Genomic DNA, 72,089 nt, shown 5'->3' with positions numbered 1-72,089 from the left:
CCTACCTCAAGAAACAAACAAAATATTGAATATACTTATAGAGTTAGTAGAGCCTAACTTTACACCTAAAACAACTGGAAAAAGAACAACAAAAAAAATTAGTACAAGGAAAGAAATCATAAAGATCTGAGCAGAGATAAATGAAAAAGAAATGAAACAATAGTAAAGATTAATAAAACTAAAAGCTGGTTCTTTGAGAAGATAAACAAAATTGACAAGCCTTTAGCCAGATTCATCAAGGAAAAAAAAGAGAAACGGAAGAATCAAATTAACAAAATTAGACATGAAAAAGGAGAGGTTACAACAGACAATGCAGAAATACAAAGGATTATAAAAGACTATTATGAACAACACTATGGCAATAAAATGGATAACCTGGAAGAAATGGACAAATTCTTAGAAAACTTCAATCTTCCAAGACTGAACCAGAAAGAAATAGAAATTATGAACAGCCCAATTACAAGCACTGAAATGGAAGCTGTGATTTAAAAAAAAAAATCTCCCCAGAAAACAAAAGCCCAGGACCAGATGGCTTCACAGGAAAATTATATCAAACATTTAGAGAAGAGCTGATGCCTATCCTTCTAAAACTCTTTCAAAAAATTTCGCAGAAAGGAACACTTCCAATCTCATTCTACGAGGCCACAATTACTCTGATAGCAAAACCAGACAAAGATAACACACAAAAAAGAAAACTACAGGCCAATATCCCTGATAAACATAGATGCAAAATCCTCAACAAAATTTTAGCAAACAGAATTCAGCAACACATCAAAAGCTCATAAACCATGATCAAATTGGTTTATTCCATGGATGAAACGATTCTTCAATATATGCAAGTCAATCAACGTGGTACACCATACTAACAAAGAGAAGGATAAAAACCATATGATTATCTCAATAGATGCAGAAAAAGCCTTTGACAAACTTCAGCACCCATTTATGCTTAAAACTCTTCAAAAGATGAGCATAGAAGGAACCTATCTCAACATAGTAAAGGCCATATGTGATAAGCCTACAGCAACTATTATTCTCAGTGGTGAAAAATTGAAAGCATTTTCCCTAAGATCAGGAACAGGACAAGGGTGTCCACTTTCACCACTGTTGTTCACTATAGTTCTGTAAGTTCTAGCTACAACAGAAAAGAAAAAGAAATGAAGAATCCAGATCAGAAAAGAAGTAAAGATCATACATTTTGCAGATGACATGATTCTGTACATAGAAAACCCCAGAGATAGTATCTGAAAATTACTAGAGCTAATCAGTGAATTTAGCAAAGTTGCAAGGCACAAAATCAATACACCAAAATCACTTGCATTTCTACATACTAACAATGAAAAATCAGAAAGAGAAATTAAGGAATCAATCCCATTCACCATTGCAACAAAAATAATTAAATATCTAGGAATAAATTTACCTAAGATGGCAAAAGAACTGTACACAGAAAATTATAAGACACTGATGAAAGAAATCAAAGATGACATAAAGAGATGGAGAGATATTCCATGTTCCTGGGTAGGAAGAATCAATATTGTGAAAACAACTATATTACCAAACGCAAAATATCGATTCAATGCAATCCATATAAAATTATCAATGGCATTTTCCATACAACTAGAACAAAAAAAAAATTCACAATTCATATGGAAACACAAAAGACCCCAAATAGCCAAAGCAATCTTGAGATAGAAGAATGGAGCTGGAAGAATCAAGCTTCCTGACCTCAGATTATACTACAAAGCTACTATCGTCAAGACTGCGTGGTACTCACATAAAAACAGAAATGTAGACTAATACAAGATAGAAAGTGTAGAAATAAACTCATGCACCTATAGGTACCTTAGTTTTGACAAAGGAGGCAAGAACATACAATGGGGCAAAGACAGACTTTTCAATAAATGGTTCTGGGAAAACTGGACAGTTACCTGTAAAAGAATGAAATTAGAACACTTCCTAACACCATACACAAAGATAAACTCAAAATGGATTAAACACCTAAATGTAAGACCAGAAACTATAAAACTCTTAGAGGAAAATATAGGCAGAATATTCGATGACCTAAATCAAAGAAAGATCCTCTATGATCTACTTCCTAGAGTAATGGAAATAAAAACAAAAGTAAAGAAGTAGGACCTTATTAAACTTTAAGCTTTTACACAGCAAAGGAAACACTAAGCAAGATGAAAAGACAACCCTCAGAATGGGAGAAAATAGTAGTAAATGAAACAACTGACAAAGGATTAATTTCCAAAATATACAAGCAGCTCATACAACTCAATACCGGAAAAACAAGCAACCCAGTCAAAAAGTGGGAAAAAGTGGGAAAAAGACCTAAACAGACATTTCTCCAAAGAAGACATACAGATGGCTAACAAACACATGAAAAGATGCTCAACATTGCTCATTATTAGAGAAACGCAAATCAAAGCCACAATGAGATATCACCTCATACCAGTCAGAATGGCCATCATCAAAATGTTTACAAAAAACAAATGCTGGAGAGGGTGTGGAGAAAAGGGAATGCTCTTGTTCTGTTGGTGGGAATTGATACAGCCACTATGGAAGATGATATGGAGATTCCTTAAAAAATCAGGAATAAAACCATCATATGAGCCAGCAACCCCAGTCGTAGGCATATACCTAGAGGAAACCAAATTTGAACAAGACATATGTATCCCATTGTTCATTGCAGCACTCCTTACAATAGCTAGAACATGGAAGCAACCTAGATGTCCATCAACAGATGAGTGGATAAAGAAGTTGTGGCACATATACACAATGGAATATAACTCAGCCATAAAAATTAATGCATTTGAGTCAGTTCTGATGAGGTGGATGAACCTAGAACCTATTATACAGAATGAAGTGAGTCAGAAACAGAAAGATAAACTCATATTCTAATGCACATATATGAATCTAGAAAAATGGTCCTGAAGAGTTTATTTACAGGGCAGCAGTGGAGTTACAGACATAGGGAATAGACTTAGAGACATGTGGAGAGGGAAGGAGAGTGTGAGATGTATGGAAAGAGTAACATGGGAAGTTACATTACCATATATAAAATAGATAGCCATCAGGAATTTGCTGTATGGCTCAGGAAACTCAAACAGGGGCTCTGTATCAACCTAGAGGGCTGAGACGGGGAGGAAGATAGGAGGGAAGTTCAAAAGGGAGGAGATATATGTATACCTATGGCTGAATCATGTTGAGGTTTGACAGAAAACAAAACAATTCTGTAAAGTAATTATCTTTCAGTAAAAAATAAATTTAAAAAATAATTTCTGGATATAGTTTAATTATTGCCCAAGACCATTTCCTATTTCTTTGATAAATTACTTCAGAACAAAATCCAAGGCTTTTCTCATTCAAAGTTTTACATTTAAAGCACAATGATTGAAATTTAGTTTTAAATGCATGTACTTCTATTTTCAGGAACACTGTCACTTTTTCAGCAATTCACTTGACCTTTCTTTTCAATCTGTAATAGTGGTGATAGTAATAACTTTTCTTTTATGATAATGATCAAAAGAAAAAAATAATTTTGTAGTGACAGTTCATACCAGATATGATCTATAAAAGAGAGATTTATTATTATATAATTTTATTGTGTGTAAAGCAGTGTATTCATGCGAACTTACTTTCTTTTTTGTCACTTTCTGAGGAACACTGAATGACCTTGAATATGTTTCTTAAACTCCTTATTTATCAAACAGTGATGGGATCAATTTGTGTTTCATGCTAAAATTTTTTTTGAGAGAATGACATGTTTTTAGAATGACTCTTTTTCCTTTTTCTCATTTCATTAATTTTATTGGTAATTGATGAACCTTCTTTTTTCACTTAGATGAGAAATATCTACTTAGTTTCTACAATTACTCTTCCTATATTTGCTCTGTTTTCCTCTCCTGGACTTATGTTAAGTATATTTGTCATCTTTTATTTTCTAATAATACTCATTAATTTCATCTTTATTTTCTTCCTTTTTTTCCTGGAAGACTTCTCTATTTTTAAGTCATTTCTGTGTGCGTGTATGCAGTAACTTTTCTACTAATTAAGCTACTGCATTAAAGCATTTTTTTTTGGTCTAAGAAATTTTGTGATCACAAATTTTCCCCTTACCCAAATTATTGAATTGATTGTTATTAATAAATTCTATGTCCTATAAATGATTTAACAGAACTAAATATTTTAAATTATGATTTTTGTTTTCTTAATATAACTATTAATGGCCTTCACTTTCTAATGCTATTTCCTTCTTATAAATTTCATATTCAATAAATAATTTACTATTGTTAATTATGCTTGTAGGTAAAAGCATACACCGAATGTTAGCAGTACATATTCTGGTTGGCAAGATTGCAAGTGATGTTTTTCCCCTCTTTGTTTTTCTGTTTAAGTGAAATTTTTACAATGGGCATGCATGACTTCAATAATCAGAATTTTCAACAAAATTTAAAAGTTTACAAAAAAGACCCAAGTGCTTTTAGATTAGTAGAGATAAAATATGAAAGCCTTAAAAAATAAAAAATAAAATTAAAAAATAATAATTAATGAAAAATATTAATAATAATAAAACCTGAGTAATAAAGAAATAAATTATCTACATTGGACTTTTACACTGGTGCAGGAGGAAGGATGTTTGTAGGTAAATGTCATGACTTTGAGTAGAAAGTAGGAGTCACAATTCAAATATATATTTCATGCAGATTTTTTCTTTAAATAATAAGTTTCTTTGTATCAGTTTCCTTCTTTTCTTTCTTGATTGGCATATCTGTCGCTAAACACTGTCTTTTAGCAAAATCTTATTTTCATTGACACAAAATTGAAGGATACACACACACATACACACACACAAACACATAGATGCTTATATTGTTGTTTAGTTGCTAAGTCATGTCCAACTCTTTGTGACCCTATAGACTCTCCCCAGCAGGCTCCTTTGTCCATGGGATTTCTTAGGCAAGAATACTGGAGTAGGATGACATTTCCTTCTCTAACATTTTTATATAAGCTCTAATAAATGAATAATCATTAAACCTGTTTCTGAAATCAATTCAAAGTCATTTAAGAATCCTAGTTTCCTTTAATTAAACTTAATTTTTCTCATTACTTACTTATCAAAGAGCATTCCTTTGCCATATGGTGATAATAGCCCTGTTCTTTCTGTATAGTGTGTTTTATAAAGTTGTAAGCAGTGATTTCATAATTCAGTAGAAACTAATTAAAAAATTGGCATGATTTTAACCACAAGCTGCTATCACCAGCGTGCCCTCTAGAATCATAATTTTCTTAAAAACAGTGTTTGACTTCTTCACACTTAACCAATAATGGCCTTAGTAGTGTATTGTGAAATATGACACTCTCAATAAAAAAACATTTAAAGTCATTTTAAGTTGAGCCAAATTCCATGGATTCACTTATTTCAAAACATTAACAAGTTAAACAATGAATAACAATCATATAAAGTATTTCTCATGGTTAGGAAAAATTAGGATGAAGTTAAGTTAAATTTAAATCATTAAAATAGTCTAAGGCATTCTAATTATAAGAACATTACATATAAAATGTTTCATTTCAAGCATACTTTTAGAGATGGCATTAAAGGTGAGAGAATGTATATAACATATATGTGTTCTCAAATGCTCAATTGTCTCTGACTCTTTGTGACACTATGAACTGTAGCCCGGCAGACTGTCCATGGCCTTTTTCAGGCAAGAATACTGGAGTGGGGGCCCTTTTCTTCTCTAAGGTATTATCCCATTTGAGGGATTGAACCCCCATCTCCTGTGTCTCCTGCATTGCAGACAGATTCTTTGCCTACTGAGCTGAGAGAATATGTATATTATATAGTTTTCTACTTTATTAAACTGATTGTATTACAGTAAAGGAAGAGTATAATATTAAATTAAAATTTTAAATACAAATTAATTGAAGAATAAATTGAACTTAAATTTAGGTTGTCAATAATTGTACATATAACTTTCAGTTCTCTTGATGTGCCTTATATTATTTCAGAAAAATAGTAATTTATAATATATAGATGTAAAATTTTGAGTACTTCCCTATCTCAATCAAATATATTCTAATATCCCTCAACGACCTTCTCCATTCCTTCCTTCCTTCCTCCCTCATTTCCTTATTTCTTTATTGGTAATTTTGGCTATAAAAGTTAATTGCTGGCAAAGTTTTATAAGAACTAATAATTCTCTTGCATATTTCTCATTTTGCATCTTATAAATGCAAGATGAATGATATGCCATATACATATGGTATATGTATATATACACGGTATACCATATATATGTATATACAATACATATAGAAGTACATTCAAATTAATGAATATACAAATGATATACCATATACATAAAAAATATATTCAAATTATATAAAAATATTCTTTCCAATTTGGATCATCATTATATGTATATTATATATATATTATATATATTATATTATCCACTCTTTTTTAATTTTTATTTTCACTTTATTTTACTTTACAATACTGTATTGGTTTTGTCATACATTGACATGAATCCACCACGGGTGTACATGAGTTCCCAATCCTGAACCCCCCTCCCACCTCCCACCCCATGTCATCTCTCTGTATCATCCCCATGCACCAGCCCCAAGCATCCTGTATCCTGTATCAAACAGAGACTGGCTATTCGTTTCTTACATGATAGTATACATGTTTCAGTGCCATTCTCCCAAATCATCCCATCTTCTCCCTCTCCCTCAGAGTCCAAAAGTCTGTTCTATACATCTGTGTCTCTTTTGCTGTCTCGCATACAGGGTTATCATTATCATCTTTCTAAATTCCATATATATGTGTTGCTATACTGTATTGGTGTTTTTCTTTCTGGCTTACTTCACTCTGTATAATTGGCTCCAGTTTCATCCATCTCATTAGAATTGATTCAAATGTATTCTTTTTAATGGCTGAGTAATACTCCATTGTGTATATGTACCATAGCTTTCTTATCCATTCATCTGCTGATGGACATCTAGGTTGTTTCTATGTTCTGGCTATTGTAAACAGTGCTGCGATGAACATTGGGGTACATGTGTCTCTTTCAACTCTGGTTTTCCTAATGTGTATGCCCAACAGTGGGATTGTTGTGTCATGTGGCAGTTCTATTTGCAATTTTTAAGGAATCTCCACACTGTTCTCCATAGTGGATGTACTAGTTTGCATTCCAGCCAACAGTGTAAGAGGGTTCCCTTTTCTCCACATCCTCTCCAGCATCTATTGCTTGTAGACTTTTGGATTGCTGCCATTCTGACTGGTGTGAAATGATACTTCATTGTGGTCTTGATTTGCATTTCTCTGACAATGAGTGATGCTGAGCATCTTTTCATGTTTTTGTTAGCCATCCGTATGTCCTTTGGTGAAATGTCTATTTAGTTCTTTGGCCCATTTTTTGATTGGGTCGTTTATTTTTCTGGAATTGAGCTGCATAAGTTGCTTGTATATTTTTGAGATTAGTTGTTTGTCAGTTGCTTCATTTGCTATTATTTTCTCCCATTCAGAAGGCTGTCTTTTCACCTTGCTTATATTTTCCTTTGTTGTGCAGAAGCTTTTAATTTTAATTAGATCTCATTTGTTTATTTTTGCTTTTATTTCCAGTATTCTTTATAGATTATTTTCCTCTATAGGCCATTACAGAGTATTGAGTAGAGTTGTCTGTGCTATGCAGTAGGTCCTATTAGTTATCTATTTTATAGATAGTTGTTTCTTTATGTCAACCCCAATCTCCCAATTTATCCCTCTTTACGTTTCTCTCCAGTCTTCCTTGGTGGCTCAGATGGTAAAACATCTGTCTGCAGTGCAGGAGATCTAGGTTCAATCCTTGGGTTGAGAAGATCTCCTGGAGAAGCAAATGGCAGCCCACTTCAGTACTCTTGCCTGGAAAATCCCATGGACGGAGGAGCTTGATAGGCTACAGTCCATGGGGTTGCAAAAAGTCAGACATGACTGAGTGGCTTGACTTTCTTTCACTGTCACTTTTCTCTCCAGTAACTGTAAATTGTTTTCTAAATCTCTGACTCTATTTATTCTTTTGTATATAAGTTTATTTGTACTTTTTTTTGATCCCACATATAAGTGATATCATATAATATCTCTCCTTCTCTGACTTGCTGCATTCAGTATGAAAATGTCTGGGTTCATTCATATTACTGCAAATGGTATTATTCTGCTCTTTTATAAGGCTGAGTAATATTACATTGCATATATATATATATAAGTATATATATATATATATTTTGTTAATTCTCTGCTGATGGGCATTTATGTTGCTTCCATGTCCTGGCTATTGTAAATAGTGCTTTAGTGAACATTGGGGTACATGCATATTTTGGAATTATTATTTCCTCCGGATATATGCTCATGAGTGGGATATGGTAGTTCTATTTTTAAAGGAACCTCCATAGTGCTTTCCACAGTGATGTACCAATTTACATCCCCATCAACATTATAAGAGGGTTTCTTTTTCTCCACACCCTCTCCAGCAGTTATTGTTTGTAGATTTTTTGATCATGGCCATTGTGACTGGGGTAAGATGATAACTCACTGTATGTTGAATAAAAGTGGTGAGAACAGAACATCTTTGTCTTGTAACTAATCTTAGAGAAAATGTTTTCTGTTTTGAACCCCTGAGGAAAATGTTTGCTATGGATTTGTCATGTATGGTCCTTATTATACTGAGGTATGTTTCCTCTCTGTCCACTTTCTAAGAGTGTTTATCATAAGTTCAGTTCAGTTCAGTCGCTAAGTCATGTCCGACTCTTTGCAACCCCATGAATCACAGCATGCCAGGCCTCCCTGTCCATCACCATCTCCCGAAGTTCACTCAGACTCACGTCCATCGAGTCCATGACGCCATCCAGCCACCTCATCCTGGGTCATCCCCTTCTCCTCCTGCCTCCAATCTCTCCCAGCATCAGAGTCTTTTCCAATGAGTCAATTCTTTGCATGAGGCGTCCAAAGTACTGGAGCTTCAGCTTTAGCATCATTCCTTCCAAAGAAATCCCAGGGTTGATCTCCTTCAGAATGGACTGGTTGGATCTCCTTGCAGTCCAAGGGACCCTCAAGAGTCTTCTCCAACACCACAGCTCAAACGCATCAATTCTTCGGTGCTCAGCCTTCTTCGCAGTTCAACTCTCACATCCATACATGATCACAGGAAAAACGATAGCCTTGACTAAACGGACCTTAGTCAGTAATGTAATGTCTCTGCTTTTGAATATACTATCTAGGTTGGTCATAACTTTTCTTCCAAGGAGTAAGCGTCTTTTAATTTCATGGCTGCAGTCACCATCTGCAGTGATTTTGAAGCCCCCCAAAAATAAAGTCAGACTCTGTTTCTACTGTTTCCCCATCTATTTCCCATGAAGTGATGGGACCAGATGCCATGATCTTCGTTTTCTGAATATTGAGCTTTAAGCCAACTTTTTCTCTCTCCTCTTTCACTTTCATCAAAAGGCTTTTTAGCTCCTCTTCACTTTCTGCCATAAGGGTGGTGTCATCTGCATATCTGAGGTTATTGATATTTCTCCTGGCAATCTTGATTCCAGCTTGTGTTTCTTCCAGTCCAGCATTTCTCATGATGTACTCTGCATAGAAGTTAAATAAGCAGGGTGACAAAATACAGCCTTGATGTACTCCTTTTCCTATTTGGAACCAGTCTGTTGTTCCATGTCCAGTTCTAACTGTTGCTTCCTGACCTGCATACAGATTTCTCAAGAGGCAGGTTAGGTGGTCTGGTATTCCCATCTTTTCAGAATTTTCCACAGTTTATTGTCTTCCACACAGTCAAAGGCTTTGGCATAGTCAATAAAGCAGAAATAGATGTTTTTTCTGGAACTCTCTTGCAATGGATGTAGAATTTTGTCAAAAGCTTTTGCTACATCTATTGAGATGATCATATGGCTTTTATTCTTCAATTTGTAATTGTGCTCTCTCACCCTGATTGATTTGTGAATAGTATAGAATTCTTACATCCTCCCTGGGGTAAATCTGACTTAATCATGATGAATGGTCCTTTCAATGTGTTGTTGGATTCAGTTTGTTTGTGTTGTTTAAGATTTTCACATCTATGTTCATCAGTTATATTGGTCTGCAATTTTCTTTTTTTTTTGCAGTATTGTTGTCTGGTTTTGTTATCAGGGTAATAGTGGCCTTTTATTAATAGAACAAATTTGTGAGTGCTCCTTCCTTTTCAAACTTTGGAAGAGTTTCAGAAGGGTGGGTTCTAACTTTTCTTTGAATGTTTGAAAGAAATTCCCTTTGGAGTCATCTATTCTTGGGATTCTGATATGCAGAAACTTTCTTAATCATATTTTCAATTTCAGTACTGGTTATTGGTATGTTCATATTTTCTATTTACTCCTGACATAGTCTTGGAAGGTTGCACCTTTCTAAGAATTTATCCATTCCTTCAGTGTCATCAGTTTTATTGGCATGGTTATTTGTAGTAGTTTCTTATGATCCTTTGCATTTCTATGGTGTCCCTTGTAACTTCTCCTTATTGTAATTGTATTGATTTGAGTCCTCTCACCGTTTTTTTCCTTGATGAGTCTGGCTAAAGTTTTATCAATCTTATTTATCTTTCCAAAGAACCAGCTTTTAGTTTCATTGCTCTTTTCTATTTTTGTCTCTATTTCACTTATTTCAACTCTAATCTTCATATTTTCCTTCCTACTAACTTTGGTTAACCTAGAAATTAAAAGATGCTTTCTCTTTGGAAGAAAAGTTGTGACAAACATAGACAGCATGTTAAAATGCAGAGACATCACTTTGCTGACAAAGGTCTGTGGTTTTCCCAGTAGTCATGTATAGATGTAAGAGTTGGGACATAAAGAAGGCTGAGAGCTGAAGAATCTATGCTTTTGAATTGTGCTGGAGAAGGCTATTGAGAGTCCCTTGGACTACAAGGAAATCAAACTAGTGAATCCTAAAGGAAATAAACCCTGAATACTCTTTGGAAGGACAGATGCTGAAGCTGAAGCCCCTATGCTTTGGCCACCCGTTAACAGTGTTGACTCCTTGGAAAAGACCCTGATGCTGGGAAAGATTGAATGCAAAAGGAGAAGCGGGTGGCAGAGGATAAGATTGGTTAAATAGCATCACTGATTCAAAATGAATTTGAGCAAACTCTGGGAGACAGTGAAGTACAGAGGATCCTAGAGCACTGCAGTCTAGGGGGTCTCAAAGTATCAGACATGATTTAGTGACCAAACAATAACAACTGACCTTGGATTTTGTTCATTCTTCTTTCTCTAGTTGCTTTAGGTGTAAGTTTAGGTTGTTTATTTGAGACTTTTCTTGTTTCCTAAGGTAAAATTTTATTGCTAATAACTTCTCTCTTAGAACTGTTTTTGCTGCATTCCATAGGTTTTAGATTGTAATGTTTTCATCATCATTTGAGCATAGTTGTTTTTTTTTTTCTTTTCTCTTAAACTTCTTCAATGACCAAGGGGTTGGTTATTTAGTAACATATTTTTTAGTGTCTACATATTTGGATTTTTCTTATTTTTCCTGATAATTCATTTCTAATCTCATAACATTGTGGTTAGAAAAGATGTTTGATATAATTTCAATTTCCTTAAGTTTACCAAGGCTTGGTTTGTGGCCCAATATGTAATATGTTATCTATGCAGTTAATCCTGGAGAATGTTCCATGTTCATTTGAGAAGGAAATGTATTCTGCTGCTTTTGGATGGAATGGGTCTCTACAAATCAATTAAATTCATCTAGTCTGATATATCTTTTAAGGCCTATGTTTTCTTATTGATTTTCTGTCTAGATTATCTGACCATTGGTGTAAGCAATATGTTAAAGTTCCCCAGTATTATTGTGTTACTGTCCATTTCCCCTTTTATGGCTATTAGCATTTGGCTTATATACTGAGTTGCTGCTAATGAGGTCCATGTATATTTACAATTGTTATATCTTCTTCTTGGATTAATCCTTTGATTATGATGTGTGTACTCCCTTGTCTCTTTTTCAGTTTAGTTCAGTTCAGTCACTCAGTCATGTCCGATTCTTTGCAACCCCATGAACCACAGCACACTAGGCCTCCCTGTCCATCACCAGCTCCCAGAGTCCACCCAAACCCATGTCCATCAAGTCAGTGATGCCATCCAACAATCCCATCCTCTATCGTCCCCTTCTCCTGCCCTCAATCTTGTAGCAGTGTTTATTTTAAAGTCAATATTTGTTTCTGATATGAGTATTGCTACTCTAGATTTCTTTTGGTTTCTATTTGCATGGAATATCCTTGTCCATCCCAGCACTTGCAGTCTGTGATTTCTCCTAGAGCATATATATGAGTTTTGTTTTTGTATCCACATATTCAGTCTATGCCTTTTTGTTGGAGCATTTAATCTATACATTTAATGCAATTTTCATTATATATGTTCCTTTGATATTTCTTAATTATTTTGGATTTATTTTTGTAAAACTTTTTTTCTTCCATTCCAATTTTGTTCAGCTCTGTTGTGGTTTAATGACTATATTTGGCATATTGTTTGAGTTGCTTTTACATTTTTGTGTGTTTATCTACTATAGTTTTTTTGTTTTGCTTTTCCCATACTGTTTTGATATGGTAGTCTGTATATGTACAAGGTTGTTTTACTCTCTTTATCTCTTTCTTGTCTAGAGAAGTTCTGTTAGCATTTGTTAAATGCTGATATAGTGGTGCTGAATTCTTTTAGTTTTGTTCATCTTAAAGATTTTGATTTCTCTTTCAAATCTGAATGAGAGCTTTGCTGGGTGGAGTATTCTTGGTTGCAATTTTTCCACATTCATTATTTTAACTATATCCTACCACACTTTTCTGGCTTGCAGAGCTTCTGCTGAAAAATAAGCTAATAACTTTATGGGGTTTTTTCCTTTTCCCTAATTGACTTAAAATTTTTTTCTTTGTCTTTAAAGTTTTTCAGTTTAAATAATATGTGTCTTGGAGTTTTATGCCTTGGATTCATCCTGTATGGGGCTTCCTGCACTTCCTGGACTTGAGTGACTGTTTCCTTTATCATGTTCAGTCCATTGCATGGCTGCAATCACCATCTGCAGTGATTTTGGAGCCCCAAAAAATAAAGTCTGACACTGTTTCCCCATCTATTTCCCATGAGGTGATGGGACCAGATGCCATGATCTTCATTTTCTGAATGTTGAGCTTTAAGCCAACTTTTTTCCTCTCTTTCACTTTCATCAAGAGGGTTTTTAGCTCCTCTTCACTTTCTGCCATAAGGGTGGTGTTATCTGCATATCTGAGGTTATTGATATTTCTCCCAGCAATCTTGATTCCAGCTTGTGTTTCTTCTGGTCCAGCGTTTCTCATGAGGTACTCTGCATAGAAGTTAAATAAGCAGGGTGACAAAATACAGCCTTGACGTACTCCTTTTCCTATTTGGAACCAGTCTGTTGTTCCATGTCCAGTTCTAACTGTTGCTTCCTGACCTGCATACAGATTTCTCAAGAGGCAGGTCAGGTGGTCTGTATTCCCATCTTTTTCAGAATTTTCCACAGTTTATTGTGATCCACACTGTCAAAGGCTTTGGCATAGTCAGTAAAGCAGAAATAGATGTTTTTCTGGAATTCTCTTGCTTTTCCCATGATCCAGCAGATGTTGGTAATTTGATCTGTGGTTCCTCTGCCTTTTCTAAAACCAGCTTGAACATCAGGAAGTTCACGGTTCACGTATTGCTGAAGCCTGGCTTAGAGAATTTTGAGCATTACTTTACTAGCATGTGAGATGAATGCAATTGTGCAGTAGTTTGAGCATTCTTTGGCATTGCCTTTCTCTGGAATTGGAATGAAAACTGACTTTTTCCAGTCCTGTGGCCACTACTGAGTTTTCCAAATTTTCTGGCATATTGAGTGCAGCACTTTGATTGCATCATCTTTCAGGATTTGAAACAGCTCAACTGGAATTCCATCACTTCCACTAGATTTGTTCATAGTGATGTTTTCTAAGGCCCACTTGAGTTCACATTCCAAGATATCTGGCTCTAGATTAGTGATCACTTAATCATGATTATCTGGCTCGTGCAGATCTTTTTTGTACAGTTCTTCTGCATATTCTTGCCACCTCTTCCTAATATCTTCTGCTACTGCTAGGTCCATACCATTTCTGTTAAGGAAGTGTTTAGCTATAATTTCATCAAATATTTTATCAGGGACTTTCTCTTTCTCTTCTCCTTCTGGAAACCATATAATGTGAACATTGGTACATTTAATGTTGTCTCAGGGTCTCTGAGACTCCTTTTTTTTTTTCATTCATTTTTTCTTATTCTATTCTGTGACAGTAATTTCCACCACTTTGTCCTCCAGCTTACCTATTTGTTCTTCAGTCTCAGTTATTCTGCTATTAATACCTTCTAGTGTATTTTTCCATTTCAGTTACTCTATTATCCATCTCTGTTTGCTTATTCTTTAAATATTCTAGTTCATTACTATATATTTCTTGTATTTTCTTGATCTGCACCTCCATTCTTTATCCAGGATTTTGGATAATTTTTAATATCATTATCTTGAATTATTTTTCACATAGAGTGTCTGTTTCCTCTTCATTTACTTGTTCTTGGGTGTTTTATCTTGTTCCTTTATTTGTAGCATATTTCTCTCTTATCTCATTTTGTCTTTCTGTGTTTGTGATCTCCTTCCCATTGGCTGCAGGGTTTTAGTTTCTCTTGTTTCTGATGTCTGCTTCCTGGTGGGTGAGGTTGGTCCAGGGACCTGTGTAGGCTTCTTGGTGTGAGAGACTCACACTTGTCTTCTGGTGGGTGGGGCTGTATCTCATCCCTCTGATGGGCAGAACAGTGTCAAGTGGTATAGTTTGAGGTAGTTGTGAGCTCAGAATTACTTTAAGCAGCCAGTCTGTTGATAGGTGGGGTTGTGTTCCTGTCTTCCTGGTTGTTTGTCCTGAGGTTTCCTGCTCTGGAGGCCATGGGCTGTTGGGTATAGTCAGGTTTTAGTACTGAAGTGGGGATCTGCAAGAGAGCTCATGCTGATAAATATTCTCTGTGGCCTCCACCACCAGTGTCCTTGCTCCTATAGTGAGCTACAACTAACCCCTACCTTTCCAAGCAAACCTCCCAGACCCCTAGTTAGGTCTAGCCTTTGTTCTTATGGAAATATTGTCTTGTGATGTGTTCTAGTGTGGGTAAGGTCTTATGCGAATCCTCCAAGAGTGGACTTTGTTTCGCTCAGTTCTGTAGAGCTCCTGTACTCAGAACCTGCTAGTCTTGAAAGCCAAATACTCTTGTGCATTTTCCTCCTGATGCCTGACACTCAGACTGTCTTAGAGGACTATTTTTATGTGGAGACACCCTTCTGTTGTCTCTTGGTGTTTCACAATTTTAATGTAAGAGCTGTTTTTAGTTTGGATGTCTAATAATTGTTTCCTCAGTGTATGCTGGTCACTATCCCCTTGATAGTAGATGTGACTGGTATTGTGGTAAATTTGAGCCTTCACTGGATGTTGAGAAGGGCCTCCCCTTTGGTCTGTGGTTTTTACTGTCCTATTAGATGCAGGGTCTTCTTGCTAGCTGTTAACGTAGAAGCCCCAGATCTGTTTCTGAACTGTATGAGATGTGAGGTAGGAGGGATTGTAGCACTCCAATGGGGAGAAAAGCCATTGAGTTTTCCTTATCTGGAGCTGTTCAACCATGAGTGTACTCTGTTGTATCACTATTTTACCCATTGTGTAGGTTCATAAAGTACACTGTTGCTGGCCCTGTTTTCAGCCCCACCTTAACCATGAGTAGGCCCACAGTTGGTCCTGGTGTCTCCTAGTTATTGTTTTCACCAGGCCACTAGTGCAGATCTACCAAAGTCAGGTTCCAGGACTGCAGTAATTGAGCACATGGACCTGCTCTGAGACCTATGGAGGCATCTCAGATTCTAGCCTGGACAGATCCCCACATGTAAGTGCCCATAATGCCTACAGCTGCTAAAGTTAGAACTGTCTCAGCTGTGGGAACACTCATCCATTCAGACATTCTGTGAGCACCTGTATTGGGTGTAGGGTGGTGGTGGTGTATAAGTCCATAGTTCTTGTAGCCACGAGGAGAGATTTAAGCTCTTCTTTGTTGCACAGCCACTGGGGCTCAGCAGTGGTTTCAGCCCCACCTCGGTGGGTGTTCATCCTACCAGTGTCAGCCCCAAGACTCTCCCAAATATTAAAATTTGTAATTCATAATCAAAATGACCTATATGTTTATCACCATGTCTTAAATTTTGCTTTCCTTTCTACTACAGTGTTTTTTAAGATACACACAAGAAAATAATTACTTTTTCACCCATACCTTGAATATGACTAAGATCTAAAACTTAGTCTAGAAGTAGAACAGTTGCTCTTCTCATTTCGAATAGCATCTTCCTTCCTATTCCTAAGAATCATATACATCTATGATGTACTTATCAAGCAGGTAACTCTGATAAATGATTATTAATATCAAAACATTATTTCTCTCTCCTTTATTTCTCTTAACATCCTTTTGCACAATCTATCATCAGCCTCACCCCAACGTTTCCTGAGTTACTCATTTTTTAATGATGTGACCTCTCCTCTAGCCACATATCACTTTTCCTAAGTATTTTCAAAATAAAATCACTCCAAAATTTTATGAATCCTCTTTCTAATAACTATCTTCTACTTTCCTTTAGTAACTCCATTACATCAACATGTCATTCTACCAGAGTTTTGAATCCATCCATCTACCAGCTTTTTCACAGTCCATTGACCTTTCATTTCCTTCCCTCCTTATCTTCATTTTCTTCCAAAAATCTTCTAAAAATCCTTTTTCCATTAAAAAAGTAGGGATGATTTTGATTGAGATAACATTGTGTTATAGTGTTATGTAAGTTTTCTGTATGCAACATTATATTTCTACTTCTGTATGCCCTGCAATATGCTCACTACCAAAAATTTAGTTACCATCCATCACTACACAGTTGATCCCTTTAATTATTTCAGCTTCCTTTGCCAATACATCTTTTCCTCTCGTATCCATTACTTTGTTCTCTGTATTTGTGTGTTTGGTTTGTTTATTTATTTTGTTTTTGGTTCATTTGGTGCAGTTACTCTGGAAGACAGTATGAATATTTCTCAAAAAATTAAGAATATAATTATCATATGATCCAGCTCTGCTACTTCTGGGTATCTATACAAAGAATGTGCTCAATGATCAGTATCACAGTTGTGTCCAACTTTTTGTGACCCCATGGAGAGAAGCCCACCAGGATTCTCTGTCCATGGATTTTCTAGGCATGAATACTGGAGTGGGTTGCCATTTCATCCTCCAGGGGATCTTTCCAACCCAGGGATTAAATCCATGTCTCTTTCATTCCTCTCATTGGCAGGCAGATTCTTTACCACTGTGCCACATGGGAAGCCCTAGCCAAAGAATATGAAAACACTAATTTGACGAAATATATACATCTCTATGTTCACTGAGATACGATCCACAATGGTCAAAATACGGAAACAACCTACATGCCCATCAAAGATAAATGGATAAGAAGATGTGGGGTGTGTGTGTGTGTGTACATACATATAAATAATGGGATACTACTTCTTGGAAAGAAAGTTATGATCACCCTAGATAGCATATTGAAAAGCAGAGACATTACTTTGCCAACAAAGGTCCTTCTAGTCAAGACTATGGTTTTTCCAGTAGTCATGTATGGATGTGAGAGTTGGACTGTGAAGAAAGCTGAGAGCCGAGGAACTGATGCTTTTGAACTCTGATGTTGGAGAAGACTCTTGAGAGTCCCTTGGACTGCAAGGAGATCCAACCAGTCCATTCTGAAGGAGATCAACCCTGGAAATTCTTTGGAGGGAATGATGTTGAAGCTGAAACTCCAGTACTTTGGCCACCTCATGTGAAGAGTTGACTCATTGGAAGAGACTCTGATGCTGGGAGAGATCGGGGGCAGGAGGAGAAGGGGATGACAGAGGATGAGATGGCTGGATGGCATAATCGACTCGACGGACATGAGTTTGATTAAACTCTGGGAGTTGGTGATGGACAGGGAGGCTTGATGTGCTGCAATTCATGGGGTCGCAAAGAGTCAGACACGACTGAGTGACTGAACTGAACTGAACTGAACCCAGCCACAAAAAGGATGATATCTTTCTATTTGAGACAATATGGATGAACATTGGTATTATGCTAAATGAAATAAGTCAGATGGAGAAAGACAAATGCTATATGATTTCATGCATATGTGGAATATAAAATTATTTTTTCTAAATTCATATTCACAGCTTTCCATCCTCTTAAAAAAAACATTGTCTCAATCGTATTTAAAGCTAACCCATTGCACTCCCTCTCTAATTAACATACCACTATTAATAACATAAGTACTATTATTTAATTTTTTTACTGCTTTCTTATTTCTCAGTTTTAAAGGAAAACCCTTCAATCTGGATTCTTTGTCATTTGTCCTCTTTTTATGTAAAATTTTCATTATTACTCTAATTGTTAAATGTTATTGTTATATCCACTTCTTTATCTCCCACTCTGCATTTATTCACTCTATTTTTTAGAATAACTCTAGTCTTATCAGTCCAGATTTCATCAATCTGTCTTTGTGATCCTTTTGATGACCAATAAACTTCCCAGCTGACAAATCTTTAATTTTCATTTTAGTTGCCTCTGCTTAACATTTGAAAAAGATAGTCATCCTCTGCCTTTCAAACATGTGAAACAGATAGACACAATGATAGTAATTTTACTTTAGGATATATTATGTTTAAAAATATATGTGTATAAATATTTATTTATTTATAAGCTTTATTCTAGAGCGCTTCTTGCATGTTTCTGAGAATGTACCCTTGATCCATTGACTTCAAGTAAATAGCAAGCATATGATCAAGGCTGGTACATTTTCCTTGCCTCTGTATTACCCAAGAGCCTCATACAGCAGAAAAGCCTGGATTGGTGTTGTAGTTTATCATCATACAAAACAGGTAATAGTGTCATAGGATGTGAATCTGTAGAATCAGAAAGGAGCATGACAAAGGAGAAAACCCTGAGAATCATCAGGATGCAAATGGGGTACACTGTAGAAAAATCATTAGGCTATAAGAAATGTTTAAATATTCAGCATTCACCATTACAGAAAATCAGTAAATTAGAAAAACATAAACAGTCAATACATATTTTCCACATCATAATTGACTTTGCAATCAAAATTTTTATGTTATCTGATAAGCTAGGTTAACCACAAGCAAATTAATATTTTTACATTAAGCCACTATTTAAAATGACCAGATAATCATGTTTATTTACAAATGGATGCAGGTATCACTGTGTAAGAATTATGGAGCACATTTAAAAATAACTTCTGCTTCTGTTTCTACCACCAAATTGCCCCTAAATTGAAGAGAAAAGTAGATTCCACAGCTTGTTTCTTATTATTTCTTTAATGATAGGACTATAATGGCAGTCTAATGATAGTAGTCTCAGTGACTCCATTCAGGGAAAAAGTGAGAACTGCACATTTATTTTAGCAAATAAGCATGTGGTTAATTATAGCTCTTGGCTCTAGTCTGCCTTTCTCTTGCATCTTTGAGAGCTGAATTCACATATTTCATTAAAATAGCAAGTTTTTATAAGAGTTACAATGTTTCTTTAAAAACTAATATGTGTATAAAAACTCATCTACATACAACCTGGGGAGAAAAAGCTTCTCTTTCATTGTCAGGACCCAGAAACTATTTGCGCCTGAGCAAGTGTACTACTGAACCATAAAGTGTTATCAATTCTGATATAGGTCTAGCCTTCAGATCTGTGCTAACCATAGTAGTTGCTTTCCATATAAGCCTTAACTGCTTGCACTATGTATGTCCTGTGTTTCTGTGTGCCACTCCTTGGGATTATAATAGATTTTTCAAATGTAATTAGATAATGATATTTATGTCATACAAATGTGGTTAGAGAAGTATAAGATGCCTCAAAGATCCTGTAATGACAGAACAAAATAGAGTTTAAGGGATTCCATATAAGTTTAGTTAGTAAGATGGTGTGAGAATAAAGAAGCCGTTGACATCTTAGGTTTGGCAAACGTAAGGGTTTTGCTAGAGTATCACAAGAAAAAAATATTTTCTGAAGATAAAATGAATAGGAATTCTAAATAGATGTGATAAAAGAGACAGAAAATAGCTGAATGTGACCTGAACCATACAGTCAGTCTATGCAAGGAACTGAGTAGTTGTAAACACTCATTCCACCTCCAATAGCAAGAAGCATTAAAAGATTCCTTTAGGAACTTCCTGACAGTCCAGTGGTTAAGATTCCGAGTTTCCATTGCACAGAGGCACAGTACTGTGTGGCTAAAACAAACAAGGAAAAAATAGATCCCTTTAACATCACACTAGATACTTGCTGCAGAGGGATTTTTATCATTCTGAGACATGCAGTTAGATCTTCCATGTTGCAAAAAGATTAATAGGCATTTTAAGGAAATGGGTCCTTGATGAGTTTATGTTGGATTTACTCCTCCCCACAATTATTAATAATATTGAATAGAGAAAAGAAGAAAAGCAAATCAATGTTGCTTTTTATTTCAATGTCATGTATTTAATGAACTTCCAGTTCATGAGTTTAAATTCAAGAATATTTTCTTTGACTGAACTTTTTCCAAACTGGAGAGAAATTAGAAGTCTTCCACATCATGAATCTAACATGGAAATACACATTATATGTACACTTTAGCCAAATATTTTTCTGTTATTTTTGAAAATCTTTGGTTATGCCCTAAGAATCTTAAAACTTATTAAATCAGATGTTATATTTTTATGCATATTTTGGAGATTTTCTTGACTATAAATGGGAAGAAAAAGACTATAGAACTAGACAACCCTAAGCTATAAGTACATTTATGGAAAAATGAGCCAACATCCCTCTAATATGTCTCAACAATCCCCTCAGTTAAGCTAGCTAACATCACTTTAACCAACCAATTTCACAATACCAGTTACAACACAGATAAAAATAATTAGATATCATCTTAGATATGACACTAGCCATAACTGGCAGTAGAGGATGGCTTCCATAAGTGGCTAAAGAAGTATGCTCCTGCTTTGGGAACTTCAAATGCTATCTGGTAATTTTGGTTAACTCTAAATACATAAAATGCAATGTGTTTATCATTGCTGACCCCCAGAATCTGTGGGATACAGGAGAATTTTCAAGCCTCTCAAGATTTGTAAGCCAATCCTGCATGCAACAACCAAGATACTACTGTACCTGTATTCTATCAGGTCCATTATCAACAATACAGTAAGACTAAGCAAGAAGGACATTAAATAAAACCTGCATGACAATTCAGGGAAAGATAAAGAATTAAAAACAAATCTTTCTAGTTTAGTGATAAAGAATCAACCTGCAATGCAGGAGATGTGAGTTTGATCACTGGGTTGGGAAGATCCCCTGGAGAAGAAATGGCAACCTACCCCAGTATTTTTGCCTGGGAAATCACAAGGACAAAGGAGCCTAGTGGGCTACAGTCCTTGGGGTCATGAAGAGTCAGACATGACTTAGCATCTAAACAACAAATGATCAAAAATTGCACAGAGGGTTTTTTTTTTTTTTTGCCATTTTGTTTTTTTAACTGAAGGATAATTGCTTTACAGAATTTAGTGGTTTTCTGTTATACATCACAAGAATCAGCCATAGGTACACCCCTGTCCCCACCCTCCCAAGCTTCCTTCCCATCTCCCTCCCCTCCCCACCCTTCTAGACTGTCAAAGAGCCCCTGTTTGTGTTCTCTGAGTCATACAGCAAATTCTTATTGACTATCTATTTTACAAATAGTATTTTACAAATAGTATTGTAAGCTTCCATGTTACTCTTTCCATTATCTTACCTTCTCCCTCCTCTCTCCCCATGCGTCCATAGGTCTGTTCTCTATGTCTGCCTCTCCATTGCTGCCCTTAAAATAAATTCATCATTACCATCTTTCTAGATCCCATATATATGCATTCAAATTGGGAAAGGAGTACATCAAAGTTGTATACTGTCACTCTGTTCATTTAACTTATATGGCAGAGTACATCATGTGAAGTGCTGGGCTGGATGAAGAACAAGATGGAATCAAGATTGATGGGAGAAATATTAATAACCTCAGATACACAGATGACACCACCATTATGGCAGAAAGAAAAGAAGAACTAAAAAAAAAAAGTGAAAAGATGAAAGTGAAAGAGCAGAGTGAAAAAGCTGGCTTAAAACTCAACATTCAAAACACTAGTATAATGGCATTTGGTCCCATCACTTCATGGCAAATAGATGGGGAAACAATGGAAACAATGAAAGACTTTATTTTCTAGGTCTCAAAATCAAAGCAGATGGTGACTGTAGCCATGAAATTAAAAGATACTTGCTCCTTGGAAGAAAAGTTATGATCAACCTAGACAGAATATTTGAAAGCAGAGACATTACTTTGTCGACAAAGGTCAGTCTAGACAAAGCTATGGTTTTTCCAGTAGTCATGTATGGATATGAGAGTTGGGCTATAAGGAAAGCTGAGCACCAAACAAGTGATGCTTTTGAACTATGGTGTTGGAGAAGACTCTTGGGAGTCCCTTGGACTACAAGGAGATCCCACCAATCCATCCTAAAGGAAATCCATCCTGAATATTCATTGGAAGGACTGGTGCTGAAGCTGAAGCTCTAGTACTTTGGCCACCTGATGTGAAGAACTGATTCATTGGAAAAGACCCTCTTGCTTTTTGACCTGCATATAGATATCTCAGGAGGCAGATAAGGTGGTCTGGTATTCTCATCTCTTCAAAAATTTTACACAGTTTGTTGTGATTCACACAGTTCAAGGCTTTGGCATATTCGATAAGGTAGAAGTAGATATTTTCTGGAACTCTCTTGCTTTCTCTATGATCCGGAGGGTATTGGCAATTTGACCTCTGGTTCCTCTGCCTTTTCTAAATCCAGCTTGAACATTTGGAAGTTGTTGGTTCCCGTAGTGTTGAAGCCTGGCTTGGAGAATTTTGAGCTAGTGTGTGAAATATGTGCAATTATTGTGGTAGTTTGAACATTCTTTGTCATTGCCTTTGTTTGGGATTGGAATGAAAACTGACCTTTTCCAGTCTGGTGGCCACTGCTGAGTTTTCCAAATTCAGTGGCATATTGAGTGCAACACTTTAACAGCATCTTCTTTTAGGATTTAAATAGTTCAACTGGAATTCCATCTCCTCCAATAGCTTTGTTTGTAGTGATGCTTCATAAGGTACTCTATGGTACTCATAATCAAAATTACATATAAAAACAATATATATTCTGCATATAAATTCTGTCTCTCTCCCTCTTTTTCTCCCCTGACACACAGAACAATATACAAGCACACAGAAATAGTTTAAATAATAAAAAATGAGAAAATATTTCCTCCAAAACAAAAAGTCAATAAAGAACATACTTCATTTGAAAATTGTTTTGCTTCCTCAATATTATTTATAAAATTCAGATAATTGTTGAAAAAAAATATTACATCCCTTCAGTTCAGTTTAGTCACTCAGTCGTGTCTGACTCTTTGTGACCCCAAGAAGTGCAGCACGCCAGGCCTCCCTGTCCATCACCAACTCCCAGAGTACACTCAGACTCACGTCCATCGAGTCAATGGTGCCATCCAGCCATCTCATCATCTGTCGTCCCCTTCTCTTCCTGCTTCCAATCCCTCCCAGCATCAGAGTCTTTTCCAATGAGTCAACTGTTTGCATGAGGTGGCCAAAGAACTGGAGTTTCAGCTTCAGTATCATTCCCTCCAAAGAAATCCCAGAACCGATCTCCTTCAGAATGGACTGGTTGGACCTCCTTGCAGTCCAGGAGACTCTCAAGAGTCTTCTCCAAAACCACAGTTCAAAAGCATCAATTCTTAGACGCTCAGCTTTCTTCACAGTCTAACTCTCACATCCATAGATGACCACAGGAAAAACCATAGCCTTGACTAGACGGATCATTGTTGGCAAAGTAATGTCTCTGCTTTTTAACATGCTATCTAGGTTGGTCATAACTTTCCTTCCAAGGAGTAAGTGTCTCTTAATTTCATGGCTGCAATCACCATCTGCAGTGATTTTGGAGCCCCCCAAAAAATAAAGTCTGACACTGTTTCCACTGTTTCCCCTTCTACTTAGTATGAAGTGATGGGGCCAGATGCCATAATCTTCGTTTTCTGAATGTTGAGCTTTAAGCCAACTTTTTCACTCTCCTCTTTCACTTTCATCAAGAGGCTTTTTAGGTCCTCTTCACTTTCTGCCATAAGGGTGGTGTCATTTGCATATCTGAAGTTATTGATATTTCTCTCGGCAATCTCGATTCCAGCTTGTGCTTCTTCCTGTCCAGCGTTTCTCATGATGTACTCTGCATATAGATTAAATAAACAGGGTGACAATATACAGCCTTGACGTACTCTTTTTCCTATTTGGAACCAGTCTCTTATGATTATACAGTGAAAGCGAGAAATAGATTTAAGGGACTAGATCTGATAGAGTGCCTGATGAACCACGGATGGAGGTTCGTGACACTGTACAGGAGACAAGGATCAAGACCATCCCCATGTGAAAGAAATGTCAAAAAGCAAAATGGCTGTCTGAGGAGGGCTTTCAAATAGCTGTGAAAAGAAGAGAAGTGAAAAGCAAAGGAGAAAAGGAAAGATATAAGCATCTGAATGTAGAGTTCCAAAGAATAGCAAGAAGAGATAAGAAAGCCTCCTTCAGTGATCAATGCAAAGAAACAGAGGAAAAGAACAGAATGGGAAAGTCTAGAGATCTCTTCAAGAAAATTAGAGATACCAAGGGAACATTCCGTGCAAAGATGGGCTTGATAAAGGACAGAAATTGTATGGACCTAACAGAAGCAGAAGTTACTAAGAAGAGGTGGCAAGAATACACAGAAGACCTGTACAAAAAAGATCTTCACGACGCAGATAATCATGATGGTGTGATCACTCACCTAGAGCCAGACATCCTGGAATGTGAAGTCAAGTGGGCCTTAGAAAACATCACTACGAACAAAGCTAGTGGAGGAAATGGAATTCCAGTTGAGCTGTTTCAAATCCTGAAAGATGATGCTGTGAAAGTGCTGCACTCAATATGCCAGAATATTTGGAAAACTCAGCAGTGGCCACAGGACTGAAAAAGGTCAGTTTTCATTCTAATCCCAGATAAAGGCAATGCCAAAGAATGCTCAAACTACCAAACAATTGCACACGCTAATAAAGTAATGCTCAAAATTCTCCAAGCCAGGCTTCAGCAATACGTGAACTGTGAACCTCCAGATGTTTAAGCTGGTTTTAGAAAAGGCAGAAGAACCAGAGATCAAATTGCCAGCATCTGCTGGATCATAAGAAAAGCAAGAGAGTTCCAGAAAATCATCTATTTCTGCTTTATTGACTATGCCAAAGCCTTTGACTGTGTGGATCACAGTAAACTCTGGAAAATTCTGAAAAAGATGGGAATACCAGAGCCCCTGACCTGCCTCTTCAGAAACCTATATACAGGTCAGGAAGCAACAGTTAGAACCTGACATGGAACAACAGACTGATTCCAAATAGGAAAAGGAGTACATCAAGGCTTTATATTGCATCCCTTAATCCCTGTAAAAAAGAAATTTTTAAAAATATAACTAACACTACAAATATATAATATCTGATTTTGCCTTTGCAAATATAGAGAACATGATATAGTTCCTCACCCTTTTCAGTGAAAGAGAACACTTGATGTATTAAATTTCCAAGTGAAATAATACAGTGATTGGAAATGTTGAAATGTTTTGTTCAGTTATGTTCAGTCACTCAGTAGTGTCTGACTCTTTACAACTCCATGGACTGCAGCACACCAGGCTTCCCTGTCCATGTCCACCAAGTCAGTAATGCCATTCAACCATCTCATCCTCTATTGTCCCCTTCTTTCTGCTTTCAATCTTTCCCAACATGAGGGTCTTTTCCTGTGAGTCAGTTCTTCCCATCTGGTGGCCAAAATATTGGAGCTTTAGCTTCAGCATAAGTCCTTCTAATTAATATTTAGGACTGATTTCCTTTAGTATTGACTCATTGGCTCTCCTTTCAGTCCAAGGGACTCTCATGAGTCTTCTCCAACACCACGGTTCAAAAGCATCAATTCTTTGGCACTCAGCTTTCTTTATGATCTAACTCTCACATCCATACATGAGTACTGGAAAAACCATAGCTTTGACTAGATAGACCTTTGTCAACAAAGTAATGTCTCTGCTTTTTATTATGCTGTCTAGCTTGGTCATAGCTTTTCTTCCAAGGAGCAAGCATCTTTTAATATCATGGCTGCAGTTATTTTAAAGTCCAAGAAAATAAACACTCTCACTGTTTCCTCTGTTTTCCTATCTATTTGCCAAGAAATGATGAGGTCAGATGCTATGATCTTAGTGTTTTGAATGTTGAGTTTTAAGCCAACTTTTCACTCTCCTCTTTCACTTTCATCAAGAGGTTCTTTAGTTCCTCTTCACTTTCTGCCATAAGGGTGGTGTTATCTACAAATCTGAGGTTATTGATATTTCTCCTGGCAATCTTGATTCTAGCTTGTTCTTCACCCAGCCTGGCATTTCTAATTTTGGTCTATGTCTAAATCCTGTCACTTCAACAACAACAACAAAAAAATGTTTTCTATCAATTTTCATTTTGGCCATATTAAATAAAAAATCTGACAATAGAATCATGAGAATTTTCATTCTGCTGTAAAAGTGGTAAAAGCTAGCACTCTCTTATTTAATATGTTTACTTCTTCACTGCAAATACTATTGTCATTATTTTTTGCCCATTTCCTTATAAATGTATATATTATAATGAAACAAAACACCTAGTTGTTGCTTGCATTTCTCTAATTTGTATTCATTATTCATATTTTAAAAATTTTTAAATGGTAATTCAGACAGATAATTACATGTTTATTTTCTCATTAAATATTTCAATTTTCTCATTTTTTCCTTTGTTTTTGCATATACATCAAAATATATAAAGCTTCTAAGTAAACTGAATATTTATACTGCAAGCATGCTGACAAATATTTTAAATATATGATTCTATAGTCTCTAAGTAAGGAAAGGACCATATCTTTAAAATCTCCTTCAGTCTACCCCTAAGAAATAGTTTTGTACAGATGTGAGAGTTAGACCATAAAGAATACTGTCCATGGAGACTGTTCTGCCGTCCATGGGGTCGCAAAGAGTCTGACATGACTTAGTGACTAAACAACATACCACTAAGATAAGAAAAAAGGATAAATGACTTTACTTGATCCATATTTATTTATAAAGAAACATTGATCTTGAAATACTAATCCATGTGTTTCTATAAAGTTTAATCCTCTTAACCTCTTCTACTGTTGTTCAATTGCTAAGTCATGTCAGACTCTGCAACTCCATAGATTGTAGAACACCAGACTACCCTGTCCTCCACTATCTCCTGGAAAGTGTGAAAGTGTTAATTCCTCAGTCATGTCTGGCTCTTGCAATCCCATGGAGGAGCCTGCCAGTCTCCTCTGTCCATGGAATTCTCCTAACAAGAATACTGGAATGGGTAACCATTCCCTTCTCCAGGGAATCTTCCCAAACCAGGAATTGAACCTAGGTCCCCTACATTACAGGCAGATTCTTTACTGTCTGAGCCACCAGGGAAGCCCACTGTCTCTCTGAGTTTGCCCCAATACATGTCCATTGAGCTAATGATGATATTATCTAACCATCTCATCTTCTGCTGCTCCTTTCTTCTTTTGCCTTCATCTTTCCCAGCAGTCTTTTCCAGTGAGTTGACTCTCTGCACCAGGTGATAAAAGTATTAGAGCTTCAGCTTTAGCATCAGTCTTTCCAATCAATATTCAGGGTTGATTTCCTTTAGGACTGACTGGTTTGATTAACTCACAGTCCAAGGGACTCTAAAGAGTCTTTTCCAACACCACAATTTGAAAGCATCAATACTTCTGCATTCAGCCTTCATTATGGTCCAACTGTCACATCTGTACAAGACTACTGGAAAAACCAAAGCTGTGACTATACGAACCTCTGTCATCCAAGTGATGCCTTTGTTTTTCAATATGTTGTCTAGGTTTATCATAGCTTTTCTTCTAAGGAGCACGAGTCTTTTAATTTCATGGTTGCAGTTACCATCCACAGTGATTTTTGAGCCCCCAAAATAAAAATCTGTCTCTGGTCTACTTTTTCCCTCTTTATTTCCATAAGGTGATGGGACCAGATGCCTTGATCTTAGTATTTTGAACGTTGAGTTTTAACATTTTCACTATTCTGTTTCAACCTCATCAACAGAATCTTCTACTGTTAAGAAACATCATCTTATTAGTAGCTACAGTGTAAAGTATAGTTATTAATATATTTAACTATTTAGAAAATAAATGCAAAATAAGTAAAGACTTCTAAGACCTTATGAAACGATTTAAGGCTGGGTTAGTGTAGTAAATATACAAGGTAAGTTGGGAGCATCTTTTAGTGCCATAAATTAATAAGTGCTAAACACACACACACACACCATATACAAACACACACACAGGAGATTATAGGAATACAACAAATAGATGCAGAAGTCAACTGAAAGATCTGCCATTAGCTATATCTGGGACAAATTTTGCAACAAAGAATAAAGTATTATGCGATTATTGCCACGGTTTAAAATAAAAAATCCATTTTTTATTACTGATAAAAATAAGCGAAGTCAGATAGTGTTGCAATCAAGAGGAGCCAGGAGCCATAAACTACCTTAATATAAAGTAACACTGAAGTTTAGGTGTTTTTCTTGGTTTTGTTATTACATTTTTCTATGGTTCTTTATCCACAAATATGGATTCTCTGTGATCTCTGAGAGTACAGCTATGTAGATCAAATAATCAATGTAAGCAAAGAGGAAATCAGAACACATATTCTAGGGTCAGTGCTGGAAAAAGAATGATACATAATTACTGTCTATGCTAGGAACATTATAAGTTTTGATATCTTGTTTTCCTTCACTTACATCTTCATACTACGTAATAAAATTGCATCATATACTTTCTGACCCCAAAAGAAGACGCTTTCATTTTATTAACCTTCTTTGAGTTAGTTTAGTCAGTGATTTAGTTCCATTAAAATGAAGGGTAGATTTAAGGTCAGATGGTCTGGTAAATGATACGTTTTTCTTTTCTTTTTTTTTTTTTTTTTGTTATTTATTCCTTTATTTTTTTAAATTTTTTAAAAATTTATCTATTTTAATTGGAGGCTAATTACTTTAGAATATTGTATTGGTTTTGGTTCAAGGTGGGGAATACATGTACATCCGTGGCAGATTCATGTCAATGTATGTTTTTCTTTTTTTTTTAAATAGATATTAGCTTTATTTCTCCTCTTTTAACTAAAAATATTAAAGAGGCTTTTAATGTTAAAAAATTAGATACATCATAAGTCAAACAGAAAAATTTAGAAAAATTTCCTGAGGAGCTAATTAGTATAGGTACAGTTTTACTGAAGGGACTATGTTTGGACTTTTGTTCTATGAAATAATGTTAGAAATAATTTAAGAAGATATTTATGACATTCTGTTAAAATATACCAAAAGATTATTACAGTAACAGGAATTTGTGTGGAGTGCTGGTGAAGCAACTCCCTAGAAAAGCAAAGGAACAAAATCCTGAGTTACAGCATTGGTAGACTTCCATAATGTAAATATTTCCACCACTGTCAATTTCAAGACAACAACATTTAAATAATCATCTCTTTTGTACTGAAAACCCAGATCAGCATACCACTGCTTCCTAAAATCTAACATAAAATTTCTTATTGTATGTGTAAATTAATTCGTATAGAATAAAGAGAATTATTTCCTCACTACTCCAGGATCCTCAGCATTTTCTTCAACCAAATAACAAATTTTTCCTTCCAGAATTCACATGACCTACTGTCTGTCAGACCCTATTGCATTAGGTAAAGTCATATGTGTTATGCAGTGTGTTTTTTCTCATCATGATTTATTTGTGGGAAAACAAACTAAGTAACTCCCCTCTTCTGTTACATTGACTTGTCCCTTGGCCCTAAATAGTCAACAACTTATTAGCCCAGGAGTAATGTGCTATTTTCTTTTCTCTGTATTTGGGTATTTTATTTGTGTGGGTGTGCTATGTATGTATGGTCAACATTAACAGCTGACTCTATGTTCGACAACACAGTGTGCACCACAGTGAAAAGACTGGGGATTTCATGTTGTTGTCCCTCTAAAAAATGTCAGGATTTATTAGTAAAAACACCTAATTTCATACCTAATTATTTCATTTTCTTATCCCTACAAAATTACCTGCCTTGGCTTATTAAAGAAAACCTAATCAGAAATGTTTAAAGAAATGATTAGCATTACTCAAACCCCCACCTTCTCCATAGAAAATTTCTTTTTTTCCCAACTTTTTGAGGCATAATTGACAAATTTGTAGGATATTTAAAGTGTACATTAAGGTGACTCAATATGTGTATACTTTATAAAAAGATTCCCAACATCTACTTTATGAACACATCCCTCACCTTACTTTTTTTTTTTTTTTGGTAAGAGCATTTCAAGTCTACTCTTTAAGTAAATTTCAATTATATATAGTACAATGGCACAACTATAATCATCCTGTTTTATATTAGGTCCTTAGAAATTCTCTGAAAGCTTTTTTCTTTTTTGTCCTATTCTTCCATTGACAAACAAAAGTCTTTATCTAGTGAATTCAGCAAAGACAGAATTCAGATATCTTTGCATTTTTTTCTTTCCCTCTCCCAATACTACCTTCAATCTGTAGTAAAGATGTTTTGCAACAGTATTACTGGTGAAACAAGAAAATGAAGTAATATTGTTTTTCTAAAGAAGCACTAGTTGTGAGAATGGTGTGGAAATAAATATTGACTCATATATCCTACGATTTAATAAATCTGAAATAAGAAAATGGGAAAAATAAGTAAGGGGAAAAACAAGTAAGCGTAAAATCAGAATAAAAAGAAATTGTGGGAAGGAATGAAAATTGACTGTATACAGAGTTAGTTAATTGACTTTTGTTTCTTAAATGTGGAGATAAGGTTATTTTTAGTCTCCTAGCTGGAATCAAATGCATAAAGGTATTTCCTATGTACTCATTCTCACTAACTAGTCTGGTATTTTGTTAAGGTATATACACGGCTCAAAAATATTTATTTCTAGGTTACAACAGATAATGCAGAAATAAAAAGGATTATAAGAGACTATTATAAGCAGTTGTATGCCAATAAAATGGACTACCTGGAAGAAATGGACAGAAAAATTCAGAATTAGAAAAGTTCAACCTTCCAAGACTGAACAAAGAAGAAATAGAAATTATGAACTAGCCAATCACAAGCACTGAAACTGAAACTGTGATAAAATATCTCCCAAAAAAACAAAAGCCCAGGGCCAGATGGCTTCACAGTTGAATTCTCTCAGACATTTAGAGAAAAGCTATTACCTATCCGTCTGAAACTCTTTCAAAACCTTGCAGAGGAAGTAACACTTCCAAATTCATCCTATGAGACCCCATCACCTAGATACCAAAACCAGATAAAGACATCAACACAGAAAGAGAAAATTATGGGCCAATATCACTGATGAACGTAGATACAAAAGTCCTCAACAAAATTCTAGCAAATGGAATTCAACAGCACATTAAAAATATCATATACCATGATCAAGTCATACAACTTATTGATTATTCCAGGAGGCAAGGATTCTTCAATATATGCAAATAAACCAATGTGATACACCATATTAATGAATTTAAAGGTAAAAACCATGTGATAACCTCAATAGATGGAAGAAATGCTTTTGACAATATTGAGCACCGATTTATGATTAAAAAAACTCTTCAAAAAATGGACATAGAAGGAACTTAAGTCAAAATAATAAAGGCCATATATGATAAACCCATATCAAACATTATTCTCAATGGTGAAAAACTGAAATCACTTTCTCAAAGATCAGGAACAAGACATGGCTGTCCAGTCTTACCACTAAAATTCAACATAGTTCTGGATGTCCTAGCTATGGCAATTCGAGAAGATAAAGAAATAAAAGGAATCTGAATTGGAAAAGAAGTAAAACTCTCACTGTTTGTAGATGACATCATACTATACATAAAAAACCCTAAAGATACTATCACAAAATTACTAATCAGTGAATTTAGTAAAGTCGAAGGATATAAAATTAATACAAACAAATCACTTGCATTCTTATACACTTACAATGAAAAATAAGAGAAATCAATGAATCAAGTCCATTTACCATTGCAACAAAAAGAATAAAATATCTAGGAATAAACTTACCTAAGGAGACAAAAAGAGCTGTACACGGAAAACTATAAGACACTGATGAGAGAAATCAAAGACAACATAAACAGATGGAGAGATATTCCATATTCCTGGGTTGAAAGAATCAACATTGTGAAAATGACTATCTACAATCTGTAGATACCAAATGCAATCTACAAACTCAATGTTATCCCTATCAAATTGCCAATGTAATTTTTCACAGAACTAGAACAATAAATTTCACAGTTCATATGGAAACACAGAAGACCTCAAATAGCCAAGGCAATCTTGGGAATAGAGGAATCAACCCTCCTGACTTCAGACTATACTACAAATTTATAGTCATCATCAAAACAATTTGGTACTTGCATAAAAACAGAAATATGGACCAATGGAACAAGACAGGAAGCCCAGAGATAAACCCACACACCTATGAGTACCTTATCTTTGACAAAGGAGGCTAAAATGTGCAGCAGAGAAAAGATAGCATCTTCAATAAGTCATTGCTGAGAAAACTGGACAGCTACATGGTAAAGAATGAAATTAGAACACTTCCTAACATCATTCAGTTCAGTTCAGTTCAGTCTCTCAGCCGTGTCTGACTCTTTGTGACCCCATGAATTGCAGCACGCAAGGCCTCCCTGTCCATCACCACTCCCGGAGTTCACACAAACTCATGTCCATCGAGTCGGCAATGCCACCCAGCCATCTCATCCTCTGTTGTCTCCTTCTCCTCCTGCCCCCAATCCCTCCCAGCATCAGAGTCTTTTCCAATGAATCAACTCTTCCCATGAGGTGGCCGAAGTATTGGAGTTTCAGCTTTAGCATATACAAAGATAAATTTAAGATAGATTAAATACCTAAATGTAAGACTGGATATGATAAAACTCTTAGAGGAAAACATAGGCAGAACACTCTATGACATAAATCACAGCAAAATCCTCTATGACCTACCTTCTATAATAAAAGAAATAAAAACAAAAGTAAACAAGTGGGACCTAATTAAACTTAAAAACTTTTGCACAACAAAAGAAACTATAAACAAGGTGAAAAGATAATCCTCAGAATGAGAGAAAATAACAACAAATATATAGCAAATATACAAACAGCTCATGGAACTCAATACCAGGAAAATAAACAACCCAATCAAAAAGTAGGCTGAAGACTTAAATAGACATTTCTCAAAACAAGGCATGCAGATGGCTAATAAACACATGAAAAGATGCTAAACATTGCTCATTATTAGAGAAATGCTAATTAAAACTACAATGATATATCACTTCCCATTGGTCAGAATGGCCATCATCAAAAAATCTACAATCAATTGTACTATTGACGAGAATGCAAATTGATATAGCCACTATGGAAGATGTTATGGAGATTCCTTTAAAAACTAAGAATAAAACTACCATCAATTCAGTTCAGTTCAGTTGCTCACTCATGTCTGACTCTTTGCAATTCATGAACTGCAATACACCAGACTTCCCTGTCCATCACCAATTCCTGGAGCCTATTCAGACTCGTGTCCATCACATCAATGATGCCATCCAACCATCTCATCCTCTGTCATCCTCCTTCTTCTCCCACCTTCAATCTTTCCCAGCATCAGATTCTTTTCCAAGAATCGGTTCTTCACATCAGGTGGCCAAAATATTGGAGTTTCAGCTTCAGCATGAGTCCTTCCAATGAATATTCAGGACTGATTTCTTTTAGGATGGACTGGTTGGATCTCCTTGCAGTACAAGGGACTCTCAAGAGTCTTCTCCAACACCGCAGTTCAAAAGCATCAATTCTTTGGTGCTCAGCTTTCTTTATAGTTCAACTCTTGCATCCATACATGACTACTGGAAAAACCATAGCTTTGACTAGACGAACGTTTATCAGCAAAGTAATGTCTCTGCTTTTTAATAGGCTGTCTAGGTTGGTCATAGCTTTTCTTCAAAGATGCAAGTGTCTTTTAATTTCATGGCTGCAGTTACCATCTGCAGTGATTCTGGAACCCAAAAAACTCTATCACTGTTTTTATTCTTTCCCCATCTGTTTGCTTTGAAGTGATGGGACAGGATGCCATGATCTTACTTTTCTGAATGTTGAATTTTAAGTCAACACTTTCACTCTCCTCTTTCACTTTCATCAAGAGGTTCTTTAATTCTTTTCACATTCTACCATAAGGGTGGTGTCATCTGCATATCTGAGGTTATTGATATTTCTCCCAGCAATCTTGATTCTAGCTTGTGATTCATTCATCCTGGCATTTCACATGATGTACTCTGCGTATAAGTTAAATAAGCAGGGTGACAATATACAGCCTTGACTTACTCTGTTCCTGATTTGGAACCAGTCTGTTGTTCCATGTCGAGTTCTAACTTTTACTTCTTGACCTGCATACAGATTTCTCAGGAGGCAGGTCAGGTGGTCTGGTATTCCCATCTCTTTAAGCCAACAGTCCTTCCCCTCCTGGCCATTTACCCTGAGAAAACCATAACTGAAAAAGATACATGTACCCCAGTATTTACTATAGCACTGTTTATCATAACTAGGACATGGAAGCAACCTAGATGTCCATCAACAGATAAATGGTTAAAGAAGCTATTGTACATATATAAAATGGAATATTACTCAGCCATAAAAAAAACTCATTTGAGTTAGCTCTAATGAGGTGAATTAACTTAGAGCCTGATATACAAAGTGAGGTGAGTCAGAGAGAGAAAAACAAATATCATATATGAATGCATCTATATGAAATTTAGAAAGACTGTACTGATGAACCCATTTATGAGGCAGCAATGGAGTCACATACACATAGAGAACAGACTTGTGGACATGGGCTGGGGGAGGAGAGGGTGGACTGAATGTAGACAGTCGCACTGGTACATATACACTATTATATGTAAAATAGATAGTCGGTGGAGATTTGATGTATGAATCAGAGCACTCAAACCAGATCTCAGGGACAAAACAGAGTGGTGGGATGGAGTGGTAGTTGGAAGGGGTTCCAAGAGAAAGGGGTGATATATATATCTATGGCTGATTTATGTTCATATATAGCAGAAACCAACACAATATTATATCAGTTATTGTTCAATTAAAAAATAATAAAATTTCCAAAACAATAACTATTTACTCTTCATCACTTTCATTTCAATGATTGTTTATTGCATTTTCAGCTTTGGAAGACTTCATGATGGAGAGGTCTGACAGAATGTGGTCCACCTGAGAAGGGAATGGCAAACCACTTCAGTATTCTGGCCTTGAGAATCCCATGAACAGTATGAAAAGGCAAAAAGACAGGACGCTGAAAAATGAACTCCCAGGTCATAGGTGCCCAATATGCTACTGGAGATCAGTGGAGAAATAACTTCAGAAAGAATTAAGAGATGGAGCCAAAGCAAAAAACAAGCCAGTTGTGGATGTGACCGGTGACAGAAGCAAGGTTTGATGCTGTAAAGAGCAATATCGCATAGGAACCTGGAATGTTAGGTCCATGAAACATGGCAAATTGGTAGTGGTCAAACAAGGTGCCAAGAGTGAACATCTACATTCTGGCTATCAGTGAACTAAGATATACTAGAATGGGTGAATTTAACTCAGATGACCATTATTCTACTACTGTGGGCAGGAATCCTTTAGAAGAAATAGAGTAGCCAAAAGGTCAACAAAAGAGTCCAAAATGCAGTACTTGGATGCAATCGCTGAAACAACAGAATGATCTCTGTTCATTCTAAGGCAAACCATTCAGTATCACGGTAATCCAATCTATGCTCCGATCAGTAACCCTGAAGAAGCTGAAGTTTAATGGTTCTATGAAGACCTACAAGACCTTTTAGAAATAACACCTTAAAAATATGTCCTTTTTATTATAGGGGACTGGAAAGCAAAAGTAGGAAGTCAAGAAACACCTGGAGTAACAGGCCAATTTGACCTTGGAATACAGAATGAAGCAGGGCAAAGGACAATAGAGTTTTGCAAGAGAACAGATGGGTCATAGTAAACACTATCTTCCAACAACACAAGAGAAGACTCTACATATAGACATCACAAGATGGCCAAAACCAAAATCAGATGGATTATATTTTTTGTAGCCAAAGATGGAGAAGCTCTATACAGTCAACAAAAACAAGACTGGGAGCTGACTGTGGCTCAGAACATGAACTCCTTATTGCCAAGTTCAGACTTAAATTGAAGAAAGTGGGGAAAACCACTGGACCATTCAGGTATGACCTAAATCAAAATCCCTAATGATTATACGGTGGAACTTAGAAAAAGCATTAAGGGATTAGACCTGATAGACAGAGTGCCTGATGAATTATGGACAGAGGTTCATGACATTGTACAGGAGACAGGAATCAAGACCATTTCCAAGAAAAATAAATGCATAGGAGCAAAATGGCTGCCTGAGGAGGCTTTTCAAATAGCTGTGAAAAGAAGAGAAGTGAAAAGCAGAGAAAAAATGAAAAGATATAACCATCTGAATGCAAAGTTCCAAAGAATAGCAAGGAGAGATAAGAAAACCTTCTTCAGCAACAATGCAAAGAAATACAGGAAAACAATAGAATAGGAAAGACTAAAGATCTCTACAAGAAAATTAGAGATACCAAGGGATTATTTCATGCAAAGATGGGCTAATAAAGGGCAGAAATTGTATGGACCCAACAGAAGCAGACGATGTTAAGGAAAGGTGGCAAGAAGACACAGAAGAACTGTACAAAAAAGATCTTCACGACCCAGATAATCATGATGGTGTGATCACTCACCTAGAGCCAGATATCCTGGAATATGAAGTCAAGTGGTCCTTAGAAAGCATCACTAGGAACAAAGCTAGTGGAGGTGATGGAATTCCAGTTGAGCTATTTCAAATCCTAATAGATGATGCCGTGAAAGTGCTGCACTCAATAAGTCTGAAAATTTGGAGAACTCAGCAGGGGCCACAGGACTGGAAAAGGTCACTTTTCATTCCAATCCCAAAGAAAAGCAATGCCAAAGAATGCTCAAACTGCCACACACGCTAGTAAAGTAATGCTCAAAATTCTCCAAGCCAGGTTTCAGCAATACATGAACCATGATCTTCCAGACGTTCAAGCTGGTTTTAGAAAAGGCAGAGGAACTAGAGATCAAATTGACAACATCCGCTGGATCATTGATAAAGCAAGAGAGTTCCAGAAAAAATATCTGTTTCTGGTTTATCAACTATGCCAAAGCCTTTCACTGTGTGGATCACAATAAATAGAAAATTCTGAAAGAGATGGGAATACCAGACCACCTGACCTGTCTCTTGAGAAACCTGTATGCAGGTCAGGAAGCAAGAGTTAGAACTGGACATGGAACAATGGACTGGTTCCAAATAGGAAAAGGAGTATGTCAAGGCTGTATATTGTCACCCTGCTTATTTAACTTATATGCAGAGTATATCAGAAGAAACACTGGGCTGGTAGAAGCACAAGCTGGAATCATGATTGTTGGCAGAAATATCAATAACATTGGGTACGCAGATGACACTACCCTTATGGCAGAAAATGAAGAGGAGCTAAAAAGCCTCTTGATGAAAGTGAAAGAGGAGAATGAAAAAGTTGGCTTAAGTCTTAGCATTCAGAAAACGAAAATCATGGCTTCCGGTCCCATCACTTCATGGGAAATAGATGGGGAAACAGTGGAAAGAGTGGCTGACCTTATTTTTCTGGGCTCCAAAATCATTGCAGATGGTGATTGAAGCCATGGAATTAAAATATGGTTACTCCTTGAAAGGAACGTTATAAGCAACCTAGACAGCATATTAAAAAGCAGAGACATTACTTTGCCAACAGAGATCCATCTAGTCAAGGCTATGGTTTTCCAGTGGTCATGTATGGGTGTGAGAGTTGGACTATAAAGAAAGCTGAGCACCACAAAATTGATGCGTTTGAACTGTGGTGTTGGAGAAGACTCTTAGAGTCCCTTGGACTGCAAGGAGATCCAGCCAGTCCATCCTAAAGGAGATCAGTCCTGGGTGTTCATTAGAAAGACTGATATTCAAGCTGAAAATCCAATACTTTGGCCACCTGATGCAAAGAACTGACTCAATTCAAAAGACCCTGGTGCTGGGAAAGATTGAGGGCAGGAGGATAAGGGGACAGCAGAGCATGAGATGGTTGGCTGGCATCACTGATTCAATGGACATGAGTTTGGGTGAACTCCAGGAGTTGATGATGGGTGGGGAAGTCTGGTGTGCTGCAGTTCATGGGGTCTCAAAGAGTCAGACACAACTCAGCGACTGAACTGAGCGGCCATGCACGCAGTGCATATTGATGTTAATACCTTAACATACTATTACAGTGTTTACATTTCCTTGAAATGTTAATATTTCACTATTTATATAATATTATTTCTGTTAATGTAGTGATGGCTTAAGCCACTTAGCATGCATGCAAATTATGTAAAACTATAACATGACATCTTTCCTCATGCTGATTATATTTTAATTATACAAAGTGCTTTACAGTGAAAATTAATATTTTCAAGGAATGTTTCACCTCTCATTATACTGTATGTCTCAGTTACGGCTGCTGCCCCCATCCTGCACCTTTATTATAGGGCCTTATCAGAGGCAAAGACCAGTAGGCACAATAAACAAAGCCAACACCCATAGATATTAGCTAATAAGTATACAAAAAGATAGAACCCAGCTCCCAAAGGTCAGTGAAAGGATACATTTCATCATCTCACAGGGGATTCTGCCCTATATGCCATGATGTTCTCTTAGAAAATAAATAAATGCTTCACCCATATGTTCTTGAATTTTCAAAGTCAGTGCATTCTCGTCAGTCCTGGTCTGTGAAATTTTTTGGCATTTTTCACATCTTTCCAGATTACATCCCTGGACTTTCCTCAGTTTGGTAGTGTCAAGAATGTTGAAAAATCACAGACCTTTATCTAATTGTCTTGACTGGGTCTTCCATCACCTTTCTGCTTGAGAAGAAGCAGATTGTTAAATTACTGACTGTGAAATTTAAATAGAGAATTTTTCATTCCTACTTATATTTAGAAAATCCCATGTTTATAACTCAAAATATATAGCTACTTTAATCAGTGATTCTCTTCATAATCAATATAAGCCATAAATGTATAGCCCTGAATTTATATAGATAACCTTTACTCGAAGTCATCTCTCCATATTGCTCTATTTTATGGTTTGCTTCTATAAGATATATCCTTGACTGTGTGTTCTTTTTAACAGTCTGTTTTTGCCTTCAAATGTGAATTAATATAATATGATTTAACTTGTTACCAGACATTATATAACTGGTGATAACATTTGACTTTTCTATAAGCATTTAAATGTAAAATCAAATATAGTGATAAAATCATAGTGGCTTGAGATAAAATCTTAATTAGAGTTTTATAAAGAAGATATTTAAATCTACAGTCACCTAAAAGTCATCATTCCTATATTAATTAACTGAAGTATATTACAGAACATTCTTAGCAACAGAATCTCCCACATACCACTTGTGAAGGATAATAAATGACTTTGTATACACAGAGAATTTCTATGAAAAAGGTCATTTCAAAATAAAGACATTAAAATGAAATAAACTTTTTATTATTTAAAAAGTATTTTAAATTTTTTATTATTTAATCTTTCTCAAGCATTGCAACAAAAGTTAATGCCTTTTATTGTTTTGCAATGACAATTATTTTTGTTCATAGCAACTGTAAAATTCTGTAGCTTATCAACACATACCTTCTTTTAGGAAAATGTACTTGTGTGATTCTTCAGCATAATTATTGTGGTTCATAAAAACTGTGTTATTATGTTGGCTTAGTATAATATGCTTTATACATAAAAATAACTTATAGTTATTCTCTCCTTTGTTGGTAATTATAACCCAAGTCCATTGCAGTAATAAACTTGGGTTGAGTACTTGATGGACCACTTTATTTTATTCTAACTGCTCTTTTTCTATTATGACTATTTATTATGCCTTCATAAACGTGATGCACAGCAATAGTAAAGTGCAAAGACACTGACATATCTAACTGTTCTGGGGGTGTCTTTTTCCTTAGGCAAAGGCCTAAAGTTGTTATTATTATTATTTGAAATATTGGAAAGTATTCCAAAGTCATATTCTGTGTAAATTCTTATTATTGAAAAACACCAACATTCACCATGAGACATGTCATTGTGGCCTATAACAGCTTCAGTCCTAGCTTCACTGAAATGTAAAAAAAAAAAGAAGCAATAGGACTGAACACAAAGAAAGCATTAGCTTAGGTAGAAATATGCCTTGTGGTGTTTACTACAAGGGGTTGTCAAAGTCTGGTAACTAAGCTGGAAAATTTCCTTTACTATACGACCGAAGCGACTTAGCAGCAGCAGCAGCAGCAGCAGCATACTGACTATAACAAAGAAGAAATCTCTATATATTTATAATATGTGCTATACATGTCCTCTTCTTTTTATTCCAAGAAGTATTGTTTTGTTTTTGCTTTTTGTATGACTCTACAACACATGAAAATTATCTGTAAAGGTAAACTCTTTCCTGAAATTGAGATTGCACAAAATATATTATGTGACCTATTATAAAAGGAATGATCATTTCTCTGCAATGATCTCAAATTGCAATTTTACATAAAGAACACAAAAATGCAATTCAGCTATACCATATTGCTATCGCTAATATATAAAACCATTTTGCAGCAATTTAGTGAAAGAAAATCTAGATCTAATGACGTTATCCATTTTTAAAAATTTTGATATAGCCTAATTTAATTTAAACCCATTTTCATTTGTCCTCTCCTCAAAAATTGCTGATTAAATATTTTGAAATATTTATATCATCTTCTTTCTTTTGACAAGATTGAATTAAATTTTGCATTTCATGTTTGAGTGATTTGTTGGATATGAATATTTTCAAGCTTTCTACAAAGTTCCAATGTACTCCGCATTCCTATAATTCTAAAAAGTATGGCTTTACCCATTTAGAAAGACCTGAAACAATCATTTCCACCAAAACTAGAGGGAAAAGAAGCAAATTCCATTTGTGTTAATTAGTTCAGCTGGATGCATGCTCTACACATTGGCATTCATAAGAACATTTATGTTAGCTTCCACTTTAGTACTCTGAGTGATGACATAAGGTGAGCCTTCCATTCTGGGACAACTTAAATTGTAAAATCAGTAAATAAATAAAATATTGCTAATGATTAAACTCCTGTCTCTCTAGAGACCCACTTTTTGTCTTTAAATCTCCTTCTATGTGTTGATATTGTAGAACTCAGAAATTATGTTCATTGTTGTTGTTCAATCACTCAGTTGTGTCTGACTCTTTGTAACTGCATGCACTGAAGAATGCCAGGCTTCCCTGTCCTTCACCATCTCTAGGAGCTTTCTCAAACTCATGCCCATTGAGCCAGTGATGCCATTCGACCATCTTGTCCTCTGTTGTCACCTTCTCTTCATTCCCTCAATCTTTCCCAACATATGTTTATTGTAAGCAACTGTAAAGTAGATATCTCTTAATTTAAAAATCAGTTTATCAGAAAGCTCATGTACTAAATAATTACATTTTAGAATCTATTTTTTAAATGTAAATATATAAAAGGGTATGCATCTTACACATGATAGATCATCCTACATAAGATAGTTTGTCCTTTATTTAAATATTTAATCATATAATGCACCTTTTTCTGCTACCTGTAGCTTTCCTCATGTTCCAGCAGGCCTCAAAGAATTAGGTATAAAGTGTGACCCATTGAAAGCTCCAATAAACACCAAATGAACTCCATGGTTTTTCAAATTCATAGAAACGTAGATCTAGGGAATATGTGTAGGATTAAATTTACATAGGTGTGAAAGTGCTTAGTTGGAATTTTACTGGTATGGATTCATTAAGCAGAAATGTTGTTTTTATTTCTCTCTCTACATATATATTATTGAAGTATCATTGACCTACAGTGTCTCAGGTTCATAGTAAGGTGATTCAGTTACACATATACAAATGTATCACTTTGGGGATTATTTTCCATTATAGGTTATTACAAGATATTGACTACAATTCCCTGTGTTATGCAGTAAGTCTTTATTGCTTGTCACATATCTATATTTTTTAATTAGAAATCTAGTGTTCTATTCATAGTAAGTCAAACAAGTGGAGTCAAAATGTCATATTTTTTTTAGTTAGGCAATAATTCATTTTTCTAAGATATATATTACATATAATATTTATATATATGTATACAAAAGCTATTCTACTATGTTTGATAAAGATTTCAGTAAGAATATCAAAAAAAGAAGAAGAGATGGAAAAGTTGGAAAACTTAAACTAAAATGGTTTATGTTTTGAATATGAAATGTTTATGTTCTGAACATGAAAGAGAAAAAGTGGAACAAACTAGATAAAAGTAAAAGATCATCTTATAGTCCAGTTGTTTTTAAACATAGCTGCTTATTAGAACGGAGAATCCCAGGGACGGGGGAGCCTGGTGTGCTGCCATCCATCAGGTTGCACAGAGTCGGACATGACTGAAGCAACTTAGCAGCAGTAGCTTATTAGAAACATATCTGGAGTTTGGAGGAAAAAAAACAATATTTAGACATTTGTATTTTTTCAAAAATTTCTAAGATAATTCTGATATGCATCTAGATTTTAAAAGGTGATTATAGGCTTTCCTATTATGGTAGATTTGGTGATGCAAAATTCTATTATTTTCCTGTTGACCAATCATGATATAATGATATTAAGTGAGTGACAGTTAGATAATCAAAATAATAAAAGATGTTTATCAGTTTTCACAATCAATAGCCAGACAAAAAATGAAAAGTAATTGCAATTGCAAGCCATAATGGGAACATGATCAACCTAACAATGTCAAATAATTACATATAATTTGGAGGGTCAGGCAGAATGATGTGATAAATGGAAATACATACATACATTTTATCTACTCAGCCAGTCTATGTCCCTTGGTTGGTGCATTTAATCCACTTTTTAAGGTAATTATTGATATATACAATCCTATTACCATTTTCTCAATTTTGGGCGGTTAATTTTCTGTAGGTCTTTCCCTTGTTTTGTTCTTCCTGTCTAGAGAAATTGTTGTTGTAAAGCTGGTTTGATGGTGCTAAATTCTCTTAACTTTTCCTGGTCTGGAAAGCTTTTGATTTTTCCATCAACTGTGAGCAAGAGTTTTGCTGGGTAGAATATTGTTCATTGTAGCTTCTTCCGGTTCATCACTTGGAATGTATCTTGCCATTCCCTTCTGACTTGTAGAGTTTTTGTTGAGAAATCAGTGATAGCATTAATGCATCTTCCTTTGTATATTATTTGTCTTTTTTGCCTTGTTGTTTTTAATATTTTATTTTTGTCTGCAATTTTGTCAGTTTGATTATTGTGTCTCAGTGTGTTCCTTCTTATGATTTTTTAAAATGCAAATTTATTTATTTTAATTGGAGGTTAATTGCTTTACAATATTGTATTGGTTTTGCCATACATCAACATGAATCCGCCACAGGTATACACATGTTCCCCATCATGAACCCCCCACCCTCCTCACTCCCCATACCATCCCTCCAGGTCATCCCAGTGCACCAGCCCCAAGCATCCTGTATCCTGCATTGAAACTAGACTGGCAATCCATTTGTTATACGATATTATACATGTTTCAATGCCATTCTCCCAAATCATCCCACCCTCTCCATCTCCCACAGAGTCCAAAAGACTGTTCTATACATTTGTGTCTCTTTGCTGTCTCACATACAGGGTTATAGTTACCATCTTTCTAAATTCCATATATATGCATTAGTATACTGTATTGGTGGTTTTCTTTCTGGCTTACTTCACTCTGTATAATCGGGTCCAGATTCATCCGCCTCATTAAAACTGATTCAAACGTATTCTTTCATATGGAGGCTGAACAATACGCTGCTGAATAAGCTTCTTGTGTTTATCCAACCTGGGACTCTGTGCTTTCTGGGCTGGTTTTCCTTTCCCATGTTAGAGAAGTTTTCAGCTGTTATCTTTTCAAACGTTTTCTCAGGTTCTTTCTCTCTCTCTTCTCCTTCTGTGACTTCTATACTGCAAATGTTGGTGCATTTAATGTCCCAGAGGTCTCTTAGGCTGTCTTCAAAAAAAATTTTTTTCCCATTCTTTTTTCTGTATTCTGTTCTGCGGCAGTGATTTCCATCATTCTGTTCTTTAGGTAATTTATTCATTCTTCTGTCTCAATTATTCTGCTATTGATTCTTTCTAGTGTATTATTCATCTCTGTTTGTTCTTTAGTTCTTGTAGGCCTTTGGGAAACATTTTTTGCATCTTCTCCATTGTTTTCCAGAGATCCTGGATCATCTTATTTATCTTTAGTTTAAATTCTTTTTCTAGAAGGTTGCCTATCTCCACTTCATTTAGTTGTTTTTCTGGGATTTTTCTTGACTTCCTACTTTTACATTCCAGTCCCCTATAATGAAAAGGACATCTTTTTTGGGTATTAGTTTTAGAAGATCTTGTACGTCTTCAAAGAACTGTTCAACTTCAGCTTCTTCAGCATTACTGGTCAAGGCATAGACTTGGATTACCGTGATACTAAATGGTTTGCCTTGGAAATGAACAGAGATCATTCTGTCATTTTTGAGATTGCATCCAAGTACTGCATTTCAGACTCTTGTTGACTATGATGGCTACTCCATTTCTTCTAAGGGATTCCTGCCCATAGTAGTAGATATAATGGTTATCTGAGTTAAATTCACCCATTCTAGTCCATCTTATTTTGCTGATTCCTAAAATGTCGATGTTCACTCATCATTTCCTGTTTTACCACATCCAATTTGCTCTGATTCATGGACCTAACATTCCAGGTTCCTATTCAATATTGCTCTTTACAGCATCAAACCCTGCTTCCATCACTAGTCCCCTTCACAACTGGGTGTTGCTTTTGCTTTGGCTCCATCCCTTCATTCTTTCTGGAGTTATTTCTCCACTGATTTCCAGTAGCATATTGGGTACCCACCAACCTGGGGAGTTCATGTTTCAGTGTCCTATCTTTTGCCTTTTCATACTGTTCATGGGGTTCTCAAGGAAAGAATACTGAAGTGATTTGCCATTCCCTTCTCCAGTGGACCACATTTTTTCAGACCTCCCCACCATGACCCTACTGTCTTTGGTGGCCCCATATGGCATGGCTTAGTTTCATTGAGTTAAACAAGGCTGTGGTGCATGTGATCAGATTGGCTAGTTGTCTGTGATTGTAGTTTCAGTCTGTCTGCCCTCTGATCCCCTCTGTCAGTGCCTACCATCTTATTTGGGTTTCTCTTACCTTGGACATGGGATCAATACCAAACCACCTGACTTGCCTCTTGAGAAACCTGTATGCAGGTCAGGAAGCAACAGTTAGAACTGAACATGGAACAACAGACTGGTTCCTAATAGGAAAAGGAGTATGTCAAGGCTGTATACTGTCACCCTGCTTATTTAACTTATTACTTTGCCAACAAAGGTCCATCTAGTCAAAGCTGTGGTTTTTCCAGTGGTCATATATGGATGTGAGAGTTGGACTATAAAGAAAGAATTGATGAAGAAATGAGTGAGTGCTGAAGAATTGATGCTTTTGAACTGTCGTGTTGGGGAAGATTCTGAGAGTCCTTTGGACTACAAGGAGATTCAACTAGTCCTTCCTAAAGGAGATCAATCCTGGGTGTTCATTGGAAGGACTGATATTGAAGCTGAAACTCCAGTGCTTTTACCACCTCATGCGAAGACTTGACTCATTGGAAAAGACTCTGATGCTGGGAGGGATTGGGGGCAGGAGGAGAAGGGAACGACATTGGATGAGATGGCTGGATGGCATCACTGACTCGATGGACGTGAGTCTGAGTGAACTCCGGGAGTTGGTGGTGGACAGGGAGGCCTGGTGTGCTGCGATTCATGGTCACAAAGAGTCGGACACGACTGAGCCACTGAACTGAAACTGCGCAACTGGACTGAACAGAACGGAACTGAACTGGGGTTTTAACTTGTCCCTTTATCTGGGAGATAAATTTCTGCTTTTTCATGCTGATTAATTTTCTGTAATGTTAGTTAATTCTCAGTGGGATTGTGGTTCTTTTTGCTTCTTCTTTTTATCCTCTGTTGAAGGAGGCTAAGAGGCTTGTGTAAGCTTCCTGATGGGAGGGACTGGCAGTGGGACAAACTATATCTTGTTCTGGTGGGCAGAGCCTTGCTCAGTAAAATTTTAATCCTATTATCTGCTGATGGGTCGGGTTCACTACCTCCCTGCTAGTTGTTTGGCCTGAGGATACCCAGCTATAGGGTCTACAGGCTCCATGGTAAGGTTAGCCTCCAAGAGGTTAACCTCTAAGAGGGCTTACACCAAGGCGGGACTTCCAGGACTGCTGCTGTCCATGTCCCATCCCTATCTTGAAACCCTGTGGGCCCACATCTCCAATAGGTCCAACACTAGCAAGTACTCTTCTATAGGGTCACTGCTCCTTTCCTCTCTGTTTTGGTGAATGCAATATTTTGTTTGTGCCCTCCAAGACTGAAGTCTTTGTTTTCCCCAATCCTGTAACCAAATCCTACTGGCCTTCAAGGTCAGATTCCCTGGGAATTCCCAGTCCCTTTGTGGGATCTCCAAGGTAGGAAGCCTGAGATGGGGTTCAGAACCTTCATAATGGTGGGAAATTTTCTTTTGTATCATTGTCCTTCAGTTTGTGGGTCACACACCCAGTGGGTATGAGATTTGATTTTATCATGATTGTGTCCCTCCTACCATCTTGCTGCAGCTAATTCTTTGTCGTTGGACATGGGATATGTTTATTTGATGGGTTCCAGCATCCTCCTGTCAATGGTTGTTCAACAGCTAGTTGAAATTCGGGTGCTCTCATAGGAGATGAGTCCAAGTCCCTCTACTCAGCCATCTTGAACTGGAGGCTCCAGTTCAAATTAAGCAGAAATTTTGAATTCCGTGTTTCAGATGAAGCAATATTCTTACTGGATATCAAGTTCCAGGTAGACAGTAGCTTCTTCATGGCTTTACTATTCTGCCATTTTCTAAGTTATAGAATTTCTTAGAGAGTTAAGCTATAATTCTTTGGAAGATATGCATATCTTTTGTCTAGCTGCAAATAATTCTTGTCTTTGTTTGTCAACAGTTAAAATAGTTTGTGTGTGTGATGGTGAGAAGCAGGTGTTCTTCTTGGGGTGTGTATAGTTTCTTGAATTTGTATGCAGAGGTTTTTTCATCAATTATGATAAGTTCTTTTCCAGTGTCTCTTCAAATATTGCATGTGACAGATTTTTCTACATCTATGTTTAGGATTCCAATCACCTGTATATTAAAGCTTTTCATTGTATTGCATAATTACTTTTCATCATGTTCTCTAGTTTTCAACTTTCCCCCCTTTTACTTTTTATTTTAAATATTTTCTACTGATCCAGAAAGTATCCAGATCTACTGTGCCAATTTCATAATATCCATCAAAGTTTTTAACTTTACTTACTACATGTTTGTTTTAGAATTTGCATCTGATTCTTTTTTTTTTTTTTATGGACTGAGATTCTCAGGTAAGATGTTCCAACTTTCATTTAGCTCTTAAACATATTAAGCATAGTTATACAAACGCACTTCTTCATGTGTATATTCAATCATCTCTGACTCTTTGCGACCCCATGGACTGCAGCCCACTATGATGCCCTGTCCATGGAATTTTCTAGGCAAGAATACTGGAGTGGGTTGCCATTTCCTTATCCAGGGAATCTTCCTGACTCAGGAATCAAACCTGGGTCTCCTATACCTCCTGCATTGGCAAACAAATTCATTGCCACTGAGCCATCTAGGGAGCTATTCTACTCTTCTTGCTTCTCCCAAATCCTTTTAGTCTGATTTACCAACAGAACCACTAGCTTAGGAGGATAAAAATGTATCTTCATGTTCACTAGCCAGCCAATAAACAAATATAGCCACTGATCTGTTTCTATTTATAAGAAATCTGAATCTATTTCAGGTATATTTACATTGCCTTTTTTTTTCCTTCTAATTTTCAGGGCATTAGATTCTACTACATGAAATGCCAGCAATTAATAAAAACTTTAATTTTGGATACCATGTATTGTAAATTATCGGAGAAGGAAATGGCAACCCACTCCAGTGTTCTTGCCTAGAGAATACCATGGACAGAGGAGCCTGGTGGGCTGCTGTCCTTGGGGTGACACAGAGTTGGACACAACTGAAGCAACTTAGCAGCAGCAGCAGCATAGTAAATTACAGAGCCTCAAAATGATACCACATGTCTCCCAAGAAGGATTAGGGCTTGTATGGATGACAGTGAGAATAAGGTGATAAGCAATTGATTCCTTGAGAAAATGCATTTGTTTGAAGTCCTTTAGGTTGGAGGGGAGATGATGAGTCATGTTTAGTTCCAGTTTTGCACTTATTCCTAGGTTTCAGCTCATCAGGCATCTAATAGGAATACTAGGACCCAGCATACTATGTTGACCAAGTACACATTTCCTTGTTAATCCATCTGCACCATTGTTTTTCCTTTTCAGCTTTGTGAAACAGCTTTATGGGTAGTTGCTATGTTTCTTTCCTTCTTAGAATTTGCCAATAAATCATGATGTAAATTCACATAAAATGTCAGGCTTATGTTTGTGGTTTCCTTCTCTCTGGTCCAATTTACGCTAGGAAGCATATTACCTGAGTGGTGGAAACATAGAAGAAATGTATATCATCTATCTATTTAGTATTGATTTGTTTTGCTACCTACCTAGCTATATGTGATACTAACTTCTTCAAGTGCACACATTAGTATTTTCACATACAGATTTATTTCTGCATAATATTGAGTGTTTCTGAATCTGTTATTATTAGTACAATAAAAAACATCAAACTGTTTTACATTCTTTAAAGCAGGATGAAAGAGAAAGGTTATTGAATAATTTGTTCTTATGCCCATTGTTCCCTTAAAGATTGCTTTTAGTATCTCATGCACAATGGGAAATGTTCCCAATTTCATGTAAAATTTAGATTTTAAAATCCTAGTATCTTTCAATATAATATCAGTAGTGAATAATAACAGAATCCTTCTTGAATAGTAGATAATACTATGAATTTTGTTATGTACTTTGAGTATTCTGAAATGACAACTTTAGAATGAAATTGTGTTCTGACCCATAGATTTCAACAAAAAGTATACATTTTTTTCTTTAAAAAATGGGCTACATTGAATGGTATATATATATTTTTTTACTTCTTAATAGTAACACAAGTCAAAAGCTAAAACAATAGCAACAACAAAAATACAAATAGCATTTCATTTTAATAGTTAATTAAATATTTATTTACTTATTTAACATCACCCATACAGTTGAGATAAAATGACAGCATAAAACAACAAAAATCATACTTTGTATATTGAATATTCTACCATTATATAATTAACACACAATAGTTAATAAAAAAGTCAAAATTTAATAAATATTTTTTTAAATTACTGCTTACAATTTCTGAAATACTTTAGACACCCACTTCACAAGTTGAGAATAAGCACACACACACACAACATTTTAATAGAAAACATTGTACTACTAAAATTTCCATTCAGTTTGAAAGTTAGCATTTATTAAACCTCCACAAAAGGATGACTAGTTTCACTAAGGTATACAGCTTAGCCATCACACAAAAATTACAATATAATTATAATATCCATTAAAGAAAAAGTCACTGAAATGACTTTCTCACTGCCAAACAGCTGATAAATCTGAATTCTAACTCTAGTGTGTCTACCTTCAGAGGGAATGTACTTTCCATTATATGTCATCACTTCCATGCTTAGACCTAACATGAAAACTAATTGATAAATTGGGACAGGAAAGCAATAGATCACAGCCTTGAATGTCAAGAAGGAGAGATGGTAGAACAAAGGATATCTTGCTTAGAAAATTTGATACCATCATCTGTTCATAGGACACACTGAAGCAATAAGAGACAAAATAAGACAATACACATATATAAGGTTCTATTTTAATTAGTTAAGAAAAAACCCATGGGTCTTGGAAAACAATATCATTAGCCACTATTAGAAAAAAAAAAAAAAAAGCCGGGGGGGGGGCGGTGGAGGGGGTGGGAGAGGTAAACTCTAAGAAAAAAAGGCGCCTCAAAAATGACTGAATGATGTATGTTCATTTCCAAGGCAAAACACTCAGTATCATAGTAATCCAAGTCTATCCCCAAACAGCAATGCCAAAGAGGCTGAAGTTGAATGGTTCTATGAAGAACTGTAAGATTTTCTAGAACTAAACCAAAACAAAAACAGCAACAACCAAAAAGATGTCCTTTTCATCATAGGGTATTAGAATATAAAGGTAGGAAGTCAAGAGATACCTAGAGTAACAGGCAAACTTGGCCTTGGAGTACAAAATAAAGAAAGGCAAAGAGTAACATTGTTTTGTGAAGAGAACACCGAGGTCATAGCAAACTCTCTTTTCCAATAGCACAACAGAAACTCTACATATGGACATCACTATGCAGTCGATGCCAAAATCGGATTGATTATATTCTTTGCAGCCAAAGATAGAGAAGCTCTATACAGTCAGCAAAAGCAAGACCAGGACTGACTGTGGCTCAGATCATGAATTCTTTATTGCCAAATTCAGACTTAAATTGAAGAAAGTGGGGAAAACCACTAAACCATTCAGGTATGACCTAAATCAAATCCCTTATGATTATACAGTGGAAGTGAGAAATAGATTTAAGGGACTAGATTTGACAGACAGACTGCTGGATGAACCTTGGATGGACAGAGGTTCGTGACATTGTACAGGAGACAGGGATTAAGACAATCTCCAAGAAAAAGAAATGCAAAAAATCAAAATGGCTGTCTGAGGAGGCCTTAAAAATATCTGTGAAAAGAAGAGAAGTGAAAAGCAAAGAAGAAAAGGAAAGATATACCCATTTGAATGCAGAGATACAAAGAAAAGCAAAGAGACATACAAAAGCTTCCTCAGTGAACAGTGCAAAGAAATAGAGGAAAACAATAGAATGGGAAAGACTGGAGATATCCTCAAGAAAATCAGAAATGCCAAGGGAAAATTTCGTGCAAAGATGGGATCAATAAAGGACAGAAACGGTATGGACCTAACAGAAGCAGAAGATGTTAAGAAGAGGTGGCAAGAATATATAGAAGAACTATATAAAAAAGATCTTCATGACATAGATAATCACGATGGTGTGATCACTCACCTAGAGCCAGACATCCTGGAATGTGAAGTCAAGTGGGCCTTAGGAAGCATCACTATGAACAAAGCTAGTGGAGGTGATGGAATTCCAGTTGAGTTATTTAAAATCCTAAAAGATGATGCTGTGAAAGTGCTGCACTCAATATGTCAGCAAATTTGGAAAACTCAACAGTAGCCACAGGACTGGAGAAGGTCAGTTTTCATTCCAATCCCAAAGAAAGGCAATGCCAAAGAATGCTCAAACTATGCACAATTGCACTCATCTCACACATTAGTAAAGATAAAAATTCTCCAAGGCAAGTTTCAGCAATACATGAACCATGAATTTGCAGATGTTCAAGCTGGATTTAAAAATGGCAGAGGAAGCAGATATCAAATTGCTAATATCCACTAGTAGAGAAGGAAATGGCAACCCACTACAGTGTTCTTGACTGGAGAATCCCAGGGACCAGGGGGGCCTGGTGGGCCATAGGCTCTGGGGTCGCACAGAGTCGGACACAACTGAAGCAACTTAACTGTAGCAGCAACATCCACTGAATCATTGAAAAAGCAAGAGAGTTCCAGAAAAATATCTATTTCTTCTTTATTGACTATGCCAAAGCCTTTGACTGTGTGGACCATCTCAAACTGGAAAATTCTGAAAGAGAAGGCAATACCAGACCATCTGACCTGCCTCTTGATAAATCTGTATGCAGGTCAAGAACCAACAGTTAGCACTGGTCATGGAACAACAGACTAGTTTCAAACAGGAAAAGACATATGTCAAGGCTGTATATTGTCACCCTGCTTATTTAACTTATATGCAGAGTACATCAGGAGACGCTGGGGTGGATGATGCACAAGCTGGAATCAAGATTGCTGGGAGAAATATCAATAATGTTGAGTGTGCAGATGACACCACCCTTATGGCAGAAAGTGAAGAACTAAAGAGCATCTTAATAAAAGTGAAAGAAGAGAGTGAAACGGTTGGCTTAAAGCTCAACATTCAGAAAACGAAGATCATGGCATCTGGTCCCATCACTTCATGGTAAATAGATGGGGAAACAATGGAAACAGTGAGAGACTTTATTTTGGAGGGCTCTAAAATCACTGCAGATGGTGACTGCAGCCATGATATTTAAAAGACACTTACTCCTTGGAATAAAAGTTATGACAAACCTAGACAGGTATTCAAAAACAGAGACATTATTTTGCCAACAAAGGTCCATCTAATCAAAGCTATGGTCTTTCCATTAGTCATGTATGGATGTGAGAGTTGTACTATAAACAAAGCTGAGTGCTGAAGAATTGAAACTTTTGAACTGTGGTGTTGGAGAAGACTCTTGAGAGTCCATTGGACAGCAAAGAAATTCAACCAGTCCATCCTAAAGGAGATCATCCTGAGTGTTCACTGGAAGGACTGATGTTGAAGCTGAAACTCCAATACTTAGGCCACCTGATGCAAAGAGGTGACTCATTTGAAAAGACCCTGATGCTAGGAAAGATTGAAGGCAGGAGGAGAAGGGGACAAAAGAGGACGAGATGATTACATGGCATCACTGTCTCAATGGACATGAGTTTGGGTTAACTCCGGGTATTGGTGATGGACAGGGAGGCCTGGTGTGCTGCGGTCCATAGGATCATAAAGATACGGACAAACTGAGAGACTGAACTGAACTGAACTTGAAAATGTGTCTGATAAATTTTGGAAGGATTATCATTTATTCCAGGCTCCTACACACAATTTGGCTTAGACCTTTATACTGACTATATCAACAAATACTTAACAACACCTAAAATGCATTTGTTTACACATATGTCTCAAGTATTTTTTAATGATCATAACAATACTATTACTTTGAACATTCTTTAAAGGAAATTTCTAAGTTCTTTAGTGTGCCATGGACATAATAGCAACCAGAACTGCAGTGTTCATGGAATGGAGGTCTTCTCTGAGCAGGTGAGAAAATGGAAAAAGCAGAGGATTTCCATGGCACAGGATTGAAGTTATGTCAAGAGACAGAAGTGCCTGTCTCTGTGCTTTTTCTCCTCCATTTTTCTCATTTGCCATGGAATTCTCAGAAGAGAAAAAATGTTAGAAAATTCCAATAAACCAGACATCCAAGAATGAGTATGGCATGTGTGGGCTGAAAGCTATAGTTTGGGAGATCCCACACCTCTAAGCTACTTCCAGTATGTTGCGGGTAATATAGAACATCATTTGCTGTGAAATGTGGCCAAATTGATGGTTTCATAGAACATTACTTGTTCAGCAAGTTCTGTAGAGGCATGCAGCCATTCCAAATATTCCAATAAACCACAATGAGGAAACACCAAAAAGCTGAGAGTGCTGAATGAAAGGAAATAGCCTGGGGTAGAATAGACAGGTGGAGAGCGTGCATACTTTTACTTTGATGCAAATTTCCAAGTCCACACACCATGGCTGTGGGTAAAGGTTTAATGCCCACAGCTTGGACAAGTTGCAAATGAGTCATCATAAATTCAGTAACTAGATCAGCATAAACCAAGCCAGACCATAAAATCACTCTGCAGACAGAATGCTGAAGCCCACTTCCCTATCCCAAGCACTCAGAAAGTCATAAAGGAGATAAGCAGACAGTACAGGGAATCTGAGCACTCACCTGGAAAAGACCGAGTCATCAAAAGGAGACTATTTAAAGCAACTCAAAAAAGAACTATGAATCTGAATCGACTATAAATTTAAGTAACTGCTCAAACTGGAGCACATGGTGAGATCATTGTCAACTTACTTTTCTCAGCTCCCCAGGTAGGAGAGGACAGTGGAAGTGACCATCCACTTACAGGACATAAAAATGTTGTATCTTGTATAGCATGAGTAGTTTGAGTGAATTTGTTATGCAAAAGTACATAAATTCAAGAGCCTCTTTGAAAATCCTGTAAATGAAAGAATCCTGTTCTTTCATTTACTCCTGGTAGCTAGCATATAATGATCATCAAAATTAAAAAAAAAAATGCACATCAGCTGAGAACCATACTAATCAGAATCCACAACTATCAGTTTTAAAGTGAGAAAGAGAAAGAACTCAATAAATCTAAGGCAAAATTGCAGAAAGGTAAAATTGAATGTAAAAGAAAGTCATGCAATATTGCAAATATCTTTGAAAAATTAATGTGTCAGAAAAGTGAGCTGTTTGGAATCCTGAATAGAAGAACCTAAAATCAAAAACTGATCTTGTCGATACTTCATTGACTAGCAGATATTAGAATTCCTGTCACAAGAAAAGAGTAATCTACTTTAGATCAAAAGGTATATTTATTCATTTATTCAATACTTGAATGCTTACAATAATTGAGCTCCTGTACTACGTATGAGGCATTCAAAGATGAATAGGACATGAGCCCGGTCTGTAAACAGTTCACAATCTTCTGGGAATAAAAGATAGTAAAACGAAGTATCCCATAAAGAAAATGAAATGCCATGATAGAGGGTATAGAGAGAGCCAGGAAACATCTGGCTTGGACTCGTCAAGGAAGGCTTCTCTGAAGAGGCAGTGACAGTGACAGTGTTAGTCATCCAGTCATGTCTGGCTCTTTGTGATCCTATGGACTGCAGCCTGCTAGGCTTCTCTGTCAATGGAATTCTCCAGGAAAAAATACTGGAGTGGGTAGCCATTCCCTTTCTAGGGGATCTTCTCAACTCTGGGCTTGAACGCAAGTCTCCTGCATTGCAGGCAAATTCTTTACTATCTGAGGGACCAGGAAAGTCCACTCTAAAGGTGGGTAAAATCATAAGCAATTGAACAGTTAATGGCAATAATATCCTTAGCAAGAAGAATAGCATGTTATATATCAAAGGACAGAAATGTTGGTTTATTTATAACAGATTTAAAGGACAAATATTTCACATGAGAAGAAAGTGGGACATCTTATGATGAAGAGTAATATACTATTCTGAATTATACATAAAGATGAATTCATACTGGTCAATTGACATTAAAACATCATAATGAAACATATGACTTTTATCTTTAAAGTAAGGGAGAATTCTTTCTAAATCAACAGTAAAATATAATTACATTTTCTCTTTAGTAAAAGCGATATTCTTGCTATGGGAGAGAATTGTCTGACTAGAAACAGGAATAGATTTTAAGGAAGTATTCCAGGTCTTGAAAATACAAATATGACTAACTAATCTGAGATACTTAGAATAATCAGTTCAGTTCAGTTCAGTTCAGTAACTCAGTCGTGTTCGACTCTTTGCAACCCCAAGAATCTCAGCACACCAGGCCTCCCTATCCATCACCAATTCCATGAGTTCACCCGAACTCATGTCCATCAAGTCGGTGATGCCATCCAGCCATCTCATCCTCTGTTGTCCCCTTCTCCTCCGCCCAATCCCTCCCAGCATCACGGTCTTTTCCAGTGAGTCAACTCTTCAGATGAGGTGGACAAAGTATTGGAGTTTCAACTTCAGCATCAGTCCTGCCAATGAACATCCAGGGCTGATCTCCTTCAGAATGGACTGATTGGATCTCCTTGCAGTCCAAGGGACTCTCAAGAGTCATCTCCAACACCACAGTTCAAAAGCATCAATTCTTCGGTGCTCAGTCTTCTTCACAGTCCAATTCTCACATCCATACATGACTATTGGAAAAACCATAGCCTTGACTAGATGGACTTTTGTTCGCAAAGTAATGTCTCTGATTTTGCATATGCTATCTAGGTTGGTCATAACTTTCCTTCCAAGGAGTAAGTGTCTTTTAATTTCATGGCTGCAATCACCATATGCAGTGATTTTGGAGACCAGAAAAATAAAGTCAGCCACTGTTTCCACTGTTTCCCCACCTATTTCCCATGAAGTGATGGGACCAGATGCCATGATCTTTGTTTTCTGAATGTTGAGCTTTAAGACAACTTTTTCACTCTCCTTTTTCACTTTCATCAAGACGCTTTTTAGTTCCTTTTCACTTTCTGTCATAAAGGTGGTGTCATCTGCAAATCTGAGGTTACTGATATTTCTCCTGGCAATCTTGAGTCCAACTTGTGCTTCGTCCAGCCCAACATTTCTCATGATGTGCTCTGCATGTAAGTTAAATAAGCAGGGTGACAATATACAGACTTGATGTACTCCTTCCCCTATTTGGAACCAGTCTGTTTTTCCATGTCCAGTTCTGACTGTTTTTTCTTGACCTGCGTATAAGTTTCTCAAAAGGCAGGTCAAGTGGTCTGTTATTCCCATCTCTTTAAGAATTTCCCACAGTTTGAGGTGATCTACCCAGTCAAAGGCTTTGGCGTAGTCAATAAAGCAAATGTAGATGTTTTCCTGGAACTCTCTTGATTTTTCAGTGATCCAATGCATGATGGAAATTTGATCTCTGTTTCCTCTGCCTTTTCTAAAACCAGCTTGAACATCTGTAAGTTCAAGGTTCACACACTGTTAAAGCCTGCCTTGGAGAATTTTGAGCATTACTTTACTAGCATGTGAGATGAGTGCAATTGTGTGGTAGTTTGAGCATTCTTTGTCCTTGCCTTTCTTTGGGACTGGAATGAAAACTGACCTTTTCCAGTCCTGTGGCCACTGCTGAGTGTTCCAAATTTACTGGCATATTGAGGGCAGCACTTTCACAGCATCAGCTTTAGGTTTTTAAAAAGCTCAACCTGAATTCCATCTCATCCACTAGTTTTGTTCATGATGAATCTTTCTAAGGCCCACTTGACTTCACATCCAAGATATCTGGCTCTAGGTGAGTAATCACACCATTTTGATTATCTGGTCATGAAGATCTTTTTTGTATAGTTATTCTGTATATTCTTGCCACCACTTAGTATCTGCTGCTTCTGTTAGGTACATACCATTTATGTCCATTATTGTGCGCATCTTTGCATAAAATGTTCCCTTGGTATCTCTAATTTTCTTGAAGAGTTATCTAGGCTTTCCCATTCTATTGTTTTCCTCTGTTTCTTTGCACTGATCTTTGAGGAGGCTTTCTTGCTATTAGCAAGGAGGCTCTCGTTGCTATTCTTTGCAACTCTGCTTTCAAATTGGCATATCTTTCCTTTTGTCCTTTGCCTTTTGCTTCTCTTCTTTCCTCAGCTATTTGTAAGGACTCCTCAGAAAGCCATTTTGTTTTTTTACATTTCTTTTTCTTGGGAATGGTCTTGATCCTTGTCTCCTGTACAATGTCATGAACCTCTGTCCATAGTTCATTAGGCACTCTATCAGATCGAGTTCCTTAAATCTATTTCTCACTTCCATTGTGTAATCATAAGTTATTTGATTTAGGTTATACCTGAATGGTCTAGTGGTTTTCCCCACTTTCTTCAATTTAAGTCTGAATTTGGCAGTAAGGAGTTCATGATTTGAGCCACAAGTCAGCTCCTGGTCTTGTTTTTGCTGACTGTATGGAGTTTTTCCATCTTTGGCTGCAAATAATGTAATCAATCTGATTTCGGTGTCGACCATCTGGTGATGTCCTTGTGTAGAGTCTTCTCTTGTGTTGTTGGAAGAAGGTGTTTGCTATGACCAGTGTGTTCTCTTGGCAAAACTCTATTAGCCTTTGCCCTGCTTCATTCTGTACTCTAAGACCAATTTTGCCTGTTATCCAGGTGTTTCTTGACTTCCTACTTTGCATTCCAGTTCCCTATAATGAAAGGGACATCTTTTTTGGGATTTAGTTCTGGAAGGTCTTGTAGTTCTTCACAGAACCATTAAACTTCAGCTCCTTAAGCATTACTGGTCGGGACATAGACAGACTTGGATTATTGTGATATTGAATTGTTTGCCTTGGAAACGAACAGAGGTCATGTCTGTCGTTTTTGAGACATTTTGAGACATTACTCCATTTCTTCTAAGGGATTCTTGCCCACAGTAGTAGATATAATGGTCATCTGAGTTAGATTCACCCATTCCAGTCCATTTTAGTTCACTCACTACTAAAATGTAAACATTCACTCTTGCCACCTCCTGTTTGACCACCTCCAATTTGCCTTGGTTTTATGAACCTGTCATTCCGGGTTCCTATGCAATATTATTCTTTACAGTATCAGACTTTGCTTCTATCACCAGTCACATCCACACCTGGGTGTTGTTTTTGCTTTGGCTCCATCCCTTCATTCTTTGTGAACTTATTTCTCCACTGATCTTCAGTAGCATTTTGGCCACCTTTTGATTCTGGGAGTTCATGTTTCAGTGTCCAATCTTTCTGCTTTTTCATATTGTTCATGGGGTTCTCAAGGCAAGAATGCTGAAGTGTTTTGCCATTACCTTCTCCAGTGGACACATCTTGTCAGAACTCTCCACCATGACCTGTCCATCTTGGGTGGTCCTACATGACATAGCTCATAGTTTCATTGAATTAGACAAGGCTGTGGTACATGTGATCAGATTGGTTAGTTTTATGTGATTGTGGTTTTCAGCCTGTCTTTTCTCTGGTGGAGAAGGAGAAGAGGTGTATGGAAGTTTCCTGATGGGAGAAATTGACTGAGGGGGAAACTGGGTCTTGTTCTGATGTGCCAGATCATGCTCAGTAAATCTTTAATCCAACTTTTTGTTGATGTGTAGACCTGTCTTACCTCTCTGCTATTTACCTGGGGCCAAACTATGTTGGAGGTAATGAAAATAATGGCGACCTCCTTCAAAAGATCCCATGCACCCACAACTACACTCACTGCCCCCAACCCTGGAGCAGATCACCACCAATCCAGGCCTCTGCTAGAAACTCCTGGAAACTTATGGGCAAGTCTGGGTCGGTCTTTTGTGGGGTCCCTGCTCCTTTCTCCTGGGTCTGGTGCACACAAGGTCCTGTTTGTGCTCTCCAAGAGTCTATTTCCCAGTTTTGTGTAAGTTCTGGCAGCTCTGTGGTGGATCTACCTCCAATGGAGATGCTCAAACACAGTTCTGTTTCAGTCTCTGTGGGGTCCCTGGGTCCTGGTGCACACAAGGTTTGTTTGAGCCCTCTGAACATCTATGACAGAAATGGGGTTTGAATCTAAACTAGAATTCTCCCCTCCTACCATCTTGCTGTGGAGAAGGCAATGGCAGCCCACTCCAGTACTCTTGCCTGGAAAATCCCTTGGACTGAGGAGCCTGGTAGGCTGCAGTCCGTGGGATCGCTGAGGGTCGGACACAACTGAACGACTTCACTTTCACTTTTCACTTTCACGCATTGGAGAAGGAAATGGCAACCCACTCCAGTGCTCTTGCCAGGAGAATCCCAGGGATGGAGGAGCTTCTCCTTTGCCCTTGGGCATGGGGTATATCCTCACAGCTGCTCCAGCGCAGTGCAGCCTAAGTTTAATTAGGTTCCATTTGTTTATTTTTGTTTTTATTTCCATTAGTCTAGGAGGTGAATCAGACAGGATCTTTTTTTGATCTTTGTTAAAGGGTTTACTGCCTATGATTTTCTCTAAGACCTTAATAGTTTCTGACCTTATATCTAAGTGTTAATCCATTTTGAGTTTATTTTTGTGTATGGTGTTAGGAAGTGCTCTAATTTCATTCCTTTACATGTAGCTGTCCAGTTTTTGCAGCAAAATTATTGAAGAGGCTGTATTTATCCACTGTATATTCTTGCAACCATTGCCAAATATAAGGTGCCCACGAGTGCCTGGGTTTATATCTGGGCTTTCTGTCTTCTTTCATTGGTCTATATTTTTGTTTTTGTGTCAGTAGCATGTTGTCTTGAGGAGTATAGCTTTTTAGTATAGTCTGAAGTCAGGAAGGTTCATTTCTGCACCTCCATTCTTCTTTCTCAAGATTATTTTGCCCATGTGGAGTTTTTCATGTTTCTACACAAATTGTGAAATGTATTGTTCTAGTTCTGTGAAAAATACCATTGGTAATTTCACAGGGGTTGCATTCAATCTTTAGATTGGTTTGGGAAGTATGGTCATTTCAACAGTACTGATTTTTCCAGTCCACAAACATGGTGTATTTCTCCATTTGTTTGGGTCATCTTTTATTTCTTTCATCAGTATCATATAGTTTTGTGCATACAAGACTTTTGTTTCTTTCGTTAGGTTTATCCATAGGTATTTCATTCTTTTTTTTGCAGTAGTAAATGGGATGTTTGGAGAAGAAAATGGCAACCCACTTCAGTGTCCTTGCCTGGAAAAGGACAGAGGGACCTAGTGGGCTACAGTCCATGGGATTGCAAAAAGTCGGACATGACTTAGCAACTAAACAACAACAACAAATGGGATGTTTCCTTAATTACTCTTTCTAATTTTTCATTAAATGTGAGAAATTTCTGTGTATTAATTTTGCATCCTGCAACTTTAATAAATTCATGGATTAGCTCTAGTAAATTTCTGGGAACACCCTTAGGGTTTCTTTGTGTAGTTTCATGGCATCTGCAAGCAGTGAGAGTTTTACTTCTTCTTTCCCAGTGTGGATTCCTACCAAACTTGCAGCTTCTCCCACCTAATTCATGGAGGCAATCTACAAGCTAGAGGGTCCCTGCAACAATGAACTCTTGCTTCTCTGGTAGTACCAGGCTTTCCCGTGGACTCATTGAGCTTTGTCATACTAAACCCCTCAGCCTGTCTTCATGGCAGTCAACCCTAATCCTCTCCCTGGTGTCAGACTTCTGAAGATGGAGCCTCAGCTCCAGGTGTGCTGGTATGCAGGTGCATCAGGAATGCAAACAAGTGTCCTAGGCTGGGAAGTACCAGTTGCCATCAATCTCTGGGCTGAATTCTGTTTTATCTTCCGTGCACGTGTCACTGTGCTCCCCACTGAGGTTCCCTGAGCTCTACCCTATCCTCACCCATGAAGGAGTTTCCAAATATGGGGGAACTTTTCTTCCTTCACAGCTCCCTCCCAGATGCACAGGTCCTATCCCAATATCCCTATCTTACTTTCCCTATTTATTCTGCCCTAGCCTGTTATGTGGAGACTAGCTTGCCTTTTTGGAAGTCTGAGGTCCTCTGCCAGCCTTCAGTAGGTGTTCTATAGGAGGCATTCCCTATGCAAATGTATTTTTGATGTATTTGTGGGGAGGAAGATGATCTCCATGTCTTACTTCTCTGCCATCTTCCCTTTGTCTCCCGAACACACTTTTGAAAAGAAACCTGGTAGGTAAAATCAAGCGTCAAACTTAGGTATGGGAAACAAATGTCTGGGGCAAGTGTGTGTTCATGTACTTCTGAGACCATAAAATGAAAATTCAAGGCACTGTCTTTAAAGATGAAAATGTCAGTCTCCAGAGATTATATGCTTTATGATTCGGTACATTTAACAGTCAATTTATTTATTTATTTTTAATTGTAGGATAATTGCTTTAAATTTTGCATTGGTTTTTGCCCTACAACAATGCAAATCAATAATATAATTATTACTGTATATATGTTATATACACACACACACACATATACACATGGGCTTCCCAAGCGGCACTAGTGGTGAAGAATGTGCCTACCAATGCAGGATATGCAAGAGACGTGGGCTTGATTCCTGGGTCTGGATGATCCCCTGGAGAAGGGCATGGGGCATGGCAAACTATTTCAGTATTCTTGCCTGGAGAATCCCATGGACAGAGGAGCCTGGTGGATGATAGTTCATAGACTTGCAGAGAATCAGAAACAACTGAGGTGACTCATCACACATGCATATGTATACATATATCCCCTCCTTAAACCTCCCTCCTTCCTCCCATCCCACCCCTCTAGGTCATCACAGATCACCAGGCTGGGCTCCTTGTGTTATACAGCAGCCTCACATTAGCTATCTGTTTTACATATGATAGTGTATATATGTCGATGCGACTTTCTAAACTTGTTCTACCCTCTTCACAGACTTTAAGATACTACACAGAATAGGAAGAGATGATTAATTTCCAATAGATGTGGTGAGTAGGGAAGGTACATCTGTAAAGAGCAAGAAAGAGCATTCTTTGTGTTGAAAGAACAGTACTGCATTTTCAGTATGGAGATGATTACATAAACAACTACACAGAGAAAAAAACTGTATCAAGCTACACAGATGTGCACACACAAGAACATATAAAACCTGGTGAAAACTGAATAACATCTATCTCCTAGTTAGTAATACACCAATGCCAATTTTCTGGTTTTGATACTATATTAGAGATAAAATGTTCCATTAGGGAAACTTTAATAAGGCTGCACAACATTTGTAATATTTTGCAACATCCTCTAAGTGACAGTTATCTGAAATTACACAAATTAAAATATCAAAGGAGTAGAATAAAGGGAATAATAAAAATATGAGCAGAAATGAATTAATTTGAACAATACACTGCAGAAGAAAATGATACAATATGCTTTTTAATTTGAAGAAAGAAGTAAAATAACCACTCACCTGACAAGAAAGAAGTATTAGGTAGATAATACTTGAGCAGAGAAATTATTTGCCAAAAAATGTCTATCTAGTCAAGGCTATGGTTTTCCAGTAGTCATGTATGGATGTGAGAGTTGGACTGTGAAGAAAGCTGAGAGCTGAAGAATTGATGCCTTTGAACTGTGATGTTGGACAAGACTCTTGAGAGTCCCTTGGACTGCAAGGAGATCCAACCAGTCCATTCTAAAGGAGATCAGTCCTGGGTATTCTTTGGAAGGAATGATGCTAAAGCTGAAACTCCAGTACTTTGGCCACCTCATGCAAAGAGTTGACGCATTGGAAAAGACACTGATGCTGGGAGGGATTAGGGGCAGGAGGAGAAGGGGATGACAGAGGATGAGGTGGCTGGATGGCATCACGGACTCGATGGACATGAGTTTGAGTGAACTCCAGGAGTTGGTGATGGACAGGAAGACCTGGCGTGCTGTGATTCATGGGGTCGCAAAGAGTTAGTCATGACTGAGAGATTGAACTGAACTGAACTGAACTATGGAAATCAGTGAAGTGAAATGAAGCAGAAGTCTCTCAGTCATGTCCCACTCTTCATGGAATTCTGTCTAACAGTCCATGGAATTCTTCAGGCCAGAATACTGCAATGGGTAGCCATTCTCTTCTCCAGGGCATCTTTCCAACCCAGGGATTGAACCCAGGTCTCCCACATTGCAGGTGGATTCTTTACCAGCTGAGCCATGAGGGAAGCCCAAGAATACTGAAGTGGGTAGCCTATCCCTTCTCCAGCAGATCTTCCTGACCCAGGAATAGAACTAAGAACTGGAATCTTCTGCATTGCTGGCAGCATCTTTACTAACTGAGCTACCAGGGAAGCCCAAAGGAGACAACTAAACATAGGATTTTTAAAAAATTATAAGCAACATATTTTGGAGAAAATCATGCCCAATATATGTGAAAACTATTGAAAGACTTCATTTTTACATGTGAAATAGAGCATTTCTTCGTGTTGAAAGAATAGTTCTATATTTTCAGTGTGGAGATGTTTACATAAATATAAATTATGCAAATTAAAATAATATAAATATACATTTTGATACTTTCTGCTTATTAAAATAGTAGAATCAGTCTTAAATTTTTAGTGACATAAAGTCATCTGTGGCAGACAGTTAAGAGACTAGTTACATAATGTAAATAAACTATCTTCCACGAATGTTACATAGGTTACTTTCAGAGGAAATGTGACGAACTCTAAGACTAAGGTATTCTTTAGAAACCCAAATCTTTCAGGGCATCAAAAACAGAACAACTTAGCAATCTTGGTCATGAACTGAGAGGCATAAATCAAAACTAAATTAAGTAAAATAAATACATATTTGTTTCAAAACTGGAATTCAGGGAGAAAAGTTTTTCTCTGAAAACTAGGAATTATTTGTATGTTAAAATATCACAATATTCTACATTAATAAACTAGAAGTGAAAATATCATACCAAGAGATGAAAAAGTAATTCTACTAAATATAGTAGTATTGTATATGTTATATTTACTATCAGTAGATTTTAATAATTAAAAAAAATTCTTAGCAATCTATATATCCTTAACTAGATTAAATAAATATATAAAAGTATATATACTTAACATCAGTAAAACATTAGTATAATGTAATTTTAAGTATAGGAAAAAAAGAAAGAATGTTTCTTACACTTTTCCTGTTTGTGGAGATAAACATATCAGTGTTAGTGAATCAGTCGTGTCTGACTCTTTATGATTTCATGGACTGTAGCCCTCCAAATTCCCCTGTCCACGGAATTCGCCAGGCAAAAATACTGGAGGGGGTAGCCATTCCCATCTCCAGAGGATTTTCCAGACCCAGGGATTGAACCCAGGTATCATGCATTGCAAGTAGGTTCTTTACTGTCTGAGCAATGAAATATTCATAAGGCTTCCACAGAGAAAATTATAAAACTTTAGAGAAAATTGCTTGAAACATCCTATATAAATTGAGGGATATTTAAAGTTTATGAATATTCAAGTTTATGAATAGTTCAAGTTTCCAAATTTATAATCTGGAATTTCCTGGACTGTCTTTTCAATTATTTCCATGACTGCTTTACACACACATGTATCCATATTCATACATATATATAAAACTCTTTTCTATTTTGATCTTCATTTTTCCAATTCAGTTCAGTTCAGTCACTCAGTCATGTCTGATTCTTTGTGACCCCATGGTCTGTAGTATGCCATGCTTCACTGTCCATCACCAACTCCCAGAGCTTGCTCAAACTTGTTTCCATTGAGTCAGTGATGCCATCCACCCATCTCATCCTCTGTCGTCCCCTTCTTCTCCTGCCTTCAATCTTCCCCAGCATCAGGGTCTTTTCTAGCATCAGGTGTCCAAAGTATCAGAGCTTCAGCCTCAGCATCTGTCCTTCCAAAGAATATTCAGGACTGATTTCCTATAGGATTGACTGGTTTGATCTCTCTGAAGTCCATGGGACTCTCAAGAACATTCTCCAACACCACATTTCAAAAGCATCAATTCTTCTATGCTTGGCTCTCTTCATGGTCCAACTCTCACATCCATAAGTGACTCCTGGAAACATGATAGCTTGTACCATATGGACCTTTGACTGTAGACTGGCAGGCTTTACTTTACTTGCATAAAAGGAGAGAAGTTCCACGGCACCTATTCAACACAAAAGTAAGGAGACCTCTCACTCAGCAAGCTGCTTCACATTCTGAAAGTTTCTTTCCTTCCCTAACATATTATTGCTGCTGTAAAGAATTCCTTATGTGACTTAATTTGTGGGCTAAAGCAAATTCTGTGCAACCAGGATTGAAGGTGGAGAATGTTCTTTCTATAGATAACTCAGCCCTTGATATTTGGCCCAGTTAAGGTTTCTGCTCTATAGAGTTGTCAATTGCAAGGGTACCCTTGTTAAGACTAGCTCCCAATATTACTCCTCTCTTCTATTGGTAGACTCTAAATTGTTTTTCCTTTAAAGGATTTACCTGTTACAATAATAAATCACATTTTCAGTGTAGAAATATATTTGGATTATTGATGTCTCCAATTTCAGTTACCTGGGTTTGTAAAGTTATTATTAGTTTATTCCAGTGTATGGAAAATTTTAAAAGATCTTAGGTAGGGAAGAATACAAATACTCTTGCTTTGAATTTACATTTGAATTTGAAAGTATTTTTATATTTTAAGTTAAAACTTAAATCTATTTCTTTAGTGGAAAGATTGTCAGAATGGTAGTAAAGTAACTTGATTCCAATAATTGTAATTATAGTTTTTGTAATAGTTTTTAAGAACTTAATATTTGTCAGGCATGATATTAAATGTACCTTACAAATATCTCATTGAATCATCACAACAGTAATATGGGGTGTTGATAACTTTCCTTTTTTTTTTTTTTCCCTGAGAAAGCAACTAAGGCTATAGAAGTTTAAGTAATTCAGTCATAATCTCACAGCTAATGTGTAGTAAATGAGCTAAAGTAAGTCTGACTATACAAGAACTTTCTTCTTATTTGTGCAACAAACTTATGTATTTGAGGAGGGGGACTTTTTAGCCTCGTATGAATTTGGAAATACAATTTTTTTCAGTATTTCTAGCAATGTCATATTTGTCTTTAATTGGGAAACCAGGCAAACATATTTTAAAAAAATGAAACAGCTGCAGAAAGAGAAAATGGAAGTAGAAAGAAGAGAAAGGAACAAGAGGTTGAATTAAGGAGCAAGAAGAGACTCTTCATGGAATTCCCTTTGTTAAGTTCCAAAATATTTACAACTAATAAAACTGAAGACTGTGTGTCAGCAATAATTAAAATAAAATCACAGATGCTTACAAGAGTTCCCCAGTTTCTTGAACCATGTTTATCTGTGTTCTTTTCTACCTCTGTTCATTTCTGCAAACTGCTGATAGAGATGGCAGTCTTTGTAAAATTAGAATAGCCACAGGAGAATTGATATATTCAGCACTAGTCTGAGATGCCTTACATGCACCAGTGATGCTCAATGTAATTTTGTGATTAAATCCAGATGCTTCTTTCCACTTGTAAAATCATATTAAAGAAAGTATAATGTAAAACATCAATCATGTCATTTTACTTGATAAATCATAAGGAGTTCTTCTAAATAATCAAAGCTGCTAAATAATCTAAAACCATAAATGTCATTAAGAGAGAGTAAGTGGAATTCTCCCATGGGTTAACAGTTCAATTAAAATGGATATGCTTCATCAACACCTGTAATTTGTAAGACAGGTAGATTAGGTAACATCATCCATGAGGTAATGGGGAAAAAATTGTCAAGGTAGTAGTATCAGCATAAAGAATTTAAAGACAGATTCTAAAATTTCTAATATTCAAGCTAACTTATAGCAAATCCACTTTATTAACAAACTTTAGGGTATAATTCCAGTGATGTGAAAAAATTTTATTCAATTCCTATCATGTGGTGTTTATTGAAAGAAGGCCATATATACAAAATACCTTTCTCTGTTCCAATTTAATTGATGAGTGAATATATAAATTAAAATACAAAGTTCAAACATTGTTATAGACACAGGAACAAAATTATAATTAGGCACAAAAGCTGGATAAATTAACCTATGTTTGATAGAACCTCAGGTACTCTAAAAGAGTTTTCTGGGTTGTAAAAGGAGCATGGAGTTTTGTCAATTCTATCTGCTTGAGTTCAAGCCTACTATTAGTAAATGTGACTATTTTCAGGGACCTTACAGGAGAAAAGAATAATGTTACCAGTTATTTGGGGGTATATACACTTTTGTACATGTTAGAGAAATTAGTTATTTTAAATACGTGTTTTGAGATGTTCATACGGGAATATTGAAATAAGTAGGAGGAAAAGACATTGAGCCTAGTTTTGGAAGTTCGGGAAACAGTGCCCACAATGTCAGAGTTGTGAATGAGCAATGACTTTCACTCCATGTGGGAACAGTCACTGTGATAGGCACTATGGGTATGTCTTGAGCTAATGACTTTAAAAGTTTGTATATATACATCTGTGTCTCTTTTGCTGTCTCTCATACAGGGTTATCATTTCCATCTTTCTAAATTCCATGTATATGCGTTAGTATACGGACGCTTGGGGCTGGTGCACTGGGACAACCCAGAGGGATGGTATGGGGAGGGAGGAGGAAGGGGGGTTCAGGATGAGGAGCACGTGTATACCTGTTGTGGATTCATGTTGATGTATGGCAAAACCAATACTATATTGTAAAGTAATTAATCTCCAATTAAAATAAATTTATATTAAAAAATTTAAAAAAGTTTGGATTTATTCTGTTGCAATTGGAAATGGTAACTTTTTAGAAGAAGAATGGTAGGGTTGACTTCATTTTCAACAGTTGTTAAGGATGGAATGGAGGAGAGGAAATTGGTGGTAGGGAGTTAAAGCTGGTGAGACCTACAGTCATTCTCAGAAACAGAATCTGGATTTTAGAGATATGTTTGCAATACAGTTGATAAAGGCTGGCAAATTAATGAATGTAAAGTGAAGAAGATCAGGGGGGAAAAAAAGGTGAAAGTTTTGAAAAATAATTTTGTTTTTATAGCCTTGATTTCAGTGTTAAAACTGGAAAGCATCACTCAAAATTTAGTATTGCCAGTACACTTAGAAGGTGCGAGCTGGGGATTTTATAAGATCCAGGAGGGACACCATTTGTAGATTTTTTTAATGTTTTAGTTACTTGTAAAATATGTAAGTGTAAATATCTCATAAGAAATTGAAAGAGTGCAAAGAAATGATGAAGAGAAATTCCAAAGTCATTACAATGTAGATGCTTACAGAAGCTATAGGAATACTTGCAATCAGTCAGAAGTTACAGATCAGAAATAGAACTTTTCTAGTTTTAATAACTTATGAAGGTGTATTTTTAGATAGTTTAAATTTGTTGAGGATATGAATTCCCATGACCAATTTGAATCAAACAGCAAGTAGTTTTATTCCTAGATTATAATGTGGAAACGAGGTTTTCTGTATTAAAATATGTAGGTAATATTCCACATTGAATTACCAGAAGTGTTTTCCCTCAAGACCTAATTCTTCAGAGGTCCGGAAAAGACAGAAGCAAAATTGGTTGCTGTTTGTTCTACTAGGGGCCAGCATTTATCCAGAAGTTGGTTATAGAGTTGTCATTGCTTGCCATTATCAGAAAAGTGAAAAATAAAAGTAATTCCAAATAAAAAATAAAGGCCCAACTCAAAACTGATGGGAAAGAGGATAATTTTTAGAAAAAACTTAAAAGGTTAACTCTCCAAATAGTGGTAACTCTGCTTTGACTCTCACCTGGTTTCAGAAGAGAAGAATAAATAGCAAAGGAGAAATCTAAATGCATGTCATGACACCTCAAAGAGATGTGTAAAAGAGAAAAACATTGATAGCATAAAATATGACATTTCAACTCTTTGCTTCTCTTGAGGGTCTAACTGTATTTTTTTTTTTACCACTTTTATTTCTCATCCCTCGTGCATGACTCCCCAGCTGTGTGTGCTTCTAAATAAACAGTGTTTGTTTTTGACATGCAAACTTTGATTCAGATTCTGCTTACTTTCCATAATTTTTCCAGGCCACAACATATAATGACCCTTTGGCTTGAATTTAGCCATGTACCATTGATGATTCACTTGTTTTCTCTTAGAGTTTAATTAAATCATTCTGGTTCAGTTCAAAAAGATAAATAGTTTTCCACATGGTTTTGGTTAATAAATCTATTCAGTTATGCCCTTATGATTATTCCCTCTGTAAGTTCTGCTTGTTTTAATCCTCTTTCTCTAGTATCATTCTAGAAAAATGCCATTAAGCTCAAATTCTCCCAGCATCACTCTCTCCACCATCAGCAGTACATAGACACACGTAGCCATCACTCTCTCATGAGCTGCTGCCATTGCATCCCTCTCTACAACCCAGGACTCCTCTGGGACACTGACCAACTTGCTTAAGATACATTCTTCCTGCTTGAGACCTCACACAACCTTAACTCTCAAAAACACTCAGATATAAACAATCTAAAATTGTGGTTACATTCAGTTCAGTTCAGTTCAATTCAGTCACTCAGTAGTGTCCGACTCTTTGCGACCCCATGAATCACAGCACACCAGGCCTCCCTGTCCATCACCAACTCCCGGAGTTCACTCAAACTCATGTGCATCTAGTCGGTGATGCCATCCAGCCATCTCATCCTCTGTCATCCCCTTTTCCTCCTGCCCCCAATTCCTGCCAGCATCACGGTCTTTTCCAATGAGTCAACTCTTCACATGAGGTGGCCAAAGTACTGGAGTTTCAGCTTTAGCATCATTCCTTCCAAAGAACACCCAGGACTGATCTCCTTTAGAATGGACTGGTTGGATCTCCTTGCAGTCTAAGGGACTCTCAAGAGTCTTCTCCAACACCACAGTTCAAAAGCATCAATTCTTCGGCACTCAGCTTTCTTCACAGTCCATCCATACATGACCACTGGAAAAACAATAGCCTTGACTAGATGGACATTTGTTGGCAAAGTAATCTCTCTGCTTTTCAATATGCTATCTAGGTTGGTCATAACTTTCCTTCCAAGGAGTAAGCATCTTTTAATTTCATGGCTGCAATCACCATCTGCAGTGATTGTGGAGCCCAAAAAAAATAAAGTCTGACACTGTTTCCACTGTTTCCCCATCTATTTCCCATGAAGTGATACAGGAATGTAAACAATGCATTTTCCACTAAATGACTTCCATATTTTATATCTAGACTCCTAATACTACAAGATATGTTATCATCAAGTCACTCAGATACGTGAATGGGAGAAATAGAAACCCCTAAGATAAGGAAATAATTATCTGAGACAGAGAGAAAAAGCAATGAAAGAGACATAAAGCAATGAAAATTTCTGAGGCTTCATAGCAGTTGTTCAGGGTTTGCGGGCTTATAGTACAAGGAGCAGGTGGGCACTCACTCATACATATACTTTGGTTGGAGAATCTGAGCACCATTTCAAAGCCATTTTTGTACGGTCGAATTCAAACATGAGAGAGAAACTGATATTGATATTCCTGATCTCAGCATCAGTTCAGTTCAGTTCAGTTAAGTCGCTCATTCGTGTCCGACTCTGCGACCCCATGAATCGCAGCACGCCAGGCCTCCCTGTCCATCACCAACTCTCAGAGTTCACTCAGACTCACATCCATCGAGTCCGTGATGCCATCCAGCCATCTCATCCTCCGTTGTCCCCTTCTCCTCCTGCCCTCAATCCCTCCCAGCATCAGAGTCTTTTCCAATGAGTCAACTCTTCGCATGAGGTGGCCAAAGTACTGGAGCTTCAGCTTTAGCATCACTCCTTCCAAAGAAATCCCAGGGTTGATCTCCTTCAGAATGGACTGGTTGGATCTCCTAGCAGTCCAAGAGACTCTCAAGAGTCTTCTCCAACACCACAGTTTAAAAGCATCAATTCTTTGGCGCTCAGCCTTCTTCACAGTCCAACTCTCACATCCATACATGACTACTGGTAAAAACATAGCCTTGACTAGACAAACCTTTGTTGGCAAAGTAATGTCTCTGCATTTGAATATGCTATCTAGGTTGGTCATAACTTTCCTTCCAAGGAGTAAGCATCTTAATTTCATGGCTGCAATCACCATCTGCAGTGATTTTGGAGCCCAAAAAAGTAAAGTCTGACACTGTTTCCGCTGTTTCTCCATCTATTTCCAATGGAGTGATGGGACCGGATGCCATATCTTTCTTTTCTGAATGTTGAGCTTTAAGCCAACTTTTTCACTCTCCTCTTTCACTTTCATCAAGAGGCTTTTTAGTTCCTCTTCACTCTCTGCCATAAGGGTGGTGTCATCTGCATATCTGAGGTTATTGATATTTCTCCTGGCAATCTTGATTCCAGCTTGTGTTTCTTCCAGTCCAGCGTTTCTCATGATGTACTCTGCATATAAGCATACTCGCCACTAAATCTGCAGATCAGATAAATAGGTTTCCATTCCCTGTTTTAAATCACATTTTCCATGGGTCTAATTTCCTTCCCAGTTCCCTTGAACTTGAAATAACTTTGATTTGTAATTGATTTGTTAATCAACTATGCTGAAACACAGATCTTTACAAGTATTTAAGTATTAAAATTGTTTAATGTTTGAATTTACTTACCATATTGCCTCTTAGGCTAAGTACATAACTCAGCATTTAACTGTTACTTTTAAAAATGAAGAATGACTTTACTTTCCAGGTTAACTGCCAATGATATATATATTAATAATGCCTACTAAGCACTCCTCAACCC

Source organism: Ovis aries, chromosome 3 (genome assembly GCF_016772045.2).
Source record: "Ovis aries strain OAR_USU_Benz2616 breed Rambouillet chromosome 3, ARS-UI_Ramb_v3.0, whole genome shotgun sequence".
NCBI lineage: Eukaryota > Metazoa > Chordata > Mammalia > Artiodactyla > Bovidae > Ovis > Ovis aries.
The sequence above is the reverse complement of the archived record's forward strand: the minus strand, read 5'-3'. Positions refer to the sequence as shown.